Source organism: Oncorhynchus clarkii, chromosome 20, assembly GCF_045791955.1.
Source record: "Oncorhynchus clarkii lewisi isolate Uvic-CL-2024 chromosome 20, UVic_Ocla_1.0, whole genome shotgun sequence".
Taxonomy (NCBI): Eukaryota; Metazoa; Chordata; class Actinopteri; order Salmoniformes; family Salmonidae; genus Oncorhynchus; species Oncorhynchus clarkii.
In genome coordinates this window covers 69,463,138-69,535,226 of record NC_092166.1, presented here as the reverse complement: position 1 = coordinate 69,535,226, position 72,089 = coordinate 69,463,138, and the positions used below count along the sequence as shown (strand labels likewise).

The 72,089-nt window shown below is 41.0% G+C and overlaps 2 protein-coding genes across 5 annotated transcripts; one reads left to right on the top strand and one right to left on the bottom strand.

Moving 5' to 3' along the window:
* Positions 1-5,325: 5,325 nt before the first annotated feature.
* Positions 5,326-7,964, top strand: LOC139375674 (splicing factor 3b, subunit 5). Of its 2 annotated transcripts, none has more exons than XM_071117479.1 (2): positions 5,326-5,458; positions 7,497-7,964. In XM_071117479.1, exon 2 carries the CDS (start codon positions 7,511-7,513, stop codon positions 7,769-7,771), a length of 261 nt encoding a protein of 86 aa, XP_070973580.1. In that variant the 5' UTR covers positions 5,326-5,458; positions 7,497-7,510; the 3' UTR covers positions 7,772-7,964. The 2 variants fall into 2 exon arrangements, with proteins under 2 accessions (XP_070973580.1, XP_070973581.1); XM_071117480.1 differs by having other exon boundaries at positions 5,363-5,445.
* A 9,854-nt stretch (positions 7,965-17,818) lies between these two features.
* Positions 17,819-66,960, bottom strand: LOC139376820 (phosphatase and actin regulator 2). 3 transcript variants are annotated; one of them, XM_071119758.1, is made up of 13 exons: positions 66,606-66,960; positions 45,448-45,615; positions 38,118-38,192; positions 37,494-37,634; positions 30,684-30,938; positions 29,462-29,990; positions 27,912-28,093; positions 27,348-27,504; positions 26,952-27,007; positions 24,662-24,723; positions 20,741-20,878; positions 19,973-20,049; positions 17,819-19,805 (listed from the first exon to the last, which is right to left on the bottom strand). In XM_071119758.1, the coding sequence occupies exons 1-13, from the start codon at positions 66,646-66,648 to the stop codon at positions 19,790-19,792; spliced, it is 1,899 nt and encodes a 632-aa protein (XP_070975859.1). In that variant the 5' UTR covers positions 66,649-66,960; the 3' UTR covers positions 17,819-19,789. The 3 variants fall into 3 exon arrangements, with proteins under 3 accessions (XP_070975859.1, XP_070975860.1, XP_070975861.1); XM_071119759.1 differs by having other exon boundaries at positions 30,684-30,899; positions 66,606-66,918; XM_071119760.1 differs by lacking the exon at positions 30,684-30,938 and having other exon boundaries at positions 66,606-66,881.
* Positions 66,961-72,089: the final 5,129 nt, after the last annotated feature.

Sequence of the window (72,089 nt, the reverse complement as noted above, 5' to 3'; positions counted from 1 at the left end):
GACAGTCCATTACGTCAATTTGATAGTTACAAAGTTTTAAAGCTGAAGGAACCACCTTGTTTGAGGAACATCACTCAACCAATCTGAGAAAATGTAGGTAACAGTTCCGTAATTATTTCTAGGTTGAAAATAACCTTGTTATTTTCAACCTAGCATTGTCTTGCTCTAAGCCTCCTATATTTCATTACTATGGCAACACAGTCCATCTCAAAACTGCACACTTAGACACTGCAGGAAAAAATAAGCACTTAGAAAAAAAAACACATTGAATGAGCAACACAGGCCCCTCTCTCTCATTTTAATTGGATAGTCTATTTTCAGATAAGCAAAGTGGAAATTAAGGACTTTCACGGCATTCAATACATTTATGTGATGTTTATATAATTGTGCTAAGGTTGTACAACCTGTGTGACTACAGTAATTGATCATGTAACTGTGCTCTAAACCAGGGGTGCAACTTTCACTGGGGACGGGGGGGGACGGGGGGACATTGCATTTTTGTCGCCCCCAGTTTTATCATTGGAATATGATACAAAACGAGGCAATGGTGTGTTTTAGGACCATGCGGAGACCCCGAGCGGTCGTATAGGCTGTTTGGAGTGTTTATTTATTTAGGACCACACGGACACCACAGAGCAGGCTCACGGGCTGTGTGAAGGCAAAGCTGCTGGAAGGCTGGCTGGACCAGCATGGGAGAGTTGAGCATAGTTCAGTGTGTTTGTGTTGCACTCTTTCACCGAGTTGTAAAAGGAAGCAGAACAAAAACTGGCTACTCTTTAGTTGACTGATGTAGCTGGCAAGGTAACTTCTGTTTAACTTAATAGAAAAAAACCTAAACTAATGTTTATTCGCAGTGCTGAGCTAGTATTGTAACTGACATGTAACATTAGCTAATGTTTCATCCCCTATCGACTGAGGTGAATAAGCTATGCTAGTGAGTAGCTACCACAGCCAGGTTAGCTCTAGCCTCTAGTTATCTGTCGGATGGCGATATGAGGTGGCTAATATTACTATCTAACAGTAGTTGTTTGTATGGAAATGTTTTGTAACCTTTGTTCTGTCACGTTTCAGAAGTAAATGAAATTGGCAAGCTTTCGCCAGTTGATGTACCATTGGAGAGAGAGCTGGCTAAAAGTTGGCTTTCATTTTTGCCTCAATTAAACCATCAGCCAAACAATTCAAGATTTTATCTGTGCAATGTGAGTTGTATTAGTCAGCGTAACATTATTGAGCTGTCAGCTTACCTAGCTAATTCTCTACATTTCACTTTATTTAACTAGGCGAGTCAGTTAAGAACAAATTCTTATTTACAATGATGGCCTAGTGGGTTAGGTTAACTGCCTTGTTCAGGGGTAGAACAATAGATTTTCACCTTGTCAGCTTGAGGATTCGATCAACCAACCTTTTGGTTACTGGCCCAACGCTCTAACCACTAGACCACCTGCCACCCCACTTACAGTGATAAACAGCTTCCCTGTCATGGTGCACAGTAGAGGTCTGTGGGACCGATTTCTTCATTCCCACCTGCCACCGCAAGAACTGGTGCCAAACCCAACCGCAGTCCCGCAATGTTATTTTAGGCATATGTGACGCAGCTCACTTGCCAGCCATGGTCTTAGCAATTTTGTGCCCTATAGGCAATATCAAATGTGAAAAAATAACTTAATAGGTTAAATTACCAGAGATTATCGCATTGCCCTTACATTGAATTACGGGGCTATATCAGTCAACACTTGAACTCTCACGCCCAACTAGGAGAGGTAGGCTACTGAAGTTGAAGTAGTAAATTCTGAGTGTGTGAAAAATGCAGAAAAATATGTGTTTTTAATACAATAGGTAGGCTAACGCAGAAAGAGGACCCTTTCAAAATAACGTGTGAGACAACAAAATATTTTCATCCCAAAGTCGTCTCTCTGACCGCCCACTCCCACCTGCAGCATGAAAAATGCAGATCGCGCCACAATGATCTCTGTTGGACCCGCAGGCATCCTGCAGGAATGCAGCCCTCTAGTGCAGTCAGTACACAACACTATGCTCACTGTTTCTTAGCAGGATCAGATGGTGACAGGGGTCCCAGTAGGGTCAGACAGCCATGGAAGACCAGTCTACAGAGTGAATTTTGAAGTGTATTCAGTGAATGATACAAAGTTCCATCTTGAATTGATGGGTAGACCTATAGTAGCTACAGGAAAGTAGCTTAAAGCTATAGTCTGGGATCTGGGAATAATGGTCATTTAAATTATTGAACCACTGATTATATTATTTGATAAAATAATGTATAAACGTACACCAAGGTAATTCTTTGTCATGCCTCACTTTAGGTGAGCGGGGTAACAGGGGTCTCAGCAGAGTCAGACAGCCAGGGAAGACCAGTCCGTGACAGAGGTGAGGTGAATTTTTGCAGAGACAACACTTTTTCTCTCTATCCAGCAAACACTGGACAATGCTATTTTATTAAGGCAGTCTGACAAACCTCCAAAATTGATTTCTAAATGTTATCAAGAGTTGATAGAGGCTTTTCTCAATTAAAAATTGTAAAACAAAAATGTGAGGAAGACCTGGGAGATGCTATTGATGATGTGTTATTAAATGTTATTATTCTGCTGGATGTTTAAAGCACAAAAGGGGACATATTTGCATATGTTGTGCTCTTGTGAAGGTTGGCTGAATTCTGGCAGAGTATGTTCTTTTATGTTCTTGAATATCTACAGATTCTTCCTTCTCCCTGTTTTTGTTTCCTTGGAAATGTTGATACTGGAGACTGTTATCAGAAGAAACTGTGTAACCTAGCATTTCTAGTGGCTAATAAATGCATTGCCGTTAATTGGAAGGTTGGTTATCCTCCCACAATGTATGGAAGAAATGTCAAGTTATGTACAGAATCACTAGATTTGTTTTAAGATTAAGGGTATACTGTGCAACTTTCATAAGGTCTGGAGGCCTTATATGGAATACTGAATGACAAAGGGAGTCTGTATTTAAAACATGCCCACGGTAGGAGAGATTTAGGCAATCCCTATCTGCTGGGCTGCTCAGCCCTGGCCCTGGGGATCTGCTGTACTGTTGTCACTCTGGCCTTGGCCTAACACACCTAAAAGCAATAATTAATGTTTCACTAAGATCCTAAAGCTGAGTGGGGTGTGTTGGGTTGGGGTGCTACAGGGCCATGGACCCCTAGGGGCAGGACAGGGTGACCCAGCTATTTTGTGTGCAAGTAAAAAAAGCTCTACAGTACTATTATGCCTATGATATGAATTACAGTATTTGGAGGGTGTACTGTTTCTGTGTGTTAATGTGTAGGTGTGTGTGTGTTTTCATTCAACTTTTGTTTTCCAAACCTTTCCATTGAGACATAAAAAAAGGAAGTTGTTTTAGGGAGAGAGTTGAGTTATTGACTAGACTGGTGGGGATCAGGCGTGTAGGCGGCTCGGGTTGGCTGGGTGGTCTGGCTGAAATTTGATATAGAGAATTAATTTTTTTATTTTATTTTATTTCACCTTTATTTAACCAGGTAGGCAAGTTGAGAACAAGTTCTCATTTACAATTGCGACCTGGCCAAGATAAAGCAAAGCAGTTCGACACATACAACGACACAGAGTTACACATGGAGTAAAACAAACATACAGTCAATAATACAGTATAAACAAGTCTATATACGATGTGAGCAAATGAGGTGAGATAAGGGAGGTAAAGGCAAAAAGGCCATGGTGGCAAAGTAGATACAATATAGCAAGTAAAACACTGGAATGGTAGATTTGCAATGGGAGAATGTGCAAAGTAGAAATAAAAATAATGGGGGATGTCTTAGAATGTCTTAGAGACAATCAAAAGTTGTCTTTGTATTTTATTTGTAAGAGTTGTTAATTTATTAGGCTATTGGTTAAAGGTGCAACACAATATTGATTATTGAATTATCATGGATCTAGTTCAGTCTTATCAGTCACTTAAACATATTTAATAATCTCTTACCTAGCTTAATGACTGTGGGCATTTTTGCTTCCTTTTGTTGTTCTAAATACAGATGGCTAGAAGGGCCGTCATATTAGAGTTATATTAGATGGGGTAGAAATGCAGGAAATCTGCTTTAGATGCCCACAAAAATGTGATGACCCCAGACCCCCTGCCCAGTTATGTCCCGCTTTGCAAATAGCACTGCTGGGTGATTTAAAACGTCACAGTCAATCGATCAATAATATAATTATACTCTTAGCAAACATGTTTATTTTTTTATTTACAATATGTAGAATCTATGAGAATAGAAAGGTTCAGAACTTTTGTGAAACATCACAGCACAGTTTAAAAAATATATGGGAAATATAAATCAAAACTGGAAGGGGTTCAGAGATAGATGGGAGGGGTTGAGTGGAGCTGACTTAAAAACAAACAAAATATAAATATTGTAAAATATACTGTGTCCGTAAAATGTATATAGTATGCCTAAGCTGGAAGTAGAAGCATAAGTGTTGTTGTCCATTAGTTTACTGCAATTAGGGGAGGGATGGTAGGGTTAGGGGAAAATAATAAAGGAAAACATTTATTTTAAAATATATATGGATGATTGGAAATGATGCCGACAATTACATTGATGGAAGCTGCAATCTATCTGCAATATTAAAGCTGATCTACCCCCCCCCCCCCCCTCCATCCCCATAGAAAAAATATATAATTGAATCACACCGGCCTTCTGAAAGGTAAATCTTATGTTACTGTGATAACTATTGAATAAACAGTTCCCTCTGTCAGATGAGTTATCCTCATAAATATCAACGTTGGAGCTTTTTGCATCAATATTCATTACATATAGATAGATGGCTATGGCAGCATACCATTTTCGCATTAGGTTCCCACAGTTTACAGTAGATTAGCGCCCAATTGACCTTCCTCTATTGGCTTGTAACAGTTAGGTATCAGAGACTTTACGGACAGTGGACAATTAGATGGACCAGAAAAGGGAGAACTTTGCACTTGATGAAATATGAATTAGGATTAAATACAGACCAGCACAATTCAATACTACTTATGGATATTTCCTGTTCAATGAAATAAGATATTGGTTCACATTCACAAGGACGTTTTAAAAATCGTTTTTGTAATATCTAGAATTGTATGTGATTAGATATTATATTACATTCTATATTACAACTGTATCATTTTTACACCATTACAATATGTATGATTGTTATGCAATACACGCAATTGTATTGATTTTAATCAATGTTCAATTGAACAAATGAATGCGTGCATCGAAACAATAATGATCACGTTAGTACAAATAAATGGTGGTAATGAATTACATACGAATAGATGAACTCTATGGGGCTGGCTTTGTTTCCCACCAGACATTATTCTATGTTACACGTACAGGACGTTCCGATACCTTTCCGTTTCCTCGGCGAATGACTCCGACCTGAAATAATCAACGTCGTCGTACACATTTGAACAAAGGTCTTGGTTCTGAGTAAGAAACGTTATAGCAGATTCTAATCAAACTGAATACAGAAGCTAAAGATATTTGGTTATTTTCGAAAACGATTGCTAACTTGGGATAATGCTTAGCTAACATTAGCTAGCTTCACTCGCCGGAGCTTAAACAATAGGCATCAGTTTAATTTCAAATAATACTTTAAAACTTGTTAGAGTTAACTACGTGTTACTCACTAATCGGTGTGATTAAAAAGTCGCCCGTGTTTAAACGGCACAACGTGAAATCATGTGGCAATGTGATCCTATCGGTTCTAGGCCTAGCTTGCTAGCACTACTAGCAGCTAGTAAACAACCAGGATTTCTAGGGGTATGTTACTAGGCTGGACATTACATTTTTTAACAACGCTTTTTTTCTTATAACGATTTCATTGCATCCGCCGTGGAGCCCAGTTTTATACCATATTTCCCATCTGTTTGCCGTCGTTTTGAAGTAATCACGAAAAAGCAGGCCTTATTTTATGCCATTTTCATCCTCTTAGTTACATTGAGCACCTACTCGCCTTCCGAACGTTCTATTCCCAGTTTAGTGTTCTACTTCACAATGCCTGATTCGCTATTGTTGACAATGAGACCGCTCACGTTGTTTATAGTTAAAATGTAAACAACAAAATGACTCGATGAACTCGGCATGTCTGTCTAATTCTCCAACTATCTCGCAATGTGTATATTTGGATTGTTTAAACCAGACGCCATTTTAATCTCGAGAATCTCCTCTTTATAATTATGTAAATCTGGGCAGTGAGCTCGGTTGTCGATCACTAAGACCAGAAATAGTCCGTTTTCATTTTTTCCCTACTTTCGAGTTTTTTTCCCCCTGTTTCGTCCGACGAATATATTGTAGTGGTAAAATAAAAAGGGATACATTTGTGCCATTTAGGCGAAATGAAATTCTAAGCATCACTCCAGTCAAAACAGGCTCTGTGAACGTTCGATACCATTCATCTGCTATGGGCTCGCGCTAGTGTTCCATGTTAGCCAACGTTCTTTTGCCGTTTTTCAGCCTTGGGTACATTTTGGCTCGTTCTATTGTCCAGCCTAATGTTAATGCAAAAGCAGTCTCAATGACTTAACCAGCTAACTAACTTTCCTAAATGTTCAGAAATAACGTATATATTTTTGGAATATAACGTTTACTAATCTTGAAATGGGCATTCTCATTGACTAAACAACCAAAAACACATAAGTTGATATTTCGTAATGTACCCGAAAATTAATAGTTAACGTTAGTTATTTCTAGTTGTTCAGCCTCATTAATCCTGCTTTGGTCTGTAAACCTATTGCCAGGTTTGCCGGCTTCGTGACCTAGCTAATAGCAATAGCTTAGTGATTAGGTTTGCCTCTTCCATTGAAATATTCGTAACTATCTTGCCTGGTTGTCATTATTATGTCATTGGAAATTTCAGACAATATCCACAGGAAAGTTATTACATCGACTTCAAAACGTGTGTCTGTGCGTGGCTCTGACGGTTTGTTGATCACATGTGCATTTAGCACATGGGGATGTGTGAAACCCATAAAGTGTCCCCAGTTGCGTCGTCCGATAATTTTTCGCGTGCCGCGACTAGTATGACGATTCAGGAGGGCGGTCACTTATGCTAGGCAAGACAGAGGTCCTGGGTCCGAGCTTGACGTGAGCCAACTCAGGAGGAAGCGGTACTCTACTCTAACCCACAATGTAGGCGAAATGCATGTAATGTATGCGTACTAGTAGAGCTCATGCCGGGGTTTACATGTTTGTTTTTTCTTCTTGCATGTCAGGTGACATAAATCACAATGGAAGTAAAAGTTTAATAATACTTTCCTGTGAATATTTAGTTACATTTCCAAAGACATAATGCCAGATGGACAACTGGCGGAGTATGTTCAACATTCTGGCTATACAATGCACATTACGAATATTTCCCGAACTAATCAGCAAGCTATTGCTAAAAGGTCAGGACACCAGCAATTGCCAGGTAACATTGGCCAACTAATAGCTACATGCACTGACATTATTTTCCTTCCTTGTGTAGACATTTGCCTGAAGATGACAGACCGCTACAACATTCACAGCCAGTTGGAGCATCTTCAATCTAAATACATTGGAACAGGCCATGCGGACACCAGCAAGTGGGAATGGTTGGTGAACCAACATCGGGACTCGTACTGTTCATATATGGGTCACTTTGACCTGCTGAATTACTTCTCTGTTGCTGAGAACGAGAGCAAAGCCCGCGTGCGCTTCAATCTCATGGAGAAGATGCTGCAGCCCTGTGGCCCACCTTCGGACAAACCTGACGATGCTTAGTCTAAGGAGTTCAACTGGCAGGAATTAGAAAATGTAGTTTTGCTGTTTGGCTATCCATCATGTTGATTAGAAGTCATGTTTGAGATGCATGAAATGGAAGCAATGTTGACAAACAATGCATCAGTTTTCCTTTTCCCCCACCCATTTTATATTTGCCTTAAGAATTTGCATTGAAAATAAACATTGAAAAGAACTGGTTGTGGTCAGGTGTTATTTGTCTTCAAAGAATTGTCCACTTGCCCGACCGCCATCTTGTCGTTACAAATGCCAGTGAGCATTGAGAATGATCATTGTAAAATGTTCTGTATATTGCACCCTTATAATAGCTTGTTGTCAATCACTTCAACAGTTATCTAAACATTTACTCAATGATTTTGATTCAATTAATTCCCAGAACTGGATAGTAATGAGTGCAGACCTGGGTGGAATACGTCAATACTTGAGGTGCGCATTATTTATCTTGCCTGTCATGAGGAGTTTGGGATTATTTGAGTTTATTTGAAAAAGTACATATACAGACAGGACATGCATAAAAAAAGTCCATGAGTTACTTCCATTGTGTTCCTTTTGGCAAGATTAAGGCAGGTGTCTTAAAGGGCGTGGTTGAATAATTATATAATCACAGACAAAAGTGGTCCTACAAAAGTCCTACTTGCTACTGAGCTCCCATGAGCCTATGGTTCAGTCATCAGCCAGCCATATTCTTTACTCCCTGTTTACTGTGCTCTCAGTTTGAGGGGAACATATGGAGGTACATGGCCCAGATTTATACAGTCCTAGTTACACACAAGATGCCAGTGGTTTGGCTTCAGTATTGTGTAGGCCTACATGGGAGACAATTTGTCTTAGTTTCTCTATGTAGTCCGTGGTCACAATGTAGAAAATTCACCCTGTTTATTCTTTGCTATTCCATTTCAGATATTGTCCACTGAACTGGGCCTGTAAAGGTTATGTTGGCCTTTGTTCTGATTGAAAAGATGCACCCCATTATCTTGTCTACCCACACACAATAAGCCTTATCATTAAAACGCCCATACAGAACCATGACTTTGACTACTTGTGCCTATGACAGAAGTAGAAAGACATTTCATTATGTGAGCGGAAGAGAGGCCATGATGATTCAACGTTGAATAGAGAGCGAGCGAGAGATTACGTCATTGTGCCCACGCTGCTGGGAAGTCTGTGTGTGTGTGTGTGTGTGTGTGTGTGTGTGTGTGTGTGTGTGTGTGTGTGTGTGTGTGTGTGTGTGTGTGTGTGTGTGTGTGTGTGTGTGTCAATTAATTAATTGGCAGGAACATCACCTAGCTGGGGTAAGTCCTCACCGGCTGTCCCCACAGTTTGAATCATGGCTGTGGCGATGCTATTTCTGCTGTGTCAGGGCTGAGGACATTGGGAGGCTAGCAGAATTTTCTCTCCCACTGGGCTAGCAGAGAGAACAGTCTATGACTAGGGTGGCTTAGGGCCTTCCTCTGACACCGCCTGGTATAGAGGTCCTGAATGGCAGGATGCTTGGCCCCAGTGATGTACTGGGCCGTACGCACTACTCTCTGTAGTGCCTTGCGGTTGAAGGCCGAGCAGTTGTCATACCAGGCAGTGATGCAACCAGTCAGGATGCTCTCGATGGTGCAGCTGTAGAACATTTTGAGGATCTGAGGACCCATGCCAAATCTTTTCAGTCTCCCGAGGGGGAATAGGCTTTGTCGTGCCCTCTTCACAACTGTCTTGGTTTGTTGGGACCATGAAAGTTTGGTGATGTGGCCACCAAGGAACTTGCAGCTCTCAACCTGCTCCACTACAGCCCCATTGATGAGAATGGGGGCGTGCTCTGTCCTCCTTTTCTTGTTGTCCACAATCATCATCTCTGTCTTGATCATGTTGAGGGAGAGGTTGTTAACCTGGCACCACACGGCCAGGTCTTTGACGACTTCCCCTATAGGCTGTCTCTTTGTTGTCGGTGATCATGCCTACCACTGTTGTGGTAGGTGGAGTGATGGAGTTGTGCCAGGCCATGCAGTCATGAGTGAACAGGGAGTACAGGAGGTGACTGTGTTGAAGATCAGATGTTGTTACCTACCCTTACCACCAAGAAGTCCAGGATCCAGTTGCAGAGGGAGTTGTTTCGTCGCAGGGTCCTTAGCTTAGTGATGAGCTTTGAGGGCACTATGGTGTTGAACGCTGAGCTATTGTCAATTTATAGCATTCTCACATAGGTGTTCCTTTTGTCCAGGTGGGAAAGGGCAGTGTGGAGTGCAATAGAGATTGCATCATCTGTGGATGATGGGGCGGTATTTAAATTGGAGTGGGTCTAGGGATTCTGGGATAATGGTGTTGATGTGAGCCATGACCAGCCTTTCAAAGCACTTCATGGCTACAGACGTGAGTGCTACGGGTCGGGTAGTCATTTAGGCAGCCTACCTTAGTGTTCTTGGGCACAGGGACTATGGTGGTCTGCTTGAAACATGTTGGTATTACAGACTCAATCAGGGACAGGTTGAAAATGTCAGTAAAGACCCTTGCCAGTTGGTCGGCACATCCTGGTAATCCATTTGGCCCTGTAGCCTTGTGAATGTTGACCTGTTTAAAGGTCTTGCTGACATCTGCTACGGAGAGCGTGATACACAGTCGTCTGGAACAGCTGATGCTCTTACGCATGCTTCAGTGTCGCTTGCCTCGAAGGAAGCATAGAATTTATTTAGCTCGTGTCACTGGGAAGCTTGCGGCTGTGCTTCCCTTTGTAGCCTGTAATAGTTTGAAAGCATCGGAGCCGGTGTAGCACGATTCAAACTTAGTCCTGTTTTGAAAATCATTGTTACTTGTAATATCTATGTCTCTAAGGTATATACATACTGTATGGGTCTTCCTATAAATAGTGGGGCCAATGTGTGACATTGTGGATGTGATATTTAAAAATAAATTTAAAAAATATTTTTATGCAGTTCCACATGTGTACTTAGAGGAAAATGCAAATTGGCCTGTAACTCCACTTACAACAACATAGGACTATACAAACTTTCAGAACTGTCAGAAACCATGTAAGAGAAGCTCCTCTGTGTGCTCGTTGTCCTCACCAGGGTCTGATCTGACTGTCGTTCAGCGTTATAACCGCACGTGGTTTGACCACAACAGATTAGCGCAACAAGACAAGTCAATTGAAGTGGTGGGAAACAAGCGAGTGGCCACATCTCACAAAAACGGATCAAAAATGAAATTACGGATAATTATAAGGGAGCAGGAGAACTTAGACATCGGCTAGAATAATTACAAGGACTTTTCAAGCACCAAATTGAGGAAATGTCTGAATTTCAAGGTAGGCCTATTCCAGTACTTGAATTTCTGAACATCAAATTAAATTTGGCTACTACAAACCCCTTTGCAGTGTAACCTGGAAACCGAAATGTATTTATCATGTTTTATTACCAGATCATATTATGAAGAAGCCCACTAGGCTATGTCATTATATCCAGAACAGTGGTGATTTTAGTATGTAATTCTTGGTGAGGCATACTCCCCCACATTTTTTTAATGCATGCCACCAAAGCCACAACACTAAACAATACATTAATTGCACTATATGGTGACAAACGGTGCCCACAAACCGTTAGGGCCTACATAAAGATGTCCCAACAGCAAAGATTTCTTTCCAGCACCATGGAGTAAATCCTTACTACTGCTACACCTGGCTATCAGCGGAGCCTTGTCTGGGAGCGAAACAGTTAATTCAACCTCATTTACTGCCTTTAAAAAACATGGCTGACTTACTTAAACATACAGTGGGCTCCAAAATTACTGGCACCCCTGACTGGCAATGCACAAACAATACTTTAAACAATATAAACAATATAATTATAGAGATAAACTCAAAATACCAACATGTGAGAAATACTGTACTTTATTAATGTTTCAATGGAACCAACCAAAATCATTCAATTATTTAATACAAAATCAATTTAATCAAAATCAGGGTTTCATAATTATTGGCACTCCTCATTTAGTACTTAGTGCAACCACCTCTGGCAAGGATAACAGCATGGTGTCTTTTCCTGTAATGTTTGACAAGGTTAAGGAACACATTTGGAGAGAATTTGGACCATTCCTCTATGCAGATCCTTTCAAGATCCTTCACATTCTTGGGTTTGCGCTTATCAACTGCCCTCTTCCACTCAGCCCACAGGTTTTCGATTGGATTGAAGCCTGGCGACAGAGATGGCCATAGCAGAACATTGATTTTGTTGTCACAGAACCATTTCTGTGTGGATCTTGAGGTATGTTTCGGGTCATTGTCTTGTTGGAAAGACCACCTACGGCCAAGTCCCAGCCTTCTGGCAGAGGCAACCAGATTGTCAGCCAAAATTGCCTGATACTTGGTAGAATTCATTATGCCATCAATCTTAACCAGTGCCCCTGGACCTCTGGAATTAAAACAGCCCCAAAACATCACTGACCCCCCTCCATATTTCACTGTGGGTATGAGGTGCTTCTCCTTGTATGCATCTCTGTTTCGACGCCAAACATGCCGATGCTGTATCTGACCAAAACGTTCAATTTGGTCTCATCTGACCAGAGCACCTTCTTCCAGTCATAATTTAAACGATGTTTGGCAAACTCCAAGCGCTTGCGTCTGTGTCTTGGGGTCAGAAAGGGCTTTCTTCTGGCAACCCTTCCAAAGAGCCTGTGGATGTGGAGGTGGCGTCTGATGGTGCTTTTTGAAACCTGGTGACCCCAAGACACCACAAAGGCCTGCAATTCTTTCACAGTGATTCTTGGGGATTTTGTTGCTTCTCTCACCATCCTTCTCCCTATCCTGGACTCCCAGGATTTGCATTTGCCTCCTCTACCCGTGAGGTTTTCAACTGTTCCATATCTTTTGAATTTTCTAATAATTGCTCTGACAGTGCTCAGTGGTATATTCAATCGTTTGTAGCCATTACCAGGTATCATACGTTTCCTGTAGTTCTTGACCAGGTTTGCACACACTGCAGCAGGGATTTTGGCCCACTCCTCCATACAGATCTTCTCCAGATCCTTCAGGTTTCGGGGCTGTCCCTGGGCAATACGGACTTTCAGCTCCCTCCAAAGATTTTCTATTGGGTTCAGGTCTGGAGACTGGCCAGGCCACTCCAGGACCTTGAGGGAAGGAGGTTGTTGGCCAAGAACTCGCGATATATGGCCCCATCCATCCTCCCCTCAATACGGTGCAGTCGTCTTGTCCCCTTTGCAGAAAAGCATCCCCAAAGAATGGTGTTTCCACCTCCATGCTTCACGGTTGGGATGGTGTTCTTGGGGTTGTACTCATCCTTCTTGTTCCTCCAAACACAGCGAGTGGAGTTTAGATCAAAAAGCTCTATTTTTGTCTCATCAGACCACATGACCTTCTCCAATTTCCTCCTCTGGATCATCCAGATGGTCATTGGCAAACTTCAGACGGGCCTGGACATGCGCTGGCTTGAGCAGGGGGACCCTGCGTGCGCTTTAATCCATGACGACGTAGTGTGTTACTAATGGTTTTCTTTGAGACTGTGGTCCCAGCTCTCTTCAGGTCATTGACCAGGTCCTGCTGTGTAGTTCTGGGCTGATCCCTCACCTTCCTCATGATCATTGATGCCCCACAAGGTGAGATCTTGCATGGAGCCCCAGACCGAGGGTGATTGACCGTCATCTTGACCTTCTTCCATTTTCTAATAATTGCGCCAACAGTTGTTGCCTTCTCACCAAGCTGCTTGCCTATTGTCCTGTAGCCCATTCCAGCCTTGTGCAGGTCTACAATTTTATCCCTGATGTCCTTACACAGCTCTCTGGTCTTGGCCATTGTGGAGAGGTTGGAGTCTGTTTGATTGAGTGTGTGGACAGGTGTCTTTTATACAGGTAACGAGTTCAAATAGGTGCAGTTAATACAGGTAATGAGTGGAGAACAGGAGGGCTTCTTAAAGAAAAACTAACAGGTCTGTGAGAGCTGGAATTCTTACTGGTTGGTAGGTGATCAAATACTTATGTCATGCAATAAAATGCAAATTAATTACTTAAAAATCATACAATGTGATTTTCTGGATTTTTTTCTCACAGTTGAAGTGTACCTATGATATGCTTATGCTTATGATATGATATGCCTCTACATGCTTTGTAAGTGGGAAAACCTGCAAAATCGGCAGTGTATCAAATACTTGTTCTCCCCACTGTATATATATATTATTATTATATTATTATTATTATTATTATAAAAATAAAAATACATCTTCACTGTCCAAATATGTATGGAGGGGAGTGTATAATAATAATATATTAATATAACCTTATTTAATTCATGAGTAGTGGACCTGGACTCATAGTGATGCACAGAGTGGATGTTCATAGATGTAACAGGAAATATACTTTAAATAAATAATAAATAAATTAACAGACTTTCAGCATGCTTATGTTCCTCAATGACATACATGACCGATGATTGCTTGAAAGAAATTGATAAGAAGATTTAGGGAGCTGTACTGTTTGATTTCAGTGCAGCCTTTGATATTATTGATCATAACCTGTTGTTGAGAAAACGTATGTGTTAAGGCTTTTCAACCTCTGCCACATCGTGGATTCAGAGCGACACAAGAAGCACTTTAATCTCACTGTATCTCCCTGTTCTCTAAACTCATTAGGAAGTAATAGAAAACATTCAAATGGATAAATCCCAGGTTCACAAAGAGGAACATCCATCTGGGAGAAAAACGGATTGAACACTGCCTTTTGTGAAATATTTATAGATCAAGATGGAGTACAAACCTAGGCAGTGTACCAGATGGGGAAAGTCATCCTGCTAGTGAAATCACATTTTCCAGGTGCATGACATCTACAAGACAGACTGAGGGCAGATTGAGCAAACGTGTCATCATTTAGTCAGAGCCTTAGCTAGGATGAGCCGCTTCCCTTAACCCGTTCACAGGGGCACTTTCATTACACGCATGCCGCCGAAGCCTCTGCAGATAGCTGGCAGGCTGTTATGGCAGATGAGCTGTGAAAAATTGGGTTATCAATTTATCCTTTAATGTACGTTGGTATCAGTCTGTGACCAATTAAAGTGACATGCAGTCTGCGAGGAGCACAAAGAGGACATGTGGTTCATTTAGCAACCTTTAAAAAGCATTTACCTGCCACAATACAGTAACTTAAACTTGTATAGTGGTATTTAGTAGGGGAACAATACTTGATTTATCGTGAAAGTCATTTGCAACCTGTTCAGAGCAGTATATCACAACCCTTATAATAGGTTCAGCTATCCTAGTCTGAAATGACATTGCTACCAACAACATCTATTAATATTCAAGTATTTTGATTTTAATTTCTCTTTAAAATATGTATTTTTCCATTTGATTCATTTCACTTCATTGCAGTCGTTCACTAAATTAAAAGGTCCATTGGAAAGCACAGAAATTATTTTCATGGCAGTCCTGAAGGATTTGTCATACATTGGTGTGTACACTGATTGTCCAAAACATTAGGAACACCTGCTCTTTCCATGACATAGACTGACCAGGTGAAAGCTATAATCCCTTATTGATGTAACTTGTTAAATCCAATTCAATCAGTGTAGATGAAGGGGAGGAGACAGGTTAAAGGATTTTTAACCCTTGAGAGAATTGAAACATGGATGTAACGCCTGGCTTCATCAACTTCAATTGGAGTGGGCCGCATTGCATTTGCATAACTATTAGTCAACGTATGTGGACTGTATACCAGAAAATCCGGAATACTCCAACCAGGATTTCTGTAAAACCTGAGATTTTTGGAAAGTTACCAGAATTTTGCAACCCTAGGTCTGTGATATATAATTATGAGTTATAATAGTAGCTACACTGTGTTCCAGATATGATTAGAAGAGCGTTAAATGACCACGAAACACTAAACAACGTCAAGGTCAATGCATAGTCTAGGTCTAGGAGGTAAATTAAAACTTTCTATAGTTGTGTAATAATTCTTACAATACATCAAATTATCAAGCCAGGACACCATTTTTTAAAGTATTTCATTTCACTTGATCTCTACCTGAACAAATTGTGGACATTTCAGGAGCAGGGGAGTAAACAAGACGCGAGAAAAACACTGTAAATATCGTTTAAATCTTCTATTACAGGCCTGGCGCTACGCTGTTTTGATCAAAACAGATTTGATAGGAGACTTAGTAGAAAAGAGTTTAAATATTTCAAGGTGAGGGTGTACAATGTGGAAGTGGCACCTCGGACAATAAAGGCTATTAAGTGGTTTTGATCAAAAAATATTTGATGGGAGAGTTATTAGAAAGAGTTTCACTCTTTCAAGGTGAGGGTGTACAATATGAATGTTCCGTCCCTTACTGGCTAGACTGCTCCATTGATTACAGCATACTTACTCATCAGTATGACATCATCCCACACAAAGGGGCAACTTTCTCTCTATTTTTTTTTATACCTTTAATAACTAGGCAACTTGATGCTTAAAGATGTCAATAACTAGTCTGCCACTGCCAAGTCTGCCTTTTCAAAGGACGAGATCCCCAAAATATACTCATCACTTGCCCTGTTTATACCTAGTTCTTACATGTGTCCTTCATCCAGATATTGTGCTAATCATGTCAGTTTACACTTATAAGATCCGATCACAATAAGTATTTTAAATTGTCTACACCTGTCTAAATATACAGGCACAATCAGAATGTAGACAAGATTAGGACAAAGGACACATGTTAGCACCAGGTATAAACAGCGCTAGTGACTGATCAATCTACCTTAGCCGCCCCATTATTTTCCTACCTTCAAGCCCTACCCCCTTCTTTTTGTTTCATGTTTCTTCCTGTTGTTAGTCTGGCATTGTTTAAGTTTCTACAATTGTAAAGAGCTATATAAGTCCCATGTATTATTATTACTACTATTGGCTCTTCCCATTGTAGGCATGCCGCAAAGGAGGGCACAATTTGGAAACAGCCAATAGAAGCAACGTTGGCAGATTTGAAATCGAGCGAGCTTGTTTTGCAAGGCCCAGTCCCTTGGCTGTTGCCCGCGTGGGCGGAGTTAGCACTTCAGATTAACAAACGTTAATAGCCATTTGAATCAGAGACAAATGGAAGTGTCATGGTGCTGTCTGTGAAATAAGTCTTGCTTTTTTGATCTGTCTGACAATTAGTCCTTATCTGTCGTGTTTTAGTTAGTGACCCACATTTGCCGCCCCCGACTCTACAGCAATTGATTGCAACAGCAAACTCTGCCTTTGGTTACATGGTTCGGTGTCCCCCGGCTGTGCAAAACAAGCTCACACATTCCGTTGTTGTTCATGGCTGTAAACATGAAGTCGCCTCGCTGTATACCGTATGACGATGTCATGTCATATTGCTGAGCCTGTGAAACCAATTGCCAATGTCACAAATATGTGCACAAATGTAAGTAGGAGGTTGGTGGCACCACAAGGTAATGATGGGAGCGGAATCAGGAATGGTATCAAGTACATCAAACACATGGTTTTTAGGTGTTTGATGCCATTGGCCGTTCCTGCCATTATTATGAGCCGTTCTCCCCTCAGCAGCCTCCACTGACAAGCAATGTCGGTTTGACTGCAACTCCTACATTAACCTACAAACTGAAACCAATAAACCCCCATCCATGTGAGTTGTGTTGGCGTAACCCAACGGAAAGTGATACAAATTGACATGCTGCATCTGTCTTACTTCTAGTGAACTGTTAAATGTCTTAAGCAACTTTTAAACCATCTGTGTGAGTTTAGCAGGTGTCAAACAAACGGCTCAAAAGTAACCCATTCCACTCCAATAGACATTCACATAAAGTATCTTCCACACACATATTAGCTACATATATTTCCAGCACAGAGATACACTGCTTCAAAATATGACAAAGAATACTACTTGAGAGACGTGTGGTCTTTGGTCAAGTGTGCAGTCCTGCCTGTAAGTTTGACCCTTCTAAGAGACTGAACTTTTTACTTTTGGCACTTGATGCTGCCTAGATCCACAGAGGTGCTTTGGACCATCCCTTCTCAACTGGAATCAATGGCCAAGGACCAGATAGACAGACAATATGCCACTGAGAACGAGTGCACCCCCTCCTGCTCAGCTTTTAATTGACCCACTCAATGGCTTCACAGTTGACTGCACGGTGGGCTCAGGCCAGGCAGACACATTACTTTCCACTGCACAGATGATTTTCAACACAAACACACTTTGAAAACATTTGGATCCTGGCCACTTTAAAGCCATTGTGCACAATGATCACAGAAGCAGTACGAAAAAAAAGGAATCTCATACAAACCAATACACAATGACGGTGAGACATTCAGTGTGTATTTTCATCAATATACATGACATCCTAATGGATGTCTAAGTCAACATGTGACACCAATTCAGTGGCCATGGGGTCACTTTCAGTATATGTAGCTAATACTGAAGGGTTATGGCATCTTCCTCCTGAACATACACCGTTGATGTTTCGCAGAAATGGTATCTAGTTATGTGATCAACAACTGAAAAATAAAGACATTTAGAGGCATATGATGCACGTATAGACCTATATGCATGATAAATATGGGAGTGACAATAACTGCATATACATTACTATTATGTACATGACATAATTCAAAGATACAGTACTCACATATGAACAGCACATAGCGCCATCAATCGAGATTGGGGTGGGTTTAAAAATAAACTACGAAAATTGTACTCTTCGTCACATCAATGTAAAAATCTATCAGGTAATTGGCAGTAAAGTTGTGATCATGCATCAGATATACATTTTCTTACAGAAAATCTATAGAATGAGAAAGAAATGGACATGAATACTGTGGTTCTCCTCCAATATTCTACACCTGCCCTTAGCAGTCTGAAATTAATATACATTCTGATGGATTGGTGTACCTGATCACAGAAATGTAAAATAAATGCTTTACAAAAGACATTTTGGACATTTTATGACCAGGAAAAAAGCTCCTGATGGATTTATCTCGGTCTGTAAAATGCTAACATTTACCACATCCTTTCAAACTACACAGACCATCCATTACGAACAGCTCAACCAATCAAAAGCAGACCAATTTTGTCTGAACTTGTTCTAAATTTGGAAACTCACTGGATGACTTGCAGACAGAGGGGTATTTGCAAAGAATTGCCTACACCAATCAAAAGGGTCCACTCTGCTCTGTCCCCATAAAGATATGCTCAATAATGGTAACTTACAGTTCCAAAAAGCATGACACATATAGTAATGATACATAATGCTTAGTTTCTAGGCACAATTCATGTAGTCCCAGCCACTTTAAGATCAGCATGAACAATCACCCCTTAAAACAAGACCTAAAACACCTTTATTTCCACCATCAAAACCACATGGCAGTAAAAGTGACCATTCTTCCTTCAACACTCCTTTCCATGCACTTACATTACGTTAAGCTTATGAATATGTGTTTCATTTTTTTATTTGTTTATATTTTTCATTGCACTGTTGAGGAAGCTCGCAAGTAAGCATTTAATTGCACCGTTTAAGCTGAATTGATTTGATTACCGTTACCCTTGGCTGGACTTGCCTAACCTACAACATCGCCATAGTTGCAAAACCATTTCCCTTCCACAGGGACTTGGTCAAAGTTTGTTAGGGGGCGTTAGGGGAAGCCAACAGGTACAGTATGTGGGTAATTGAATCAGCGCTGTGTTACAAAGTGCAACAGTTTTGTTTCTTCATGGTGTGCAAAGACGGTGAATGGGCATGGGCTCGGCCCATTCACATTCTCTGGATGGATATTGGTCTCTCTCTCTCTCTCTGTATCTTTCCACACACCACTAAAGCTCAGTCTGGTCTGTGTAACCAGGTGTGGCTCAATGTCATTGATCTCTAAGGCTGGAGACAAGTTTGCCCCAGGGGACATTGTCCATGTGTCCGTGCCTAGGGGCATCTAGGCTCCAGGCTTCGGTGAAGCCCACAGCGGGACACAGGGCAGCTGGAAGAAAGAGCCCTCAGGCAGGGCCGGCAGCTGACCAGGACCCCCATTGAAGAAATAGACACCTCAGGGTCGATGGAACCTGCCAAGGCACAGGGAAAACAGATGCTGTTGGTTCAGAAAGGCAGTCTACCTATTATAGTACACTGCATACTAGGACTAAATCAATCAGCAGTTTATTATCTTGTATGACTCATAACATAATGTAGTATAATGGCTGGGGGTCAATAAGGTCAAAGTTGTCATTACCTGGTGAATTGCTTGCTCTCTTCATGAACTTCCATCTCTTTGCTTTTGAACTCATTCAGTTCTTTACGGATAGCAGCCTGAGGGAATATAAACATTCAAGATCAAAGTCTTCATTTACAAAGAAGAACTACAACAAAAAAAAAAAACTGTCAGAACTTCAATACTTTCAGACAGGCAAACATGTTTCATATAACTGAAGATTAAAGATGCAATATGCAGAAATCGCTCCACCATTTCTTGGTTGCTAAAATTAGAATAATTTGCCTAACTTCAGCTTGTGACAAAACAAGAAATGCATAGTGTAGAGAATCATTGTACAATCTAAACCACTGTGAAATATATTTTCAATAACCCAAAATATTGTATTGTCAGCTGTTTGAAGCTAGTGTACAAAACTGAAAGTTAAAGGTGCAAAATCAAAACTTAAGAATGGGAAACATAGAAGTAGTGCACATAGAACATCACTTTCAATAAGAATGACATATCTATAACTCACATTTCTATGTGAATTTGGTCAGGTTGTCCAAAAAGTTACATATTGTCGCTTTAAATGATACATCTTTATTATTGTTTGTGAGTAATGTATTTACTGTATGGTTCAGTTGCTGGCCAGTATGTGGTATGCATGAGGAATACAATTCTAACAAAACGTTTTTTAATTACACCTTTTTATAACCTGTCTTATTCCAAGTATTTAATCACATTATGAATGTCATGTATTTTAGGTTATCTTGCAATAAAATCATACAGTAGGAGTCTGGGACCCACTTTGTCAGCTGGAGTGAGCCTGGTCCAGGGTTTGTCTGCACGGCGGTCATAGTCCTTAGCATCTGTGCACTCCACATACTCATTGAAGCGCAGAATCCGCCGAGCCACCAGCTCTGCTACTGTGGGCCTCACACTCAGCTACACACACGCACAAGTAACCAGTGATTGACAACTGTAAATTGGGACTTGTAGATAAAACATTTGGGGCCCGGGAGAAGATGGGTAGAGAGTTGTGGGAAAAGTTGAACTCCTTCAACGGTGCCATACGGGAGCACAGTGTTGGAACTAGACTCCAGTTCTCAATATAGCTGAGGTCAAGCCTTATTGGCCTAACACTGGCCAATCCCCTCTTCCCTCCCTACCACCACTGGGGTCGAGCAATCTGGGGAATTTCAAGCCTGATGCTACATTTTGAGGCATGCTGCTCACACGGAGTTGGAATGCCCTACAGTATGCACTGTGGCAACTGAGTCATACGATTGCTGAATTTTAACATTTTTACAGATTTGTTCAATTTTTTGTCAAAAAAAAAAGTAAACTAACTGACAAGGAACAAATGAGTTAGAAATGTGTTTGGTAATTCAGAAATCAAGACATTGTTGGGTAATTCATTATATTGAGTTCAGTCCATATATTCAGTCTACATGAGTTTGACATGCGTTTGGTTCCAGTTATTTCAGTTCCAGCTGTGTCCACCAGATGGATCTGTGTACCAAATATACAGTGCATTCAGAAAGTACTCACTCATTGCCTTTTCCCACATTTTGTTACATTACAGCCTTGTTCTACAATTTATTAAATCATTCCCCCACCAATCTACACACAATACCTTATAATGACAAAGTGAAAACATGTTTTTAGAAATGTTTGCACATTTATAAAAACTAATAAACAGAAATACCTTACTTACAAAAATATTCAGACCCTTTGCTCTGCGACTCGAAATTGAGCTCAGGTGCATCCTGTTTCCATTGGTCATCCTTGAGATGTGGTAAATTCAATTGATTGGACATAATTTGTAAAGGCACACACCTGTCAACAGTTGAAGTTGGAAGTTTACATACACTTAGGTTGGAGTCAATAAAACTCGTTTTTCAACCACTCCACAAATTTCTTGTTAACAAACTATAGTTTTGGCAAGTCGGTTAGGACATCTACTTTGTGTATGACAAGTAGTTTTTCCAACAATTGTTTATAGACAGATTATTTCACTGTATCACAATTCCAGTGGGTCAGAAGTTAACATACACTAAGTTGACTGTGCCTTTAAAACAGCTTGGTAAATTCCAGAAAATGATGTCATGGCTTTAGAAGCTTCTGATAGGCTAATTGGCATAATTTGAGTGAATTGGAGGTGTACTTGTGGATGTATTTCAAGGCCTACCTTCAAACTCAGTGACTCTTTGCTTGACATCATGGGGAAATCAAAATAAATCAGCTAAGACTTTAGAAAAAAAAACTGTAGACCTCCACAAGTCGGGTTCATCTTTGGGAGCAATTTACAAACGCCTGAAGTTACCACGTTCATCTGTACAAACAACAGTACGCAAGTATAAACACCATGGGACCACGCAGCCATCATACAGCTCAGGAAGGAGACGTGTTCTGTCTCCAAGAGATGAACGTACTTTGGTGTGAAAAGTGCAAATCAATCCCAGAACAGCAGCAACGGACCTTGTGAAGATGCTGGAGGAAACAGGTACAAAAGTATCTATATCCACAGTGAAAGAGTCCTATATCGACATAACCTGAAAGGCCGCTCAGCATGGAAGAAGCCACTGCTCCAAAACCAACATAAAGAAGCCAGACTACAGTTTGCAACTGCACATGGGGACAAAGATGGTACTTTTTGGAAAAATGTTCTCCTGTCTGATGAAACAAAAATATTACTATTTGGCCTTAATGACCATCGTTATGTTTGGAGGAAAAAGGGGGAGGCTTGCAAGCCGAAGAACACCATCTCAACCGTGAAGCACAGGGGTGGCAGCATCATGTTGTGGGGGTGCTTTGCTGCAGGAGGGACTGGTGCACTTCACAAAATAGATGGCATCATGAGGACGGAAAAGTATGTGGATATATTGAAGGAACATCTCAAGACATCAGTCAGGAAGTTAAAGCTTGGTAGCAAATGGGTCTTCCAAATGGACAATGACCCCAAGCATACTTCCAAAGGCAAAATGGCTTAAGGACAACAAAGTCAAGGTATTGGAATGGCCATCACAAAGCCTATAGACAATTTGTGAGCAGAACTGAAAAAGCATGTGCGAGCAAGAAGGCCTACAAACCTGACTCAGTTACACCAGCTCTGTCATGAGGAATGGGACAAAATTCACCCAACTTATTGTGGGAAGCTTGTGGAAGGCTACCTGAAAAGTTTGACTCAAGTTAAAGGCAATGCTACCAAATACTAATTGAGTGTGTGTAAACTTCTGACCCACTGGGAATGTGATGAAATAAATAAAAGCTGACATAAATCACTCTCTACTATTATTCTGACATGTCACATTCCTAAAATAAAGTGGTGATCCTAACTGACCTAAGACAGGGAATTTTTACTAGGATTAAATGTCAGGAATTGTGAAAAACTGAGTTCAAATGTATTTGGCTCAGGTGCATGTAAACTTCCGACTTCAACTGTGTATAAAAGGTCCCACAGTTGGCAGTTCATGTCAAAGCAAAAACCAAGCCATGAGGTCGAAGGAATTGTCTGTAGAGCTCCGAGACAGGATTGTGTCGATGCACAGATCTGGGGAAGGGTACCAAAACAATTGGGTCCCCAAGAACACAATGGCGTCCATAATTCGTAAATGGAAGAAGTTTTCCACCACCAAGACTCTTCCTAGAGCTGGCCGCCCGGCCAAACTGAGCAATCGGAGGAGAAGAGCCTTGGTCAGGGAGTTGACCAAGAACCCAATGGTCACTCTGACATGGCTTCAGAGTTCCTCTGTGAAGATTAGAGAATCTTCCAGAAGGACAACCATCTCTGCAGCACTCTACCAATCAGGCCTTTATGGTAGTGTGGCCAGGCGGAAGCCACTCCTCAGTAAAAAGTGCATGACTGCCCGCTTGGAGTTTGCCAAAAGTCACCTAAAGACTCTCAGACCATGAGAAACAAGATTCTCTGGTTTGATTGAACTCTTTGGCCTGAATGCCAAGTGTCATGCCTGGAGGAGACCTGGCACCATCCCTACGGTGAAGCATGGTGGTGGCAGCATCATGCTGTGGGGATGTTTTTCAGCGGCAGGGACTAGGAGACTAGTCAGGATAGATGGAAAGATTAACGGAGCAAAGTACAGAGAGACCCTTGATGAAAACCTGCTCCAGAGCGCTCAGGACCTCAGACATGGGCCAAGGTTCACCTTCCAACAGGACAACGACCCTAAGCACACAGCCAAGACAACGCAGGAGTGGCTTCGGGACAAGTCTCTGAATGTCCTTGAGTGGCTCAGCCAGAGCCCGAACATCTCTGGAGAGACCTGAAAATAGCTGTGCAGCGCCACTCCCCATCCAACCTGACAGAGCTTGAGAGGATCTGCAGTGAAGAATGGGAGAAACTCCCCAAATACAGGTGTACCAAGATTGTAGCGTCATACCCAAGAAGACTCGAGGCTGTAATCGCTGCCAAAGGTGCTTCAAAAAAGTACTGAGTAAAGGGTCTGAATACTTTTGTAAATGTGACATTTCATTATTATTATTTTATTTATTTATTAATGTGCAAAAATGTCAAACATTGTTGTCTTTGTCATTATGGGTTATTGTTTGTAGATTGATGAGGAGCTGTAACGTAACAAAATGAGGGAAAAAAATCAAGGGGCCTGAATACTTTCCGAATGCACTGTATCAACACGAGTCATTACATGAATTTTATGTCTAATGAGATGCAGACATTGGCGTGCCTAAATAAAGTATAAATGACAGTACCTTTCGGGAGAGTCTCCTTTTAATCTCTTGTATGGCTTCATGTTTATCAGCTTCATTCGTCTCTGCAGTGAAATTAAAAAGAAGTTGTAAGTAGGCTAAGGTGGTACTTCACTGCCCAATATAGTGATTATTAATTAAGCAATGTGGTTAATGGAAAGTCTGGAAATGATACAGTGCTTATCTTTCCCATTGATTTTGGAACGTGCCATATGGCTGCATCTACAAAAACAGATGGCCTGGAACATGGACTTATCTCAACAGTCTGCTTTTTAGGTCTGAAAACATCTGACAAACTTTGATTTGGTGTCGTATTTTCTTAACCATACATAGAGTCAACTCTTTAAACCAGAGCACAGTGTAGACCTGTGTTATATTCTTCAACAGGTAGTTGTTGAGTGTGTGACAGATGTGCATAGAGTCCCTGGGAGGCATGCAACCTTTGCCATCTGCTTTCAATAAGGCAACAGTCAGTTAACTGCCCTCTCCCTCTTAGCCTCATGCATTATGATTCCACCACAAAGATCTCATAAATAATGCAGTAAACACCCCAGCAAGATTACAACAACAAAATGGCCCCTTCTTTCACTGCTTCCTGTTTAATAGACAGGAAGTCTCCACGTGAGCATTGACTGTATTTCAGGAACATGTTTTAAGCCTGTTGATCAAATGGTAGCCCTCAGATTTTTCTGTAAAGTGTGTTCCGATGCACTTTAGATTAAGTTTGATTTGCTTAGAACAAAGTTAGCTTCTAGGAGATGAGCTTCTAGAGAATGACCAGGTAAACATAAATAACACATTCCTATTGACTTTTATCCTGACCTTCTCTGACCCAAAAATGTAAAACATTGTCTGGCACGATAAGAGCTCAAGATGTTATCCTCTTAAAAATGTTAATGTTCACTGGTCATGCTCAATCTAGTGTAATGTGTTTCACAAAATTGATTTACTAACCAATAAACTGGGCAAGTAGATGAGCCATCAGTCAATAACTGGCCTCCCCCCACATCAATGCACCATTAGACCTTGATGCACAGCTGTCCAAGCCAGGAGAACAACTTCACCTTTGTCTTGGATTCCAGCGGGGCTAATTTATTCACATACACCATCTCCTTATGAAAACGTAACTGGTCTAGCATCAACCTTTGACTGAATGGGATAAAGTCATCAGCTGTTTAGGTCATGTGGAACTGAACTATCTACACTGAACAAAAATAAACGCAACATATAAAGTGTTGGTCTCTGCCAAGATAATCCAAGAATCTGATTAAACAGCATGATCATGACACCGGTGCACCTTGTGCTGGGGACAATAAAAGGCCACTCTAAAATATGCATCTTTGTCACACTACACAATGCCACAGATGTCTCAAGTTTTGAAGGAGTGTGCAATTTGCATGCTGACTGCAGGAATGTCCACCAGAGCTGTTGCCAGATAATTGAATGTTAATTTCTCTACCATAAGCTGCCTCCAACGTTGTTTTAGAGAATCGCAGACCACGTATGGCGTCTTGTAGGCGAGTGGTTTGCTAATGTCAACGTTTTGAAAAAATGGGTTTATGGTATGGGTAGGCATAAACTACAGACAACAAACACAATTACATTTTAAATCAATGGAAATTTGAATGCACAGAGATACCGTGACGAGATCCTGGAGGTCCATTATCGTGCCATTCATCCGCCACCATCACCTCATGTTTCAGCATTATTATTATTATTAACATTATCCATGGCCTGCATACTCACCAGGCATGTCACCCATTGAGAATGTTTGGGATGCTCTGGATCGACGTGTACAACAGCGTATTCCAGTTCCTGCCAATATCCAGAAACTTCGCACAGCCATTGAAGAGGAGTGGGACAACATTCCACAGCCCACAATCAACAGCCTGATCAACTATGCGAAGGAGATCTGTCGCGCTGCATGAGGCAAATTATGCTCACACCAGATATTGACTAGTTTTCTGATCCACGCCCCTATCTGTTTTTTTAAAGGTATCGGTGACCAACCGATGTATACCTGTATTCCAAGTCATGTGAAATCCAGATTAGGGCTTAATTTTAATTGACTGATTTTCTTATATGAACTGTAACTCAAGTAACAATTTCAAAGATTTGACTGTTGCGTTTATATTTTTGTTCAGTATATAAATCTGAAAAACACACATGACCAAAGCCAGAAGACAAACAGACCGTGTGTGGGGGAAATGTCTTGTACAGTACTAAGGGGTTGTCTGACTGGGGCCAATGTGGTGCTGTCTGTCTGTGGTGGCATCTGTCTGTCGTCACTCACGTTTCAGAATGTTCCTCTGCTCCAGTTCCTCAGTGCTGGGCCTTTGACTAAGTCGTCTGTGAGGGACAGAGGGAGAATGAAACGAGACGATACCTCAGTGATTTGGGAACAGGAGTGAGTTCCCCAAAAGCTTTGTAGCACTAAGATCATCTTAAGTCCCTTGGATGAAAGAGGATTTTAGTGCTACCAAGTTTTCGGAAATCTCACACCAGAACAGTTATTTCAGATTAAATACAATCAAAATAAAAACAAATAAGTTCGAAATTGTGCTACTTATGCACAAACACGTGTTGTAAAAAGTAAATCCGTTTTTGTTTGGTTATCTTTTGGAAATTGTAGAAATAAAACTTTTTCCTTCTTCAGAAGTTTGTGTGACTCCATGGGTGTACTCTGTACCTCACTAGCTTGGAGTGAATCTGTTGCCGGAGTTCCTGCCTCTCAGTCTCAGAGGTGCGAGGCAGGATGTTCTTCTCCTCCAGCTCTCTCTTGCTGGGCCGGTTGCCCAGTTTGATGGCCAGGGTGTCCCTGCGGCGGATCTTACTGGCTAGGGAGCCTAAATAAACAATAATAAACATGAAAATCTAGCTAGCCCCTTCCCCCAGCCAATGCCATGCAGGCTGCCCCCAGAGAGTCTTAAAATGGGCTGAGTCAGAGTACAAGAGTATGGCTTTATAGGAATGTGTGCTGTGCAGTAAATATAAAATATAAGTCAAAAAGTACATATAAAACCACCAATAAAGAGTGTGGAAACACAATTACTGAGATTGTTATCAAGGTTGTTCTCATTGTTTCTGGTCCTTTTTTTTGTTCTTGTTTCTAGTCCTTGTTTCTAGTGCACGAGTGGCTATGGACTAATTTGTTGCAAAGGCTGGACAGACAGACATTTAACACATGCTGACTGACTAAAAAGGCTAGAATACAATGAGCTTTAAGCTTCTATATCTGCGACGGATTCCTTACTTGTGGTATACTCGTCTTCCTCATCCTCGTCTTCGTCTCGGTAGAGGATGGGCCCATCTGAGTCGGAGTCGCTGACTGTGGACTGGTAGTCAGACTCCGTAGTGCTGTCTGGGATGACTGTAACCTCTGGGCTCTCCAGGTTAACACTGTGGAGCTTCTTCTCTCCAATCCCATTGGTAGGCCTGGAGTCACATCACCAAAACCCTGATAAACCATTCTTACCCAATTGATTTATCTTGTCTTCTGATTTATTTATCATGTCCATTGTTTTCCTTGTTGCATAATGGAAAATGTCGATATATAAACTCTAATGAAGGGTATATAGACCAAAAACATTGGTGAAAACGGGCCTTTTCTTTCCCAACAGTCTTTTCCTCATGAATCTGGTATCATGCAAGTCATGTGAACTATCATCTTTCCAAATGGTTTAAGGCCTATAACACAGACAGAGCTCTGTGACTTACTGTCCCAATTCAAGTTAAACCAGTTCAGCTCAGAGCTATGAAGGCCATTTATGACATCTATGCTGACTCAGACGTGTGTGTGTGAGAGAGAGACAACCATTTGCCACAACACCAAATGTTTAAATAGAGGGCTAAATAGGTTACTCCCTATTACACAGCAGCCATTATGAATTAATACAATACTGAATCCAGGTAGCGGTAAATGGTAAACTAGGCTGCTAATGCTGCTAAAATATTAACAGCTTTTTCTGGGCTTTGAACTCAAGCTGTGGTGCCGTTCATCATCAGAACAGTACATCGGCAATGAGGAGCCATCTAAGAATACAGCACATAGTAAAATGTGAAGGTTGAAAACTAAGCACAACAGCTTTTAGAATGCATACTGTGAGGTGGTAGTGGCTATAAGGTAGAGTATTGTACATTTATAGACTTTGACCTTTGTGATGACCTTACTGTTAAACACATGACCAAGTGCAATACCAGTGGGAAATAATCCAGTAAAGCAAAACCTATCATAATTATGTTTCCACACAGGATAGCTTTTCACACTGCTGTGCCATTTTCTGCAGTACTGTGTGACTCCCAACACTAACCATCTCAAGCTGCAAAACACTGAGAATGACGAACAACATTGCCACATCATGTAATACACTTGAAACTTTTCATATTGATTTACACTACACATGCAGCAAGAATTACACCAGGTATTCAATGGAGTTTTCTAAAGCATACTGTACTATTTTGGGAATCATGATTGCGGTAAAGAGTTTTCCCTCCAATGCCACCAGATTTCATTCTAAAGTTTCATGACAGCAATTATGATGTAAGACGACATTTTATTTTCTTCAGTTTGGAGGAGACGTTTAATTCCAACCTGGGTCAAATATATAACTCAATTATTTTCAAATACTTATTTAATTTAATTGGTCTGGTTCAATGGAACAGTCCCAAAAGTGCAGAATTCAAGCTACATCAAGTGTACCTCACATATATTTAAATACTTGAAAGTGTGTTTGACCCAGGTCTTCCCATAGGGTTTTTCTGCACTAGAAGCCTATAGATCAGTGTTGCAGTATCGATACATACCACTGACGTTTCTCTAACTCATGGTCTGCGTCCCCCGACTGTTGCCCACCTCCATCTTCCCCAGTCCCCAGGGATTCCTCCTTGGAGCTCTCGCTATGAGACTCGGTGAAGAAAGTGTCCTCAGTGGCGTTGTTGACCAGAGGGGCCTTCTCCCCAGGGTCCTGAGGACTGGCTCCTGAGGCATTGTCTTTATCCATTCCAGTCAGAGAAGAGTCATCCTGAGCAGCAGGCCTGCCTTCTGGGCCAGAAGAGGGCTCCTCCTTGCACCCCTGGTTCCCATGCCCAGTGCCCGGGACATGTCTCTCCCCAGAAAGGTTGACTGTCTCTGGGGAGGCCTTGGGAGCTCCAGAGAAGCTGGAAGGGTTAGTTACTAGTTGGAGGACGCACTTGTTTCTCTTCTCTGTCCCAGTTGGGTTGGCAGGCCTGTCCTTGGAGGTCTTTGTGGTACGCGGTGTGGACGATGAGGAGGATGAGGACTGGGCCGTGCTCTTGGATGTGCCTCCAGTTTTCTTAGGTTGAGAGGATTTGGCTGAGAGGAGAGGAAACTTCATTAGATTTATGTTAAACACAACGGCAAAAACTGATGAACATGAGCCTTTTAACAATGGATATTAAACAGAAACAGAAAGAGCCCCAAATCTGGCATTTCTTCTAAGAAACTCATAAAATATCAAGTTAGGCATGCCCATTACAATCAACACAATTGTTCCTGGGTAGTGCAGTTTACTCCAGTGGGGTCAAACAAGTCACATGCACGGACGCTGGCGCACACACAGACACGAGACATGGCCACATTGCCCTGGGAAACCAAACGATCCATGAACCAGATAGTCATGCACCAAAGACAAAAAAAGCAAGGGTTTTCAGAAACCCTCGGAGGCTGGCAGGCAGGCAGGCAGGGGAACAAAGATGGGACACACAGTACACAGCGTATCTTATTGTAGTGCTATGCTGTCTGAAAATGGAGAAGTCTCTGCACGCAACTGTCTGTACACACAACTCTCTGTACACTCTCCTCACTTCCTGTTTCACAACAAGAACAATTAAACGTTCAACTACTGTAAATCCCTAGCCTTCTAGCATGGACACTACCATTCAATCCTAAAGGGGAACAAGGAGGGATGCACTGATGGGCAGTGGGAGGCCTTCCACATGCGAAGACGGGTACATTCTCCATGCCAACAGGGCTCTCTCCCAACCAACCAGTGCCACTGATACTCACCGTTCCCAATGTAATTGTTTCGAGGGTTTTGTTTGGGCGGCAGAGCGGAAGCTTGCTTGCCTGTGCTTTTTGGCAGCTTTTTAACACCAGCGGTCCCGTCCCTGCGCCCTGCTGTAGCCCCACCAGCTGATTTGGGAGGAGCGGTGGTGGGATGTTTTTTAGCCTCCCGCGTTCTGGCCTGGTTTCCTTTTGGAGTAGCTTTGATTTCATTCCTTACTAAGGGAGGTAGAGGAGGGGGGAGCAGAGCAACCTCTCCTGTAATTTACCAAACCCAGAGGGAGGGAGTCAGGGAGAGACAAACACAAGGGTGGGACCATGTAGAAAAATTTGTCTAGCTAATACTCGTAAAAGTCGGGAACGTAAAGTGGCTCCATCATGTGCATACCTAAGGTAGGAAGCGAAGTCTAACAGACATGACCTGACCTCCAACCTAATGTGCATTAGGATGTTGGGAGAAGAAAAAAAATTGATACATTTACATATCGGGATATTATTTTAGATGATATATCGTATTGTTTTGACAATATAGCACTAGTTGGCTGCACCAGCACCAAAACTCCAGTATCTTGTTCTCCATCTTCTTTTTAGCACACTTTTTTCATCACTTTTATTTCCATGACTGATCAAAACTCGTTGCGCCCTGTATGATACAATGTATGTATGTATTTTTATTTATTTTATTTCACCTTTATTTAACCAGGTAGGATAGTTGAGAACAAGTTCTCATTTACAACTGCGACCTGGCCAAGATAAAGCAAAGCAGTGCGACACAAACAACAACACAGTTACACATGGAATAAACACAATATACAGTCAATAATACAGTAGAAAAAAAAGTCTACATACAGTGTGTACAAATGAGGTAGGATACCAGAGGTAAGACAATAAATAGGCCATAGTGGCGAAATAATTACAATATAGCAATTAAACACTGGAGTGATAAATGTGCAGAAGATGAGTGTACAAGTAGAGATACTAGGGTGCACAGGAGCAAAAATAAATGAAATAGATAACAGTATGGTGGGGATGAGGTAGTTTGATAGGCTATTTACAGATGGGCTATGTCCAGGTGCAGTGATCTGTGAGCTGCTCTGACAGCTGGTGCTTAAAGCTAGTGAGGGAGATAGGAGTCTCCAGCTTCAGTGATTTTTGCAGTTCGTTCCAGTCATTGGCAGCAGAGAACTGGAAGGAAAGGCGGCCAAAAGGAGGAATTGGCTTTGGGGGTGACCAGTGAAATATACCTGCTGGAGCACGTGCTACGGGTGGGTGCTGCTATGGTAACCAGTGAGCTGATATAAGGCAGGGCTTTACCTAGCAAAGACTTATAGATGACCTGGAGCCAGTGGGTTTGGAAACTAATATGAAGCGAGGGCCAGCCAACGAGAGCCAGCCAACAAGAGCATACAGCTCGCAGTGGTGGGTGGTATATGGGGCTTTGGTGACTGCATCCAATTTGCTGAGTAGAGTGTTGGAGGCTATTTTGTAAATGACATCGCCAAAGTCAAGGATTGGTAGGATAGTCAGATTTACAAGGGTATGTTTGGCAGCATGAGTGAAGGATGCTTTGTTTTGCGAAATAGGAAGCTGATTCTAGATGTAATTTTGGAATGGAGATGCTTAATGTGAGTCTGGAAGGAGAGTTTACAGTCTAACCAGACACCTAGGTATTTGTAGTTGCTCACATATTAAGTCTGAACCGTCCAGAGTAGTGATGCTGGACGGCGGGCAGGTGTGGGCAGCGATCGGTTGAAGAGCATGCATTTAGTTTTACCTGCATTCAAGAGCAGTTGGAGGCCACGGAAGGAGAGTTGTATGGCATTGAAGCTCGTCTGGAGGTTAGTTAACACAGTGTCCAAAGAAGGGCCAGAAGTATACAGAATGGTGTCGTCTGCATAGAGGTGGATCAGAGCATCCCGGAGTCTCCTCTTCACTGTTGATGTTGAGACTGGTGTTTTGTGGGTACTATTTAATGAAGCTGCCAGTTGCGGACTTGTGAGGTGTCTGTTTCTCAAACTAGACACTAAAGTACTTGTACTCTTGCTCAGTTGTGCACCGGGGCCTCACACTCCTCTTTCTATTCTGGTTAGAGACCATTTGAGCTGTTATGTGAAGGGAGTAGTACACAGCGTTGTACGAGATCTTCAGTTTCATGGCAATTTCTCGCATGAAATAACCTTCATTTCTCAGAACGAGAATAGATTGATGAGTTTTAGAAGAAAGATCTTTGTTTCTGGCCATTTTGAGCCTGTAATCGAAACCACAAATGGTGATGCTGCAGATACTCAACTAGTCTAAAGAAGGCCAGTTATATTGCTTCTTTAAAATCAGGACAACAGTTCAGCTGTGCTAACATAATTGCAAAAAGTGGTATCTAATGATCAATGAACCTTTTAAAATGATAAACTTGGATTAGCTAACACAAAGTGCCATTGGAACACAGGAGTGACAGTTGCTGATAATGGGCCTCTGTACGCCTATATACAGTTGAAGTCGGAAGATTACATACACCTTAGACAAATACATTTGAACTCAGTTTCACAATTCCTGACATTTAATCCTTGTAGAAATGCCCTGTCTTAGGCCAGTTAGGATCACCACTTTATTTTAAGAATGTGACATGTCAGAATAATAGTAGAGAGAATGATTTATTTCAGCTTTTATTTCTTTCATCACATTCCCAGTGGGTCAGAAGTTTACATACACTCAATTAGTATTTGGTAGCATTGCCTTTAAATTGTTTAACTTGGGTCAAACGTTTTGGGTAGCCTTCCACAAGCTTCCCACAATAAGTTGGGTGAATTTTGGCCCATTCCTCCTGACCGAGCTGATGTAACCGAGTCAGGTTTGTAGGCCTCCTTGCTCGCACACGCTTTTTCAGTTCTGCCCACACATTTTCTATAGGATTGAGGTCAGGACTTTGAGATGGCCACTCCAATACCATGCCTTTGTTGTCCATAAGTCATTTTGCCACAACTTTGGTAGTATGCTTAGGAACATTGTCCATTTGGAAGACCCATTTGCGACCAAGCTTTAACTTCCTGACTGATGTCTTGAGTTGCTTCAATACAGCCACATAATTTTCCGTCCTCATGATGCCATCTATTTTGTGAAGTGCACCAGTCCCTCCAGCAGCAAAGCACCCCCACGAAATTATGCTGCCACCCCGTGCTTTACAGTTGGGATGGTGATCTTCGGCTTGCAAGCATCCCCCTTTTTCCTCCAAACATAACGATGCTCACTGCGGCCAAACAGTTCTATTTTTGTTTCATTAGAACAGAGGATAGTTCTCCAAAAAGTACAAACTTTTTATCCCCATGTGCAGTTGCAAACCATAGTCTGGCTTTATTATGGCGGTTTTGGAGCAGTGGCTTCTTCCATGCTGAGAGGCCTTTCAGGTTATGTAGACATAGGACTCGTTTCACTATGGATATAGATACCTTTGTACCGGTTTCCTCCAGCATCTTTACATGGTTCTTTGCTGTTGTTCTGGGATTGATTTGCACTTTTCACATCAAAGTACGTTCATCTCTAGGAGACAGAATGCATATCCTTCCTGAGCGGTATGATGGCTGCGTGGTCCCATGGTGTTTATAGTTGCGTACTATTGTTTGTACAGATGAACGTGGTACCTTCAGGCATTTGGAAATTGCTCCCAAGGATGAACTAGACTTGTGGAGGTCTATAGTTTTTTTTCTGAGGTCTTGGCTGATTTCTTTTGATTTTCCCATGATGTCAAGCAAAGAGGCACTGAGTTTGAAGGTAGGCCTTGAAATACATCCACAGGTACACCTCCAATTGACTCAAATTATGCCAATTAGCCTATCAGAAGCTTCTAAAGCTATGATGTCATTTTTTGGAATTTTCCAAGCTGTTTAAAGGCACAGTCAACTTAGTGGATGTAAACTTCTGACCCACTGGAATTGTGATACAGTGAATTATAAGTGAAATAATCTGTGTGTAAACAATTGTTGGGAAAATTACTTGTGTCATGCACAAAGTAGATGTCCTAACTGACTTGCCAAAACTATAGTTTGTTAACAAGAAATTTGTGGAGTGGTTGAAAAACAGGATTTAATGACTCCAACCTAAGTGTATGTAAACTTCCGACTTCAACTGTATATATAAAATATATACAGTACCAGTCAAAGGTTTGTACACCCCTACTCATTCCAGGGTTTTTCTTTATTCTTAATATTTTCTACATTGTAGAATAATAGTGAAGACATCAAAACTATGTAATAACACATATGGAATCATGTAGTTACCAAAAGGTTAAGTAAAAAACAAACAAAAAAAGTTAAACAAATCAAAATATATTTTCTTCAAAGTAGCCACCTTTTGCCTTGACGACAGCTTTGCCCACTCTTGGCATTCACTCAACCAGCTTCATGAGGTAGTTACCTGGAATGCCTTTCAATTAACAGGTGTGGCTTCTTAAAAGTTATTTTATGGAATTTCCTTCTTATTAATGCGTTTGAACCAATCAGTTGTGTTGTGACAAGGTAGTGTTGGTATACAGAAGATAGCCCTATTTGGTAAAAGACCAAGTCCATATTATGGCAAGAACAGCTCAAATAAGCAAAGAGAAATTACACTCCATCGTTACTTTAAGACATGAACGTCAGTCAATCTGGAAAAAATCATCAAGTGCTATGATGAAACTGGCTCTCATGAGGACCGCCACAGGAAAGGAAAACCCAGAGTTACCTCTGCTGCAGAGGATAAGTTCATTAGAGTTACCAGCCCAGAAATTGCAGCCCAAATAAATGCTTCACAGAGTTCAAGTAACAGACACATCAACTGTTCAGAGGAGACTGTGTGAATCAGGCCTTCATGGTCGAATTGCTGCAATGTAACTACTACTAAAGGACACCAATAAGAAGAAGAGTTTTGCTTGGGCCAAGAAACATGAACAATGGACATTAGACCGGTGTAAATCTGTCCTTTGGTATGATGAGTCCGAATTTGAGATTTTTGGTACCAACCTCCGTGTCTTAGTGAGACGCAGAGGTGGTGAACGGATGATCTCCGCATGTGTGGTTCCCACCGTGAAGCATGGAGGAGGTGTTATGATGGTGCTTTGCTGGTGACACAGTTAGTGATTTATTTAGAATTCAGGGCACACTTAACCAGCATGGCTACCACAGCATTCTGCAGCAATACACCATCCCATCTGGTTTGAGCTTTGTGGGACTATCATTTGTTTTTCAACAGGACAATGACCCAACACACTTACAGGCTGTGTAAGGGCTATTTGACCAAGAAGGAGAGTGATGATGCTGCATCAGATGACCTGGCCTCCACAATCACACGACCTCAACCCAATTGAGATGGTTTGGGATGAGTTGGACAGCAGAGTGAAGGAAAAACAACCAACAAGTGCTCATATGTGGTAATTCCTTCAAGACTGTTGGGAAAGAATTCCAGCTTAAGCTGGATAAGAGAATGCCAAAAGTGTGCAAATCTGTCATCAAGGCAAAGGGTGGCTACTTTGAAGAATCTCAATTATAAAATATATTTTGATTTGTTTAAACCTTTTTTGGTTATTACATGATTCCATATGTTATTTCATAGTTTTGATGTCTTCACTATTATTCTACAATGTAGAAAATAGTAAAAAATAAAGAAAAACCCTTGAATGAGTGGGTGTGTCCAAACTTTTGAATGGTACTGGTACACAAAATATATGTACATCTATCTATCTCGTAAGGGTTGGGGAAAAAAGCAGAAGACGAATGTCCATCTAGTATGGACTAATAAAGTATATCTTATAGAGTAGGATCATTTCCCTTTACATTCTTCTCATCACGACCAAGCTCCTGCTGCCTTCAATAAAGCAATAGATTATTGCCCTCAGTGCCCGGGCACTTTAGATGAGACATTGTCCGGGTATCTGCCCTGACAGGGCACCAAATGACTCCATAATGAACTGAGGCCTCATTTGAATCAGTCTTCCTGACCCGCACTGACCAGCTGAACCACTCTGAATGTGTTGTTGGAGAGAGCTCTAGCTGGTCATCCCAGTTTGTCTTTGGTCAGCAGTATTATGTGGGCAGCAGTATTCTTTTTTATTTAACCTTTATTTAACTAGGCAAGTCAGATAAGAACAAATTCTTATTTACAGTGGGAACAGTGGGTTAACTGCCTTGTTCAGAATGACAGATTTTTACCTTGTCAACTTGGGGATTTGATCTAGCAACCTTTTGGTTACTGGCCCAACCCTCTAACCACTAGGCTACCTGCCGCCCCAGCAGTAGATTGGCTTACTATTGATCTGAAGAGGCCAGAGCTCTGGCTCCAGAGGCCCATATTGTTATGGTCAGTAGAGTACAGAGGGCCTTTGATCATTGCAGAAGTGACAGCCTCCTTTTGTCTGCAGGGCTTAAGAAAAGGGGATTTCTGCTCTTTCGTTTCCCTATCTGACTGTCAAGGGGATTTAACATAGGTGTATCTGGATACATTCTGCTGGAGTGTGCAGCATTATGCCTATCAGTCAGGGGCTACTGCTAAAAGATCAACAGCAATGGAGACGTGTTAATAGATATGGGATGGAAAAATTGAATTGAGGAACCCCCACAACACTTAAAAAGCTTCAGATGGCAATACTCCTGCAGGTCTAAAAGGGTGATATTGACCATTAGTGGATGGGTTATTGCTCTGTTCAGACTCCTGCTTGGAGGTCAAAGCCAAAATAGGAAGCGCTAGTGGACACATTATTCAATTGGAGCTCACCGAATGGATTTAGACCATGCCATTTCATTTAGCTCTGGCCTGCTTGCAGACAAACATGTTAAACGCATTCCAGTATACCTGCTTTGTCCTCAGCATTCTCCGACCCTTTTGTCTTCTCCTCCAAAGGTGTTTGCGGAGACTCCATGTCAACTTTGACCTCATCTGACCCCACACTAGGCGTTGCATGGCCATTTAGATTCTCAGAGTTCACTGGCTCCTCTGGTGCAAATGAAACATTTAAGAGTTAGCAAGGGGTGAGAATGGGGTACATTTTAGCTGACATTACCTGACATTTAACTGACAGCTATTTTACTACATCCATTAATTATACAGTACACACAAGGAATGTAAGAAGAAAGGAGGCTTCCGTCTCAAGACATTTACCATTAGATTAGCTCCCCTAAGAACAAAATTACATTTGTCTTCCTTGACACAGATTTGAGGTAATGTTACATTGGTGTTAAACAATGCGTGGGAGGGGACTACAGTACAGTGTACCAGGAGGACACAAACAACTTAGACGGAACTGCAGTTTGGGTTTCTTCCCCATCGTAGCAACAGCTAACATCAGGTGGTATTCCACTTCCTGATGACGTAGAGGAAAACGGGGGTTTGGGGCGGGACTTCTACTCAATACTATAATAAACAAATGGAACACTTAGCACACTGTTAGATTTCATACATTTTCCCGCCATAACTCACCTTGATCGGGAATGAGAACGCCTCTTCTTATCAGCTCCTCTCGACTTTGCCTCGTGGAGATTTTCCTCTCCAGAACTATGGAGATGAGCATGGCAGAGTTGTTAATCATTGACCAGATGCAGTCATTAATTCTATGCCTTTTGCAATGACAGGGGAGGATATTACCCACTGCACCCCCCCCACACACCCTAAATTAGGGATTAAATAAAAGTACAGGAACAATTACACAGATGAATTGATTACAACAGGCCATGTGAAAGATGAACAGCTTAGGGAAATGGTTCCATGATGCAGTCGGGAAAGTAAGCCCATTAAATATGTAAATTATGATCGCTCGAAGGCTTTATGGAACTCCGATTCTCTATCATGTTTTATTTATTTATTTATTTCACCTTTATTTAACCAGGTAGGATAGTTGAGAACAAGTTCTAATTTACAACTGCGACCTAGCCAAGATAAATCAAAGCAGTGAGACACAAGCAACAACACAGAGTTACACATGGAATAAACAAACACGCAGTCAAATATACAATATAAAAAGTCTATATACAGTGTGTGCAAATGAGGTAGGATAAGGGAGGTAAAGCAATAAATAGGCCATGGTGGCAATATAATTACAATATAGCAATTAAACACTGGAGTGATAGATGTGCAGAAGGTGTGTGTGCAAGAAGAGATACTGGGGTGCAAAGGAGCAAAATAAATAACAGTATGGGGGATGAGGTAGTTGGATGAGCTATTTACAGATGGGATATGTACAGGTGCAGTGATCTGTGAGCTGCTCCGACAGCTGGTGCTTAAAGCTAGTGAGGGAGATATGAGTCTCCAGCTTCAGTGATATTTGCAGTTCGTTCTAGTCATTGGCAGCAGAGAACTGGAAGGAAAGGCAGCCAAAGAAGGAATTGGCTTTGGGGGTGAACAGTGAGATATACCTGCTGGAGCACGTGCTATTGATGGGTGCTGCTATGGTGACCAGTGAGCTGAGATAAGGCGGGGCTTTACCTAGCAAAGACTTATAGATGACCTGGAGCCAGTGGGTTTGGCGACGAATATGAAGCGAGGGCCAGCCAACAAGAACATACAGTTTGCAGTGGTTGGTAGTATATGGGGCTTTGGTGACAAAACGGATGGCACTGTGATAGACTGCATCCAATTTGTTGAGTGGAGTGTTGGAGGCTATTTTGTAAATGACATCGCCGAAGTCAAGGATCGGTAGGATAGTCAGTTTTACGAGGGTGTGTTTGACAGCATGAGTGAAGGATGCTTTGTTGCGAAATAGGAAGCCGATTCTAGATTTAATTTTGGATTGGAGATGCTTAATGTGAGTCTGGAAGGAGAGTTTACAGTCTAACCAAACACCTAGGTATTTGTAGTTGGCCACATATTCTAAGTCAGAACCGTCCAGAGTAGTGATGCTGGGCGGGCGGGCAGGTGTGGGCAGCGATCGGTTGAAGAGCATGCATTTAGTTTTACCTGCATTTAAGAGCAGTTGGAGGCCACGGAAGGAGAGTTGTATGGCATTGAAGCTCGTCTGGAGGTTAGTTAACCTGTCTGGGAACGGGGTTCTGCGGAACCCCTCGCCAACAGCCAGTGAAATTGCAGGGCGCCAAATTCAAACAACAGAAATCTCATAAATCACATCTCAAATATACAAGTATTAGGCACCATTTTAAAGATAAAATTCTCGTTAATCCAGCCATAGTGTCGGATTTCAGAAAGGCGTTTACAGCGAAAGCTCCACAAACGATTATGTTAGGTCACCACCAAGTCACAGAAAAACATAGCCATTTTTCCAGCCAAAGAGAGGAGTCACAAAAAGCAGAAATATAGATAAAAATTAATCACTAACCTTTGATGATCTTCATCAGATGACACTCATAGGACTTCATGTTACACAATACATGTATGTTTTGTTTGATAAAGTGCATATTTATATCCAAAAATCTAATTTTACATTGGCGTGTTATGTTCAGTAGTTCCAAAACATGCAGTGATTTTGCAGAGAGCCACATCAATTTACAGAAATACTTATAATAAACATTGATAATAGATACACCTATTATACATGGAACTTTAGATAAACTTATCCTTGATGCAACCGCTGTGTCAGATTTCAAAAAAACTTTACGGAAAAAGCATACCATGCAATAATCTGAGTACGGCGCTCAGAGCCCAAACCAGCCAAAGAAATATCCGCCATGTTGTGGAGTCAACAGAAGTCAGAAATAGCATTATAAATATTCACTTACCTTTGATGATCTTCATCAGAATGCACTCCCAGGAATCCCAGTTCCACAATAAATGTTTGATTTGTTCGATAAAGTTAATCATTTATGTCCATATACCTCCTTTTGTTAGGGCGTTTGGTAATCAAATCCAAAAGCGCGTGGAAAGGTCGGACGAAACGTCCAAAAAGTCCATAGAAACATGTCAAACGATGTATAGAATCAATCTTTAGGATGTTTTTAACATAAATCTTCAATAATGTCCCAACCGGAGAATTCCTTTGTCTGTAGAAAAGCAATGGAAGGCGAGCTAACTCTCACATGACCGCGCGTCACGAGCCCATGGCTCTCTGCCAGACATCTAACTCATCCCCCTCTCATTCAGCCCCCCTTCACAGTAGAAGCCTGAAACAATGTTCTAAAGACTGTTGACATCTAGTGGAAGCTTTAGGAAGTGCACGATGACCAATATCCCACTGTATCTTCAATAGGGGCTGAGTTGAAAAACATCAAACCTCAGAATTCCCACTTCCTGGCTTGATTTTTTTTCTCAGGTTTTTGCCTGGCATATGAGTTCTGTTATACTCACAGACATCATTCAAACCGTTTTAGAAACTTCAGAGTGTTTTATATCCAATACTACTAATAACATGCATATATTAGCATCTGGGACTGAGTAGCAGGCAATTTACTCTGGGCACGCTTTTCATCCAAAAGTGAAAATGCTATCCCAATGAAGTTAACACAGTGTCCAAAGAAGGAAGTATCGTGTCTTCTGCGTAGAGGTGGATCAGAGAATCACCAGCAGCAAGAGCGACATCATTGATGTATACAGAGAACAAAGTCAGCCAGAGAATTGAACCCTGTGGCACCCCCATAGAGACTGCCAGAGGTCCGGACAACAGGCCCTCCGATTTGACACACTGAACTCTGTCTGAGAAGCCGTTGGTGAAACAGGCGAGGCAGTAATTTGAGAAACCAAGGCTGTTGAGTCTGCCGATATGAATGTGGTGATTGACAGAGTCGAAAGCCTTGGCCAGGTCGATGAATACAGCTGCACAGTATTGGCTTTTATCGATGGCGGTTGTGATATCGTTTAGGAACTTGAGCATGGCTGAGGTACACCCATGACCAGCTCGGGAAACCAGATTGCATAGCGGAGAAGGTACGGTGGGATTCGAAATGGTCAGTGATTTGTTTGTTAACTTGGCTTTCGAAGACCTTAGAAAAGGCAGGGTAGGATAGATATAGGTAGCAGTTTTGGTCTGGAGTGTCTCCCCCTTTGAAGAGGGGGATGACCGCGGCAGCTTTCCAATCTTTGGGGATCTCGGACGATACGAAAGAGGTTGAAAAGGCTAGTAATAGGGGTTGCAACAATTTCTGCAGATACATTTTAGAAAGAGAGAGTCCAGATTGTCTAGCCCAGCTGATTTGTAGGGGTCCAGATTTTGCAGATCTTTCAGAAAATCAGCTATCTGATTTGGGTGAAAGAGAAATGGGGGAGGCTTTGTCAAGTTGCTGTGGGGGGGTGCAGGGCTGTTGACCAGGGTAGGGGTAGCCAGGTGGAAAGCATGGCCAGCCGTAAAAAAAAATGCTTATTGAAATTCTCAATTATCATGGATTTATTGGTGGTGACAGTGTTTCCTAGCCTCAGTGCAGTGGGCAGCTGGGTGACGGGTGGTTGTTTGACCGTAGACCCATTACAGACACAGGCAATGAGGCAGTGATCGCTGAGATCCTGGTTGAAGACAGCAGAGGTGTATTTGGAGGGCAGGTTGGTTAGGATGATATCTATGAGGGTGCCCGTTTTTACGGATTTGGGGTTGTACATGGTAGGTTCATTGATAATTTGTGTGAGATTGAGGGCATCAAGCTTAGATTGTAGGATGGCCGGGGTGTTAAGCATGTCCCAGTTTAAGTTAAGGTCACCTAACAGCACGACAGCACCTAACATCATTAATAGTACTTGCATGACAATCTCACAGTGAAGTGTTACATGAGCCTTTAGGTGAGATTGTGTTTGTGTTCAAGAGAATGGATTAGTACTAACTAGAGGTTGTCCAAGGTATGAGTAAACTGCATAGGACTAATACAATACCTGGTATGACTAGGGGTGTGGAGGTCTTGACATTTTATCAGACGGTTATTGTCATGCAAATGACTGCCAGTCTCACAGTAATTGACCTTTTAATTAACATTAAAACACGTTTAGCATCTCCAGGCCTCCACGCATAGGCCTACAAGCCACTAATGCGCGTCTTTGGAACATTTACATATTAAAGAGTAGAATGAATCCATTTACTATACATCACAATAAATCCATTATTTTAGGCAGGTCTAAAGAAACATTATGATATGAATAAAATGTATTTCAGAAGAAAAGAATATGAGTTGTCCTACGGTATGTTATCTGGCTATGTGCCATACCATAGGCTGTAGGCTTGTTCATTTAGCAGACAATATATTGCTTACAAATCCTGTGCCATTATTTTATATTATATGATTTTATAGAAAGAAGAATATAATTGACCTTAGCTGGATAAAATAGAAAATATACATTTTCCCATTCTGGAGTGAGGGAGCATATGGAGTGGCTATGTTGAGCGTAAAAGTGATCATTTGAAACAGGTCCTTATGCTAGATTTAGAGTTATTTGGCCACTTTAGTTGTGAATGATACACACCTTAGAATGTATATGGGACTGCATGGTGTGTCTATAGGCTATTGAAGACTTGAGAAAGCCACAAAAAAAGCTTGCACTCTGTTCCTTGCCTCAGGCTGCACACACTCTTCTCTTTTTTTTCACCTTTATTTAACTAGGCAAGTCAGTTAAGAACAAATTCTTATTTTCAATGACGGCCTAGGAACAGTGGGTTAACTGCCTGTTCAGGGGCAGAACGACAGATTTGTACCTTATCAGCTTGGGGGTTTGAACTTGCAACCTTCCGGTTACTAGTCCAACGCTCTAACCACTAGTGACCATATTTCACCCATCAGACTATTCTAAATGTAATCTTGTCTTCACTAATATGTCAAAGTTGTTTCGATTTAGAATGGCCCATTATAAAATGGGCAAGAACAGGTGTAGGGGGAAAAAGAAATGTCATCCACATGCACTCGAATGGAGAATGGAGAATGGAGGCCGCTTTCCCGTAGCTTGTTTTTCAATCATGCAGGGTAGGCTACTCTGGTATTATAGTGGAGCATGTGCTTAATATGAGCAGCTGAAAACTAAATATAGTAGCAGATGGGATCCTCTTTTTAGTGGCAACTATCAAAACTCTGCTTTCACACTGGGCTCATAGGAACACCCATTTCACTCCACTGTTTGAGGAGCATGCAGCCTCTCGCTGTGCGACAGGTTTTTTCCGCCCAAACTCTGTATGCCATGGGCTGTCCATGGGCTGTCCAGCTTCATTTGGGAAACAAAGTCAAATCTGTTAGGGAATATTGATAGTAACTTTTTTTCGCAAGAAAACATTTCATTAAACTATTGACAGCCCTCCTCTCTGCACGCTCGAGAAAGGAGAGAGAGGGAAACGCACAGTGGTGAGATATTCTGTAGCTAGGGGTAATGTCAGTCTATTAACTATGAAAACATTTTTAAAAATTCCCTATTACTAGGCTATTTTGGGTGTTTTGAATTAATCATCCCCTTAGAAAGTGCTGTCCATTTAGTTGTATTAGGCTTTGAAACGAGATTCACAACGACCGTGTTTTCCCCTCAGTTTCAACCTGTTGTTGAACTTCTTTCTTCAAATTGATCGATCACAGTGAAGTGAGTTTTAAAAGCATGATACTGTTTTGATGATAAGTGTTTGATGTGATTTTTAATGGCATTTGCATTGATGTCAGAGTGGTTTGAGGGACAATAGAGTGCTGAGTACCAGGCCATTAGTGACCTGACGGTCATTAGTGAGTTGGGTACTACCAAAGCATGTCCAGAGTGCATAAAAGGAGATTACAGTGACTCAACGGTCAAGTGGAATTTTACTGCGGTCATGACTCATGACTGCCGGTGTGGCGGTAATACGGTCACCGCAACAGTCCTAGGTATGACCATTCTTCAGTCCACACCAGAGAAGTATTCTCAAGCCTTCTGAAGCCTTTAGATAATGTAATCTGTGTACAACTTTAATTTAGTCCTAGTTCTTCTAGTTTTCCATAGAAATAGTAACTGACTTTAAGCATAAAGTTTCACTCATACTAGTTACACGAGAAGGTTGGATTTTATACCACCTTGCATGTGACAGATATTTCGATAGGCTGGCATAGACTGGGAATACACTGCTGACTATTGGCGGCCCAGATACAGCCATCCAACACTTTAGCCATGCAAGAGCACAAAAAGCTGCTTTTGTTCAAATTAGATGCTGCCAGACAATCACTTCCACTGTAACACAGCTAATGGAGAGCATTTGTGTTCTAATAACAATTATCACACCAAGAGTTGAACCTGAGAAGTCCTTTCCACTACCAGCCAACAGACCTGGGTTCAAATAGTATTGGTTTTCTTTCAAAAAGCTGCACTTGATTGAGCTTGCCTGGCACAATGGAACAAATGGGTTAGAACCAACAATGTAAACCCCACCCAGACAGGCTCCATCAAATGGTGAAAGTATTTGAAAGAAAACAAAAATGATTTGAAGCCAGGTCTAGAATGACATGAAGAGCTCAACATGACTGCATATGATGATCAGATATCACTTCATTTAGTTCTGTGTTACATAGTACAGACAGTGGAGGATGCTTGAGAAATTAAACCCATGATCACACTTCTATTCTTTGGCAGCACCGAATTCATTTCAAACCTGCCCATAGCCAGCCTATATTCTATCGCTCGAGATCTTTACATAAATGTAAATTGTCAATATCACAAAATTTACATTAGTTAACTATGTAGCTTGCCAGGAATTTCAGCGTCATGCAAGATACAAACTAATGGCTTTGTGTGTGTGTGTGTGTGTGTGTGGGGGGGGGGTGATTTCAGGGGATATTAAATAGAACAAGTTTTATGTTAGCATGAAAACATATGGCATGGCAACAAAGGAATAGTTGGCTACAGCATAATAAAACAGTATGTGACCAGGCTACTTCAGACGTACCTTTGGATAGGTCCTGAAACTTGTCACTGGTTTTCTTCTTGCGCCATTTCCAGGGTTTGAAGATCTTCCCTATAGTGGAGAGCTTCCCCTTCTGCTTCAGTGGAGGAGTCTGGGTGCTGCCCACCACAACATCACAGTTGGACAGAGATGCTTTTTCCAGTCCATCAACTGTGGGGAAATCACACAAGGACACACCTGATCAGAAAACATACTTACTTAGCCCTGTTCATTCCTACGTGGAACATAGGGTTGCAAAACTACCGGTAATTTACCAAGTTATCGGAACTTTCTATAATTGTGGTAATTAACAGGTAATCTACGGTAACTTTGGTAATATATTTGAATTACAAATACATATTTATTAATCCTTATATCTGTGTACATATTGTCCATGGGTTTCTAGTAAATAGACCAAAGGTTCAAGGGAAAAGAGCCTAATTAATGAAAAAACATTTAAATCAACAATGGCATAATTTTCTATTAACTCTGCAACTCTTCCAACTAATACACTTTTCACAACACACTTTTTTTCACAACTGCCACCAGTTTGGCATCAAAACATTTACAAAAACATATTGACATAGTAAAATAAATAAATATACTTGATATGTTACGAAAATTCCATAAAATCCTGTATGTTTTCGAAATTCCTGTAGTTTACTGGTAAACTTTGAAAGTTACCGGTAATCGACCCTCCATTTGCAACACTATGCTTTAAGAATTACTAAACACAACATGAGAAAGCGGATGTTGCACAATGGTGAATTCACTTCAGTATGCGTCAGAAATAAACATGTACTTTCACATGACTTTAATTAGATTTTCAAGGTCAATCATTTTGTCAACAATTAACCCAACTTTGTTGCATTTAATAATATATCTTCTTTGCTAAACAAATCATAATCCCCATAGCAAAGCAAAAGAGCAGATAAAACCTTTTGATAACCCACGTGCAGCCCTGTTTCACAGTGATTCATTTGTTGCTGTACTTGGCCTTAGAAACCAGATTCATGTCCTTCCCTAATCCTTTCCATTCCTGTTTGAAAGTAAGAAACCAGGGGAATGGGAACAGGCTGGAATGCTAAGGCTGGAGGGGGGAAAAAAAAGAGGTGTGGCGTTTCCTCATGCCTCACTTTTCAGGAATAGGGAGGTTCCATGGCTCATGGCTGCTGAATGTTGTTTTCTCCGCACCATCCATTCATCCATCCTTCCATCCATACATACATAAAACATTGCTACCACAGAGGACAGTGGAAGATTATCCACCTACTTATTTGAAAAGATTAAGAAGTGGAATCATCGCCTCAACGATTAACTGTGGTGTCCCCCAAGGCTCCGTCTTAGGCGCCATTCCTTTCCTAATCAGGAAACGCAACATCCAATTCCACGAGAACATAAACACAACCCCAGACTCCCTCTTCTTCATAACCCCCAATTCCTCTGGTCCCCAATACCTCAGTGAACTCTTCAGCCCCAAACAGTCTTCACGTTCACGCCGGTCAAATTATCAATGACTCCCTGCAGTTCCAAAGACGCACCTAAAAACAATGGGTCACTGAGCATTCTGCTGTCTCGACCCCCGGCTCTGGAACGAGCCCCCCCCCACCACCTCCGCATGCCCCAGACCACCACTGCCTTGAAGTCTGAGATAAAGAAACACTTCTTCAAACTGGATTTCACTTAATGTGATTGTTGTGGTATCTGTTGTCAGTCTTATACATTCGTTTCAAGTTATTATTTTGTCCATGTCGCCTCCTTTATTAAATGTATGTATCTTGTATAATACAAGGCTGCTTGCGATCTTTTAATTTCTTGCTTTAAGTTTTTAATTCATTCCCTTTAATTCAATTTTTTTCTCCATTTAATGGTAGCTCTCAATTTAAGGAGCTTTGTGATTTATGTCTGTAAATGAAAAGCGCTCTACAAATGCAATTATTATAGTATGTTTGATGTTTGTTTTGATTGCTGAAGGAGCACATCCTTGTTCAGGAAAAAAACCACTTAATACCCAAGAATGATTTATTAAAATTGAATTAAAGAAAGGTGTTTAAAAAAACATGGTGAGACAGAAACCCTAACCATCTCAAGAACAACTCAAGCTCTGTTTCATTTAATGTCCAGGTAGCTGTAAATAAGCAGCACAACTGTATATGAAATCATGGGTCTCTGTCTGATGGAGGGGAAGTGAAGTGAGGCCTGTTCAAACAAAAAAGGGGAACACAAGAGCAACACATGGGAGGTTTCCAAGACAGTGTAAAAAATAATGTGCTTGAGAAACATAGGAAGTGTCAAAGATTTAGGCCCTATTCCAACTACGAGAGATGGAGGAGAGTCTAAGGAACAGAAGGGCCAAATAGATTTCCACTTTTCGATTCACATTACATAATTGCCTTACCTTTCGTTGTGGCTTGCAACATGACATTATTGGTCCGCAGCTCAACTTCACCGTACATATCACAGTGGCCACTAGCTAGTAAGCAAACTATTTAACAATTCAAGTAACTTTTCTTCTAAAACATATGACAATATGTTAAACCAATCTAGAAGAAAAAGAAACGCACACCTATTCAGGCGAGGTGCTGGCTAGCGGAATAGAAACTTGAAAATAAAAGAGCCGCACACTCTAGGAGCTCAGATGCAAAAAAAAAAAATGTAATACCAACGTTTCGACAGCCAAGCTGTTTTCATCAGGGTATAATCACAAACACTGCGGGATGACTCGTTTATATAGTGTCAAAAGACACAGGTGTCTGTAATCATGGCCAAGAGTGGCCTAATATCATTGGTTAATAATCAAATATTAAAATGTCATACAAAGAACAGCATACAAACAACAAATGGATAGCATACCATCATAGATTAATTTGACTACACAAGTTTACAAACAATAACAATGGCAAAGTCACAATAATCACAAGAATGGCTTCAGGTCAAAGTCTACGTTGAGACCGAAGGGCGCAAGGGTCTTTAAATTAAAGATCCAGGCAGCCTCTCGTTTTAACAATAAATTATCAAGGTCACCCCCTCTCCTAGGGAGGGTGTCATGTTCAATGCCAATATAACGCAGAAACAAAATCGAATGGCCGCAACTGGATAAGTAAAGTTTTTACACCTAATGGTGCTACGATGCTTTACCTACATCATTTTTACCAGAAGGACAAGTTATAAGATAAATAACTGCCTTAGTGGAGCACGTAATAACACCTTTTATTAGGATCGATTTCCCTGTTTGTGGGTGTTTGAAGGATCTACATTTATAAGTGCCATTGCATTGAGCACAGCCATTACATTTGTAATTTCCATCCAGTAGGGGTGCAAATAGACATTGTTCAGGAATATCTTGGGGTGGTAAATCAGAGTTTACCAATTGGTCTCTGAGATTTGTTATTGTTTGTAAACTTGTGTAGTCAAATTAATCTATGCTATGCTATCCATATCCATATGCTGTTCTTTGTATGACATTTTAACATTTGATTATTAACCAATAATATTAGGCCACTCTTGGCCATGATTACAGACACCTGTGTCTTTTGACACTATATAAACGAGTCATCCCGCAGTGTTTGTGATTATACCCTGATGAAGACAGCCAAGCTGTCGAAACGTTGGTGTGTTTATTTTCAAATATGTTAAAGCAAACCATATTACACTTTTTTTTTCACCCCCTTTTTCTCCCCAATTTCGTGGTGTCCAATTGTTGTAGTAGCTACTATCTTGTCTAATCGCTACAACTCCCGTACGGGCTCGGGAGAGACGAAGGTTGAAAGTCATGCGTCCTCCGATACACAACCCAACCTAGCCGCACTGCTTCTTAACACAGCGCGCATCCAACCCGGAAGCCAGCCGCACCAATGTGCCGGAGGAAACACTGTGTTAATACTTGCGTGCTATTGTTTGTACAGATGAACGTGGTACCTTCAGGCGTTTGGAAAATGCTCCCAAGGATGAACCAGACTTGTGGTGGTCTACAATTTTCTTCTGAGGTCTTGGCTGATTTATTTTGATTTTCCCATGATGTCAAGCAAAGAGGCACTGAGTTTGAAGGTAGGGATTGAAATACATCCACAGGTACACCTCCAATTGACTCAAATGATGTCAATTAGCCTATCAGAAGCTTCTAAAGCCTTTGATGCCATTTTCTGAAATTGTCCAAGCTGTTTAAAGGCACAATTACTTGTGTCATGCACAAGTAGATGGCCTAACCGACTTGCCAAAACTATAGTTTGTTAACAAGAAATTTGTGGAGTGGTTGGAAAACTAGTTTTAATGACGCCAACCTAAGTGCATGTAAACATCCGACTTCAACTGTAGAACAAATCGACCACTTCTTAGACATGCTTTTAATGAGAACGACAGATCTATAACTCACATTTCAATGTGAATTTGGTTGGGTCGCCCAAAAAGTTATTGCAACTTTAAATTAGCTGACAAAAAAAACAATTCCTGCTCTCTAGCTAACTAACATTAACAACATTCGTCATAATCAAGTAATGTTAGCATATAATAATGAACGTATACCCCTCCCATATGAATATAAAAGTACCGTACCGTTATCATACAATGTCATTCATATTATAGTATAGGCTACACAGCTATGTAACGCTAGCTAGCTCAACAAAATAATTTCTGCATCCTCACATAAACGTGCTGGCTATAGCTGAATGCTGACGTTTAGCTGAACCATAGCTAGATAGTAGCTAGTGTAAGCCTAAAAGCTCCCGTATTAAAGTTACCTTAGAACATGCCAGGCTTAATTTTAAAAATATCATGGAAGTCATAATATGAGGTACAAGCAAAATCGCGACTGAAAACATTGATAATTCCCTTGGGAGCTGCTTCTCTCGGTGGAGGCCCAAAAAACAAGCAAAAAACACTATTGAAATGTAAAGCTACGGCGACAATTTCAGAATGTAACAGGCTGTTACTACAATTTCATGTAAAAAAAAAACTAACAATAAAACAGGAAAATATGGAAAATATTTGGAGTGGAGGCTCCTCAGAGGAGGAAGGGGTGGACCATCCTCCTCAGTGAAATTTCATAAAAATAGTGAAACACTAAAGTCTCCTTTTTAGATAAAACTATACTAAATATATTCATATGTCACCAAATAATTTATTAAAACACACTGTTTTGCAATGAAGGTCCATAGTAACTTCAACAGCACTCTCTGGTGTAGCCAGAGGACAGCTAGCTTCTGCCCTCTTCTAGGTACATTGACTTCAATACAAAACCTAGGAGGCTCGTTGTCCTCACTCCCTTCCATAGTCCTACATGGTCATTTTGACCACCTCTGGAGGACGGCCTCCAACCAATCAAAGCTTTTGTGTCCATCCAATCATAGGGTTAGGATCAGAGAATTAACCTAGTGTGTTGTATTGGGGTTGTGCCGCAGACCATTATGGGGGGTGTTCCATGTGTTGAGAGGCTTGGTCAGTTGGTGACATTATTAGATAGAGATTGAAAAGCGATAGTTGAGCATTTTTTTTATATTATTCAATTCAAATTAGTTTCTTCAAGTTACAGGAGACGGAGGTAGATTATAAATAGTTTTCTTGATTTTAGAACTTTATTTTTGTGTCTAGTTACTGCAATTTATATCAAACTTCAGTAGCTTGCTAGCTACCAGCTTGAGTGTGCAGTTTTCACTGCAAATGTTGTTTACTTTTTGTTTAAGAACCCCTTTCATTCTCTGGGGTACACGGAAAAGGTGTAAATTAAAACCGAGGGTCGACCTCTGCCTGAGATCAGTTTCATGAAGAAGGATGAAAAGGTGAGGGCATTCAATATAAATTGGAATCAAAAGTATAGCTGGTTAACAAGGAGCCTTTCATCAAGCCGCCTGTATTGCTGGCCTTGTCTGCTTTTTGAAAAGTGAGTCTTGGGCGACAGGGGGAGGAGGTATAGTGACCCGAAGAACATTGATCGTTCAGCTAAACGGCAAAACAAAAGCAGGGAGCATATAAATGCCCACATCAGATTCAAGCTTCAGGGAAAAAGCTGCATCGATCATGACAAAGGTCTGCGTATTCAAACTGCGCAACACAATGAGAAAGTAAGAATAAACAGGGATGATGTTCTCAAGCGGCTTATCAACACCACTGTGTTTTTGGGCATGCAAGAATTGGCTTTTAGAGAACACGACAAGAGGGATAGTTCCGCTAACAAGTGCAACTACAAGGAGCTTGCAGCGGTAATTGCACATTATGATGCTTTCTACTGTCTTTTCTGGGATGTCAAAATCAATTCAGAACAATTTGATAGCTTCCATCGCATCATCAATTAAAAGTTAGATTAAAGAGAGAGGTTGACACAGCGCATTTTTGGGGGCTTTCCACTTTCCTCCGGCATTTATTTAGCAAAGATGATAACACATAATCACTCCGGACAGACAAGCAAAACCTCATTGCATAAATGTTACAGCAGCCTAGGCTACACCTAAACATTAGAGATCTGACATTCTGTATGGGATAAAAACGGGAAAATCTTTCAGTCTGATCAACTGTAGGCTACTAATAAGAGCAGCTGCATACAGCCGATGTGCGCTGTCCATTTGGTCAGGGTAACTAATTGGTAACGTTATGTATTTATAGTCCATTTGTGTGTCAGGAGAAAATGTAAATGTGATCAAATTTGGTTTATATTCAAAATTGGGCTGGCAAGGCTGTTCTTGCCACAATATGGACTTAGCCTTATTTGGTAAAAGACTATCTATTCCTGTGGCGGTCCTCACGACAGCCAGTAGCACTTGACGGTTTTTGCGACTGCACTTGAAGAAACTAAAAGTTGTTGACATTTTCCAGATCAACTGACCTTTATTGTCATTTCTCTTTGCTCATTTGAGCTGTTCTTGACATAATATGGACTTGGTCTTTTACCAAATAGGGATATCTTCTGTATACCACCGTTACCTTGTCACAACACAACTGATTGGCTCAAACGCATTAAGAAGGAAAGAAATTCCACAAATTAACTTTTAAGAAGGCACACCTGTTAATTGAAATGCATTCCAACTACCTCATGAAGCTGGTTGAGTGAATGCTGTCATCAAGGCAAAGGGTGGATACTTTGAAGAATCTCAAATATAACATTTACATTTGTATTTTTTTCTTTTTCGTGGTATCCAAATTGGTAGTGGCAGTCTAGTCTCATCGCTGCAACTCCCGTACGGACTTGGGAGAGGCGAAGGTCGAGAGCCGTGCGTCTTCCGAAACACAACCCAACCAAGCCGCACTGCTTCTTGACAATGCCGACTTAACCCGATCGTGTCAGCGTGCACTGCGCCCAGCTCGCCACGGAAGTTGCTAGTGCGCGATGGGACAAGGACATCCATGCCAGGCAAAACCCTCCCCTAACCTGGACAATGCTGGGCAAATTGTGCGCCGCTGCCCCATGGGCCTCCCTGTCGCGGCTGGCTGCGACAGAGCCTGGACTCGAACCCAGAATCTCTAGTGGCACAGCTAGCACTGCGATGCAGTGCCACTCGGGAGGCCCTATATTTTGATTTGTTTAACACTTTTTTGGTTACTACATGATTCCATATGTGTTATTTCATAGTTTTGATGTCTTCACTATTATTCTACAATGTAGAAAATAGTAAAAAATTAAGTAAAACCCTGGAATGAGTAGGTGTGTCCAAACTTTTGACTGGACCTATATATATGTATAGCCGATATATATGTATACCCTCTTAAAAGCAGCAATCCTTAGTTGAAACAATAACAACTCCAACTCCGCGCCCGTTTCAGTAAAAGGCTAAAAGATGGGTTGGCGAAATGTAACCACTCAAATTCATACAGCTATGGATGCAAGGACTGACCATCCATGATATCAAAACCATAGTTTTATCCATGTTTTGAGGCTATATAGTGTTTGTTTACATTCATACTGTACAAAAATATAAATGCAACCATTTCAAAGATATTACTGAGTTACAGTTCATAAAAGGAAATCAGTCAATTGAAATAAATAAATTAGGTCCAAATCTATGGATTTCACAAGACTGGGCTGTGGTGCAGCCATGGGAGGGCATAGGCCCAACCCTCTTGGCAGCCAGGCCCACCGACTGAGGAGCCAGGCCCAACCAATCAGAATGTGTATTTCCCAGAAAAGGGCTTCATTACAGACAGAAATACTTCTCAGCACCCCACCTCAGATGATTCCACAGGTGAAGAAGCCTGATGTGGAGGTCCTGGGGTGGCGTGGTTGCACATGGTCTGCAGTTGTGAGCCCGGTTGGACATACTGCCAAATTCTCTAAAACAATGTTGGAGGCAGCTTATGGTAGAGAAATTAACATTCAATTTTCTAGCAAGAGCTTCGGTGGACATTCCTGCAGTCAGCATGCCAATTGCACGCTCCCTCAAAACTTGGGACATCTGTGGCATTGTGTTGTGTGACAAAACAGCATATTTTAAAGTAGCTTTTTATTGTCCCCCAGCACAAGGTGCACCTGTGTAATGATCAGTAGTGAAAAAAGTACCCAATTGACATACCTGAGTAAAATAAAGATTAATAGAAACGGACTTAAGTAAAAGGTGGAAGTCATCCAGTAAAATACTACTCGAGTAAGTCAAAGTATTTGATTTTAAATATACTTAAGTATCAAAAAGTATGTCTACTGGGTAACTTTACTAACACCAATCTTAGGCAAAGCCATACTATAAAGCTAACAGAAATATTGCTAGCGATTGCCAAGAAATGTATTGCCTTGAAATGGAAATTGGATTCCTCCCTGCCAGTTGCAATGCGGCTATCGGAAGTTAATAGTTGTATCCCTTTGGAGAAAATCACTTACTGCTTGAGGAATAAGTTAAAGACATTTTACAGAATTTGGCAACCTTTTATTGACTATTTGGAGAATCTCCCCCCACATCTCATTGATTGAACCTATATATAATCCTCACATAATGTTTCACACGTAATGTATAATATGTAGCCTACGGCAGGTGATCCAATGTCTCGTTATTATTTTTTTTCTTATTGTATGTTTGTTTATATAATTATTATTATTATTTATTTTTGTTACGCTCGTCTGTTACTGTCACTTTGTCCTATCATTGTCTAATATCTTTTCACTTTTGTTTTGAATGTTCTTAAATTGGAAAATGCAAAAATAAAATATATATTTTTTAAAGTATCAAAAAGTAAAAGTATAAAATTCTTCACATTAAGCAAACCAGACAGCACAATTTATTTTTAATTTACTGATAGCTAGGGCACACTCCAACACTCAGATATAATTTACATACGAAGCATGTGTGTTTAGTGAGTCCGTCAGATCAGAGGCAGTAGAGGGATGTTCTCTTGATAAGTGCGTGAATTGCATTCAAAACATTATGAGTACTTTTTGTGTCAGGGAAAATGTATTTTTACTTAAGTACTTACACCACTGGTAATGATCATGTTGTTTAATCGGATTCTTAATAATCCATCCACCTGACAGGGTTGGCATATCTAAATAAGGTTTTTGTACATATGGAACATTTCTGGGATTTGAAACTAACACTTGACATGTTGCGTTTATATTTTTGTTCTGTGTACTTTGCTTACAAACATTGGATTAAAACAAGGTTATATGTTGGGTTCTGATGGGGGTATGATAGTTGAACTAAGCTCATGAGACATTTCTAAGTTATATTCTTCTAGAATCAAATGGGTACATATCATTAACTTAGAACTCCCAAAATGTACATTACCATTCAAAAGTTTGGGGTCACTTAGAAATGTCCTTGTTTTTTAAATAAAAGCACATTTTCTCTCCGTTAAAATAACAAAATTGATCAGAAATACAGTGTAGACATTGTTAATGTTATAAATGACTATTGTAGCTGGAAACAGCTGCTTTTTAATGGAATATCTACATAGGCGTACAGAGGCACATTATCAGCAACCAAACCAATGGCATGTTGTGTTAGCTAATCCAAGGTTATCATTTTAAAAGGCTTAATTGATCATTAGAAAATAATTTTGCAATTATGTTAGCACAGCTGAAAACTGTTGTGCTGATTAAAACCGCAATACAACTGGCCTTCTTTAGACTAGCTGAGTATCTGGAGCATCAGCATTTGTGGGCCCAATAACAGGCTCAAAATGGCCAGAAACAAAGATCTTTCTTCTGAAACTCGTCAATCTATTCTTGTTCTGAGAAATGAAGGCTATTCCATGCGAGAAATTGCCATGAAACTGAAGATCTCGTACAACGCTGTGTACTACTCCCTTCATACTCCCTTCACAGAACAGCAGAAACTGTCTCTAACCAGAATAGAAAGAATATTGGGAGTTCCCGGTGCACAACTGAGCAAGTGGACAAGTACATTAGAGTGTCTAGTGTGAGAAACAGATCCCGCACAAGTCCTCAACTGGCAGCTTCATTAAATAGTACCTGCAAAACACCAGCCTCAACGTCAACAGTGAAGAGGCAACTCCGGGATGCTGGCCTTCTAGACAGAGTTGCAAAGAAAAAGCCATATCTCAGACTGGCCAATAAAAATAAAATATTAAGATGGGCAAAAGAACACAGACAGTGGACAGAGGAAGATTGGAAAAAAGTGTTATGGACAGACAAATCTAAGTTTGAGGTGTTCGGATCACAAAGAAGAACATTCGTGAGATGCAGAAAAATGTAAAGATGCTGGAGGAGTGGGAGATTTGTACAGGGTAAAAGGGATCTTGAAGAAGGAAGGCTATCACTCCATTTTGCAACGCCATGCCATACCCTGTGGACAGCACTTAATTGGAGCCAATTTCCTCCTACAACAGGACAATGACCCAAAGCACAGCTCCAAACTATGCAATAACTATTTAGGGAAGAAGCAGTCAGCTGGTATCCTGTCTATAATGGAGTGGCCAGCTCAGTCACAAGATCTCAACCCTATTGAGCTGTTGTTGAAGCAGCTTGACCGTATGGTAAGTAACAAGTGCCCATCAAGCCAATCCAACTTGTGGGAGGTGCTTCAGGAAGCATGGGGTGAAATCTCTTCAGATTACCTCAACAAATTGACAACTAGAATGCCAAAGGTCTGTAAGGCTGTAATTGCTGCAAATTTAGGATTCTTTGACGAAAGCAAAGTTTGAAGAACACAATTATTATTTCAATTAAAAATCATTATGTATAACCTTGTCAACATCTTGACTATATTTCCTATTCATTTTGCAACTCATTTCATGTATGTTTTCATGGAAAACAAGGACATTTCTAAGTGACCCCAAACATTTGAACGGTAGTATATGTAGCAACTACAGATTTTCCCTTTGAGTAATAGCACGTAGTACAAAAGCACACCAACATCTCCAGTATACTCAACACTTCCTTTTTAGATTTGCTGTTCACTGCAGTGCACAAGGATGAGCCTATATGTATATTTTTCTCAAGGATTCAAAAGCGGAAGCCGGAAGGTAGTTCAAAGGTTAATTTCTGGAGGCGTCAAAAAGGCCATATAGGTTAACATGACCTACCTCAATACCTTAGGAGGTGTGGCTCTACAAAGACCAAAAGATTACGACAGACAAGAGGTATCGTATCACTAACAACCAGGAACCGTGTGTCCTACACCTTATGATGGATTTCATTAGCAATTCTATGTTATATGAGGAGTCAGACATGGAGACTACGCAGTATGCACTCCTCTACACAGGTCAAAGGAGCACACCCACATTCCCTGCCAAGGACACTCCCCCAATATCCAGTGATCTTGAGTCCTTGGTTGTTTTTGGATTCTTAGGCTGTAAAATGTGACCTTGTGTATTCTTTATGACTTTAGCTTGACCTAAATTGAAAAAGGAAAGGAGGTAGGGAACTGTCACGAGGAAAAGAAAAGTAAAAAGATAATGGAATTTGAGTTAATCACACCATCCTTGTTCTCTCTGTAACTCAACTGAATTCTGATTCAAAGAAAGTTACCTAGCCTACGTCAAATCACTATTCACTGTCACACACAACCTATATTCACACACATCTATAGAGTAGAACCTAGTAGAATCAAAGGCAGATGTATTTGATTGGTCTGAATGTATTTGATTGGTCTGATGTATTTGATTGGTCTGAAAGGTATCATGTCTGCACAACATTTTGAGTAAACAAATAACAGGTAATAAGCTAATGCGGCTCTTTAACTGTGACCCCAGGCACCGGTCCTAGAGAATAATCAAATGTGTCACAGCCAGTGTTTATACACAGAGTGTAGAAAACATTAGGAACACCTGCTCTTTCCATGACAGACTGATCAGGTGAAGAGGTCAAAGCCATGATCCCTTATTGATGTCACCTGTTAAATTTTAAGCCTTTAGACATTGATTGTGTATTTGTCATTCAGAGGGTGAATAGGCAAGACAAAACATTTAAGAGCCTTCGAACAGGGTATGGTATTAGGTGCCAGGCGTACCGGTTTGAGTATGTCAAGAAATGCAACACGGCTGGGTTTCTCACGTTCAACTTTCCCGTGTGTATCAAGAATGGTCCACTACATCCAGCCAACTTGACACAACTGTGGGAAGCATTGGACTCCACATGGGCCAGCATCCTTGGAATGCTTGACACCTTGTAGAGTCCATGCCCCAACGAATTGAGTCTGTTCCTAATGTTTTGTACATTCGGTGTATATTGCAAGTGCTCCAGTGTGAAGAGAAGCACAGTATGAGGCAAGTGTGATTTCTAGCAACTTGAGCGAACACCTCTATTTCAGCTAATCTTGTTTTTGTCTAGCTAGCTTATGTGACACTGTTCGAGGGTTGGGTTTTGATTAGAGAATGACAATTGTCCATCATTCTAAGGCGATTCATATCTTATGCAATTGCAATGAAAAAGTACTTTTTCAAGCCATCAGGCAGGTTTATAGCCTGAATTGTGTTTACACGGTCGACATGGTCGACATATCATTTCCAATATGTATTGATCATTCATCCTTTCAGCAGAGTGCCAGTTCCAAGTTCAAACATTCTACCCATATAAAACTGATTAGCTATATAAAAACTGATAACTCTCTCTCATTGCAAATGGCAGTTACCAAACATTGGTGCAATTATTATAATATATTTTTTTACAACCATGATGACTCGTGATTATTAACATGAATGACCAGACCGGCAGGGATAATGTCTTACCTGAGGCCTGACATTGAATTTTGAAAAGGCCTGAGGTGATCAGCATTGAATACTGCAAGAACATGTCATACACAACTACAGCAGATCAGTAAATACCTTCCCTTCAGACTTTTCTCCTCAATTCTGACAAGGAATTTACAGTGAATGTCATATTCACAGAAATGTTTCTTGTGCATAGAAAGTTTATTTCTCTCAAATGTTGTGCACAAATCTGTTTATATCCCTTTTAGTGAGCATTTCTCCTTTGCCAAGATAATCCATCCACCTGACAGGTGTGGCATATCAAGATACCTTCTGCTGGGGACAATAAAAAGCCACTTAAAATGTGCAGTTTTGTTACACAACACAATGCCACAGATGTCTCAAGTTAAGGGAACGTGCAATTGGCATGTGGACAGCAGGAATTTCCACCAGAGTTGTTGCCAGATAATTGAATGTTAATCACTCTACCATAAACTGCTTCCAACATCGTTTTAGAGAATTTGGCAGTACGTTCAACCGGCCTCACAACCACAGACCACGTGTAACCACACCAGAAGTGAACTTCTGTCTGTAATAAAGCTATTTTTTGGGGAAAAGCTCATTCTGATTGGCTGGGCCTGGCTCCCCAGTAGGGGGATTGATAGATAGTTTTCTATATCCCAAACAGCTACCAACAAAAAAAAACACAAAAAAAAAGTTTGACACAAACAACCACAAACTGTTTGGGGCATTTTGGGGTAAGCCTATTGAAGGACACATTATATTTATTTTCTACAATAATCACATTTAGTCTAAATTAATCAAGCTAAGCTTACAAACAAATATGAAAGAGGTGGGGCCAGCTGCATTCCAAACTTCCAATCCCATGGTTTCATTCCCAGATTGATATCGAATAGGAACAATGGGACTGTTACAGTAGGTTCTTTGTGTGGTTAATGACAGAAAAATCTGTAAAGCTCACAATTATCACCATTAGACTTCAATAAAAAGACTAGAACTGCCTGGGAGCGAATGGACAATGGCTTCACTTGTTGCTGCTCAGTGGAGAGAGTTAGAGAGGTTGACTATTTGGGAGAACTAATTTGGGACATAGCTCTATATTTCAAATCAATTGAGAGACATTGAAATTTACAGTACCAACTTTTAAATGGGGCTACTGACAACTTTAGTCTGTTCTTAGACAAGCAAATTTCATTGACAGAGGGAACAGTAGTCCTTCTCAAATGTGTTTGATTATCTTGTGAATTAATTGACTGTCAAACTAAACAAACAGACAATGATTGAGATTGCACTGACAGCAGAAAAATCTAAGCCACATACAGAAGAATGCCAATCTGCTAGGGGAAAAAAACATTCAGGATTTGTTGTCAATGTGGATCTCCTAACACATACAGTATACAAAGCCTAAAATTATATTAGTGTTGATCTCTGGTATAGTCCAGGCAGCAGCTTTCATGTTTGGGTGGAGGTATAACTCACAGACAGTATGAAACAAAGTACTGCATGACAATAATAATTCAAACAGCTGCTTGACAAGGGAGAAAATGGTTTAGGGACACAAACAAAGTTAGTCCTCACCTCTAACAACGCCTCCCTTCAGAGTCAAGGAGAATGACTTGGAGCCGTAACGAAATGAAGGACACAGAAAATTCCACTTCTGTACAGTCCCAGTCATAAATGTGTATATAAGCCATATTCACACAGGACTAGTATTACTATAGAACGTCATGTCCGGACGGGATTAGTTTCACCAAACTGCCCCTGTAATTATATTTTTTTCCAGCTATGACGGAAACCTGGAGGCTCTTCTAGACGTGAATATTTCAAATGTCTAGGGATAGCCTAATATTGGCCTGATGGTCTTCAGTTCGGAGAAAGTCGAAATAATAATGCATATCAATAAGAACTATGAACTGTGACCTATGCAGACGTTTAATAACCTGACGGATTTGGCAATTTATCAATTAGCCTGAAGTTTTATTTGAAGCTGTGTGTGACTCGTACTGAACGGATGATGACATCATTGGAAAGGCATGTCATAACCAAAAACATCAATACCGTTTGTGCCTCAAATAGAACTTTGAGTAGCCAAATGACATACGATGGAACTACACACCAAAACAAAAAGCATTCAAATGCTTCACATCCATCGGTGTGCTTTAAATTCAATCAGACATGCTGTTTGCTCACCAGATGTTTTTCCCATTGTCTTGCTTTATGTGCCACCGGCAACCAGAAAAATATTTGGTCAAGGGGAAATAGGGAGAGGTTTCTTCAGCTGAAGCCACCGGGGAGGGTTTATACAGTCACCGGGGAGGGTTTATACAGCCACCGGGGAGGGTTTATACAGTCACCGGGGAGGGTTTATACAGCCACCGGGGAGGGTTTATACAGCCACCGGGGAGGGTTTATACAGTCACCGGGGAGGGTTTATACAGTCACCGGGGAGGGTTTATACAGTCACCGGGGAGGGTTTATACAGCCACCGGGGAGGGTTTATACAGCCACCGGGGAGGGTTTATACAGCCACCGGGGAGGGTTTATACAGTCACCGGGGAGGGTTTATACAGTCACCGGGGAGGGTTTATACAGTCACCGGGGAGGGTTTATACAGTCACCGGGGAGGGTTTATACAGTCACCGGGGAGGGTTTATACAGTCACCGGGGAGGGTTTATGCACTTAAACATCATGGTATTTTAAGATCCCAAGCTATTTGACATTCAATATTTTTTTCAAATTTAGTGTAACCAACCAAACATGTAAAAAGCTGATATGTTTTATTATGAACAGTGAAAATGATGGGCTATGATTACTTATAGGAGAAAAAAGAACATGGAGAGAACAATGTTGTTAAAGAGTATGCATACCTTGCAAGGTAAACTCAACCATAACACCTTGGGTTATGTTGCTGCACTAGAAGGTCCTTTAGGCCTTGAAGAGTTGAAATGTCAGGCATGCATTTACTTGTGAGTAATGTTATTGTTAAGTAAGCATTGTGGTTAGTATGCTACAGAAGATGCATCCCTGCTCCACCCTGTGCCGACAGCAGGGCAGGCCCGCCCATCAGACAGGATTAGGCGGACGCCTAGAGCTGCAGATTGACGAGGGCGGCATTTTCCGAGCTAAACTGATCAAGACGCACCTCCAACACATAACACCTCACATAACTCAGCCTCAAAACAATGAAAACTTCTCTCACCCAGTGGCATTTGGGCTATTAAATTGAACGCCGATGCCTCCCCATGATAAGCAGTGCACTTTGCCAAAGGCAGGGGTGCAAAATATGTATCTTGTCCATGCACAGCACGCCTCTCCATGGTGCTGTTGGAGACGCAGTGCTGTGGTGCTTCACCAATACATCAAATCATGTAGCCTATAGAGTAGATAGAGTATATAGCCTCTGTGGCCTTTTCTGTAGCCTGCAGGGCAACCAAATGTATAAACATGTCATGAGAGAGACACTTTTTATATCATGTATGCTTCCGATCAAATAGCCTAAATGGTGTCCTATCAAATAAAACATTTGCTTCAATGTGAATATGAACTATCATGTTAGCAAACACACCATATTCTAAAAACAGGACAGGTCAAATGGACAATAGCCTATGGAATGAAATTAGGCTACTCACTACTGCTGTCCGGGAGTTTCACAAAGTGGGCTAAATTGTCATGATAATTAGCGATTTCAAATTTGTAGGCCTGTTCTTCAATTTCTGATATGATCATGGCAAAGAAGAAAACACAAACTGCATTTTTCAAGATAACGCAACGCATGATAAACTTGGGTAGCTGACAGGCAGCACGTGAGTTTCACTTTTGGGTAAGCTAAGAATGTATCCTACCATTTCTACGTGCCAGTTATGATTTTCATACTCACATTTAATTTCTCAAAATCATTGTCACATGGTTACAAAAATGACAGAACCTTAGTGTATTATTAGTGGTGGTCAGAAATCAGACATCCCCAAATGTCTGATCTTCAAATGTACTTTCCTACATGTGCTCGCTGCAGGCCAGGTAGCCTACTTTATGCTGATCAGGCTCGCGCACTCCATCAACAGGATAGAGAAACAACCAGACACATGCTCATATGGACCGCTCCAAACAAGACAATAAAAACATTGACAAACCTCATAAATCATGGTATGAAATAAACCAAAACTTTTGAACTCTGCAAACAATGTTTCCATTCAGAGAATGACTGTAATTAATCCATTCATTAAGAGATATTAATGTAACCAAATGAGAGATTAACTGTAAATGTACTCTTTTTATTATATATATATATATATATATATATATATATATATATATATATATATATATATATATATATATATATATATATATATATATAAAACTTGGTGTATATGTATTTATTATTTTTTTAAACATTTTCTTTTACCTTTATTTAACTAGGCAAGTCAGTTAAGAACAAATTCTTATTCAATGATGGCCTACCCCGGCCAAACCTTGGACGACGCTGGGACAATTGTGCGCCGCCCTATGGGACTCCCAATCATGGCCAGATGTGATACAGCCTACTACCGGTGATATATATAATGAGGAATTGATACAAATAAACAAAGGGCAAACAATTCACACAATGAAACAATTAATGTGCATGAATTGGCAGGAGACAGCTGAGCACATTCTGGAGAGCTGAGTGCATTCTGGAGAGCTGAGTGCATTCTGGAGAGCGATGAGCCCATATCTTCGCCACCAAAACCCCCCCTTCTTTTGTCTTAACATTTCAAATTATACTCAAGACACATCATCTTCACACATATTTTTGATGCTTTTCACTGACAGGCACAACTCAATAATCAGCTAAGTCTATTGCCATGAGTGCTGCCAAAATTGAGGACAACCCAACAATGCAAAGCCTACTCGCCTGTGATTTGAAACAATCCACAGCAAAACAATTAAGAAGTTAATGATCCTCTGAGGCATTTGGAAAGTATTCACTTTTTCCACATTTTGTTACATTACAGCCTTATTTTAAAAAGGATTACATTCATGTGTTCCTCAATCTACACATAATACCCCATAATGACAAAACAAAAACAGTTTTTAATCATCTTTGCAAATGTATTAATAATAAAAAGCTGAAATATCACATTTACATAAGTATTCAGACCCTTTACTCAGTACTTTGTTGAAGCACCTTTGGCAGTGATTACAGCCGCAAGTCCTCCTGGATATGATGCTACGAGCTTGGCACACCTGTATTTGGGGAGTTTCACCTATTCTTCTCTGCACATCCTCTCAAGCTCCGTCAGGTTGGATGGGGAGCGTTGCACAGCTATTTTCAGGTCTCTCCAGAGATGTTCTATTGGGTTCAGTTCCGGGCTCTGGCTGGGCCACCCAAGGACATTCAGAGACTTGTCCCGAAGCCACTCTTGGGTTGTCCTGTTGGAAGGTGAACCTTGGCCCAGGTCTGAGGTCTTGAGCGCTCTGGAGCAGGTTTTCATCCAAGGAGCTCTCTATACTTTGTTCCGTTCATCTTTCCCTCGATTCTGACTAGTCTCCCGGTCCCTACCGCTGAAAAACATCCCCACAACAGGTTTCCTCCAGACGTGAAACTTGGCATTCAGGCCAAAGAGTTCGATCTTGGTTTCATCAGACCAGAGAATCTTGTTTCTCAGGATCTGAGTGTCCTTTAGGTGCCTTTTGGCAAACTCCAAGCAGGCAGTCATGTGCCTTTTACTGAGGAGTGGCTTCCGTATGGCCACTCTACCATAAAGGCCTGATTGGTGGAGTACTGCAGAGATGGTTGTCCTTCTGGAAGATTCTCCCATTTCCACAGAGGAACTCTGGAGCTCCTTCAGAGTGACCTTCGGGTTCTTGGTCACCTCCCTGACCAAGGCCCTTCTCCCCGATTGCTCAGTTTGGTCGGGCGGCCAACTCCAAACTTCTTCGATTTAAGAAGGAGGGAGGCCACTGTGTTCTTAGGGATATTCAATGCTGCAGACATTTTTTGGTGCCCTTCCCCAGATCTGTGCCTTGACACAATACTCTCTCGTAACTCTACGGACAATTCCGTTGACCTCATGGCTTGGTTTTTGCTCTGACATGCACTGTCAATTGTGGGACCTTATATAGACAGGTGTGTGACTTTCCAAATCACTTTCCAAACCAATTGAATTTACCACAGGTGGACTCCAATCAAGTTGAAAAAACATCTCAAGGATGATCAATGGAAACAGGATGCACCTGAGCTCAATTTCGAAAGTCTCAAAACAAAGGGTCTGAATACTTGTGTAAATAAGGTATCTGTTTATGTTTAATACATTTCGTTAAAAAAAATCTAAAAACCTGTTTTTGCTTTGTCATTATGGGGATATTGTGTGTAGATTGAGGAGGAAAAATATTTATTTAATCAATTTTAAAATAAGGCTGTAACGTAAAACAAATGAGGAAAAAGAAAAGGGGTCTGAATACTTTGCGAATGCACTGTATAAAAATTTGGAAAATGTTTTCCAATTTACTTTAGGAACCGCCACCTACGGTAGCTGATATTTAGAGCTTGAATAACCAAAATGCTGTCTTAAATCTTTGCCAGGTATCAGGACTATAAAGCCATTCCAACTGCCTGTTTTATAAACAGAGGCGACCACATGGATAGGCATTAATTAAAGTGCATTGTCGGCTGACACTGCATAGCCTAGGCTACTATTCTGCTGAGGGATAAAAGGAGGACCGCAATTTTTTTTGTCTCACCAAAGGTGGCATGCCGACAGAGACCACGCAAATTTCTAAACCACCCACATATTACTGTAACTTTGACATCAATACAGTAATGTCAATTTGCTCGAGCATGTGTGACCAACCGGGTATTGAACACATGTCGTCTGCAAGACTACTGTGTTATCCCACTGGTCTCAGTCAGTTGTGGAAAAAGTACTAAAATGTCATTCTTGATTAAAAGTAAAGATACCTTAATAGAAAATGACTCAAATACAAGTGAAAGTCACCCAGTAAAATACTACTTGAGTAAAAGTCTAAAAGTATATATATTTTTTTAAATATACTTAAGTTTCAAAAGTAAATAGAATTGCTCAAATGTATTTAAGTATCAAAAGTAAAAGTATAAACCATTTCAAATTCCTTATATTAAGCAAACCAGATGGCACAATATTTGTTATATTTTTTTTATTGATGGATAGCCAGGGTCACAGCACTCAGACATAATTTACAAACGAAGCATGTGTGTTTAGTGAGTCCGCCAGATCAGAGGCAGTAGGGATGACTTTTTGATAAGTGTGTGAATTTGACAATTTTTCTGTCAAAATGTAACAAGTACTTTAGGGTGTCAGGGAAAATGTATGGACTAAAAAGTACATTATTTTCCTTAGGAATGTAGTGAAGTAAAAGCAGGCAAAGAAATAGTAAAGTACAGAAAACAACTTACTTTAAAGTATTTTTACTTAAGTACTTTACACCACTGGTCATTGTCGAGGTTTCGTTACTCATTGTGTGTATGATAATTCACCAAACCTACATGCCCCTGCTCTCTTTTGAAAAGACAACAGATGTGCTGATCAGTATCTCTCCCATTGAGTATGTAGCTCATAGTACTCAAACCGGTCAAAAGGAGAGTCAGAGCAGTTTGGTACTGGATTCTTTATTATGGAATAACCGTTCACTATTGCACAAATGATCTGTTTTGCATGTCTTCCAGTTTGCATTGCGATTTAGTTTGGGTATTGAAAACTGGTTTCGAAGATGAGTCATTGTTGACTCATTAGTTCCATGACTGATGAGCATAACGTAACCGTTAGTGGTACAAAGTATCCGATTCTTGTCAATCTCCTAATGCAAGACAATTATTCTAAAAGCTTTCTTTATGCATTCAAAATCAGTTGCAATGATGTAGATGCACATGTACGATCACATTGGAGTAAAAGGAAAATAAGACCGATATTTTCAAGCAAACCAACTCAAACTTGTTGAATATGTGCATTTCAAAAGGGTAAAGTTAGAAAAGTAAGACGAGTTAAAATTGTCAGACATTATCGACTTCCTGAACAATAAGATATATCTGTATGCGCGTGAATGAGGAAAGCAGACTCACCACTCGCATTTTGAGACAAGGAGGAGACAGAAGTCTGGCCCATTCTGTCTTCAATGGACCGCCAAACCAACAATCACGCGGTCCCCGATGAACTTTCACAATAAAGTCATCGCCAAATCCTAAAGTTAATTTGACCTACTTCAGGCCAATTGTTGGGTTAAAACTATTGAAAAAAACTTCGCTTGGTCTGAGAACCTCTGTTTAACCTCCCTCCGATTCAGCTCAAGAATGCCTGTCATTTCTTTATGCAGATTAGGATACTACCCGTCAGAGGTCGAGGGGAGGAATTCTCTACTACCAGAGAGGAAGAGGCGAAGCGAGGTGGTTTACTCCGCCCAAAATCTGTCCACGAAGTGAGGAATTTGTGTATGGAGGCCAATGAGTGTGTCGAATTTGGTTAAAAATATATATATTGCAAATTTGCTACGTGCGATTTATTTGATCGAATATAACTTTCGTAATGCTTAGGTTGTTACAAGTGTACTGATATAAGTGGACGCACGTGTCATTCCAGCAACTTTGAACACATATTTGATAACAGAGTTGTGTCTGCCCTCTCATTGGCTATAATGTTCCCACCTGATCTGGCGTCCTCCTGCCTGTCTTCCGCCTTTGTGAACAACGACTCCCGTTGTTAGGGTGGAGACACGAGCATCTCGTCATTCTCCTTCCAGACCCATATCAAACATCTCCAATCCAAAATTAAATCTAGAATTGGCTTCCTATTTCGCAACAAAGCATCCTTCACTCATGCTGCCAAACATACCCTTGTAAAACTGACCATCCTACCAATCCTCGACTTTGGCGATGTCATTTACAAAATAGCCTCCAATACCCTACTAAACAAATTGGATGCAGTCTATCACAGTGCAATCCGTTTTGTCACCAAAGCCCCATATACTACCCACCATTGCGACCTGTACGCTCTCGTTGGCTGGCCCTCGCTTCATACTCGTCGCCAAACCCTCTGGCTCCATGTCATCTACAAGACCCTGCTAGGTAAAGTCCCCCCTTATCTCAGCTCGCTGGTCACCATAGCATCTCCCACCTGTAGCACACGCTCCAGCAGGTATATCTCTCTAGTCACCCCCAAAACCAATTCTTTCTTTGGCCGCCTCTCCTTCCAGTTCTCTGCTGCCAATGACTGGAACGAACTACAAAAATCTCTGAAACTGGAAACACTTATCTCCCTCACTAGCTTTAAGCTCCAACTGTCAGAGCAGCTCACAGATTACTGCACCTGTACATAGCCCACCTATAATTTAGCCCAAACAACTACCTCTTTCCCTACTGTATTTAATTTATTTGTTTATTTTGCTCCTTTGCACCCCATTATTTTTATTTCTACTTTGCACTTTGCATATTCTTCCATTGCAAATCTACCATTCCAGTGTTTTACTTGCTATACTGTATTCACTTTGCCACCATGGCCTTTTTTTGCCTTTACCTCCCTTATCTCACCTCATTTGCTCACATCGTATATAGACTTGTTTATACTGTATTATTGACTGTATGTTTGTTTTACTCCATGTGTAACTCTGTGTCGTTGTATGTGTCGAACTGCTTTGCTTTATCTTGGCCAGGTCGCAATTGTAAATGAGAACTTGTTCTCAACTTGCCTACCTGGTTAAATAAAGGTGAAATAAATACAATTATAGCCACAATCTCTGGTATACTGCCCCAATAGCCTACAACCACCTCGGTGCCTATAACAGATGTAAATAGTTGGATGTCATTTAATCAACACAGTATAGATATTTTTCAACCACACAGTGACACCATAATACAATTACAGTGTTCAGATCTTCAAACTGATGGCAGTTTGAGGATTGCATAACAAGCAAACAATCTAAGATACAGGACTGTTTAGCTAGCACAGACTGGAGATATGGCCAAAATATAAAATCACAGTATTACATTTTATTTTTAAGGTATGGTGGTATTTGATGTTATTTGATGTTTTTGAATAATACACGTTCTACATTTTCTTTGGGTAGTGTGTGACCCCAGGGTGGGTAGTGTGTGACCCTAGGGTGGGTAGTGTGTGACCCTAGGGTGGGTAGTGTGTGACCCTAGGGTGGGTAGTGTGTGACCCTAGGGTGGGTAGTGTGTGACCCTAGGGTGGGTAGTGTGTGACCCTAGGGTGGGTAGTGTGTGACCCTAGGGTGGGTAGTGTGTGACCCTAGGGTGGGTAGTGTGTGACCCTAGGGTGGCAACACATGCATTCTAAGTGATTTCAATGGGTCTTTCTCCATTCTGATTGTTTTATACTGTTCAATTAAACTTCAACCAAAAATACTGACGACGATGAGACAGTCTACAGGGAGGAGGTCAGAGACCTGGCAGTGTGGTGCCAGGACAACAGCCTCTCCTTCAACGTCAGAAAGACAAAGGAGCTGATCGTGGACTACAGGGAACAGAGGGCTGAGCACACCCCCATTCACATCGACAGGGCTGTAGTGGAGCGCTGTAGTAGAGCGGGTCGAGAGCGGGTCAAGTTCCTCAGTGTCCACATTACTACAGACCTATCATGTTCCAAACACACCAATACAGTCGTGAAGAGAGGACGACAATGCCTCTTCCCCCCCAGGAGGCTTAAAAGGTTTGGCATGGGCCATCAGATCCTCAAAAAGTTATACAGCTGTAACATTGAGAGCATCTTGACTGGCTGCATCATCGCTTGGTATGGCAACTGCTTGGCATCCGACCGCAAGGCGCTACAGAGGGTAATGCATATGGCCAAGTACATCACTGGGGCTGAGCTCCATGCCATCCAGGACCTCTATACCAGGCGGTGTCAGAGGAATGCCCTAAAAATAATTTCAATGACTCCAGCCACCCGTCATAGACTGTTCTCTCTGCTACCAGACGGCAAGCGGTAACGGAGCACCACATCTGGGACCAAAAGGCTCCTAAACAGCTTCTACCACCAAGCCATAAGACTGCTGAACAGTTAATCAAATGGCTACCCGGACTATTTGCATTGACCCCCTTTCATATTTGATTTGTTTTGCACTGATATTCTTGCACTGGCTCTATGCACACTCACATATACTACACTGGCTCTATGCACACTCACATATACTACACTGACACTTCAACACACACACACACACACACACACACACACACACACACACACACACACACACACACACACACACACACACACACACACACACACACACAAACTACATACACTCACACACACAATACACACACATACGCATGCATATCGACACCATTCACACTCTTCACATACACTGCTACTCTGTTTATTACCTATCCTCATTGCCTAGGGACTTTTACCCCTACCTACATGTACACATTACATCATATACCTCAACTACCTCGTACCCCTGCACATTGACTCGGTACCGTTACTCCTTGTATATACTGTAGCCTCGTTATTGTTATTTTATTGTGTTACGATTTCCTTTTTATGCTAATCTTTTCTTAGGTAAGTAAGCATTCCTCAGTAAAGTCTACACCTGTTGTATTTGTCGCATGTGACAATATAACTTTAATTTTTTTTAATCTTTCAAATCACTATAATCATGGTATTGTTTTTTAGTGTTTTTTTTTAGTTAGCTAGTTTAAAATAAATATGAACTCAGCACAAATTTTAAAATAGGTCTTTGAAAACGGAATAGAAAGTTTGTTTAATAATGTATTTGGCCAATGGAAAGCTTAGATCTACATAAATCATCTTAAATTGTCGGAAAATCTGAAAATTGTGGTGGAAAATTATGTTTTATTAAGACAGTACACATATTTTCCCAGTTTTTTTTCAGACGGTCCGCCATTAAAGCTAGTTGAGGAGGAAAATTATGCCTTTTTAGCCTGAATGGAGGATGCTTTATGTACTAGCCGGTCCACAGGGGACAAGAGTGTATTACCGGGAATGAACATCAATCTTAGAGATCTAGCGGCCACTGTCGGCTGCCTATGCTACTACCTGCACAACTTTATAATATATATATTATTTTGTCTTTTCTTTTTTCCCACAACTTTCTTAGAGTGTAACAGCCATCCAAACAGTTCCTCTTTAGCTGTAGGCTATGGTTTGCTGAGAAGGAGAAAAAAGCCCTGAGTGAGCTGTATTGCCAGTGGGTGGGGACCACTCAGGAAGGCTCTCCAATTCCTGCCAAGAGCTGACGGAAACCAGCCCTCTCCTGCCTCCAGACCTTCTCTGAGCATTGGCTCTACATGGTGAACTTATCACCATAATCTATCTCCACGTTCTCCCACCTCCCTCCTATTCCATAGTGTATCTCCTAATGTTACAGCACGATCATTTGGAATTGGCAAAGCCAGCGCTGTACAATAAGCATATGCTGTTACTTTGGCCCTAAATGCTATGAGATCACCAGCCCTGAGCACACTCACACCATTTAAAAATACACCAAAGATGGCTGACTCTATTTCTTTTCGAGGCAAGAGGCTCAACCCGTGTGTTGGAGTGAACTCCAGCTTTCGACAGCCCGTGGGCAATGCGATTCTTATGTCATAGAGTGCTCTGCGGGGGCTCAGCTGACACCTTGGCTGCATGACGTGTGTTAGCAGGAGATAAAATACCTTCACATACCAAAACATGGGTATACTAAACAGTCCAGCACTGACACACACACTGACTACAACTTATACCTTAAGTAAGAGCATTGGCATTGTACAAATAGGGAAACTGTGAGTGTAGATAAAGTGAAATGTGCAAACTACTATATATAGAAGCTCAATTAAAGGACCAGGTAGTGTTGACATGTAGGAAAATTTGAATCATGATTAATGGCCAGAATGTGTGTACATAATAGGGTCTATGGTGAGTTGATATACAGAGTAGCCTAATGAAAAGAGGCTGTAAAAATGAATTGGCCTTTGCAGAGACTGTTTGGTTTAGGTGCAGGGCTGCCATCTACTGTTTAATAAACAATGTTCTGTATTCAAGGATTTATTGAAACTATACCATAAATCAAAATCAGACCTAAGAAAAGTGTTACCAAAATGTTCCACAGTACATGGAGAAACATAACATTAGCCTTATAATATTGAACACAATCACGGCTCATATATTTCTACATCACTATAACACTGCTGATTCTTGTGGTCTGACACTATGCAAATGTGGACAACCTGCCTCGTATGATACAGCATACAAATTATGATTTGCTTTGGAAAACACAGAATGAAGACAATTTACTGTTAAGAACCCATAGGGGACGCTCAATTGGCCCAGCGTCGTCTGGGTTAGGGGAGGGTTTGGCAGTCATTGAAAAATAAGAATTTGTTCTTAACTGGCTTGCCTAGTTAAAAAAAGGTTAAATAAATAAAATAAATATATATATGCTTATAATAATTGCAGGTGTAGGATGTTCATTTGATCACTCTTGTTGCTGAGAATATTTCTACACCGCAGGAAATTCAGATGAGCTTTGTGATTTACATACATTCTCTGAAAACTCGCACTAATACTAACACACGGTTATA

Coding starts and splice junctions, on each gene's coding strand:
- LOC139375674 (XM_071117479.1), top strand. CDS start 7,511: ATGACAGACCGCTACAACATTCACAGCCAGTTGGAGCATCTTCAATCT.
- LOC139376820 (XM_071119758.1), bottom strand. CDS start 66,648: ATGGGCCAGACTTCTGTCTCCTCCTTGTCTCAAAATGCGAGTG. Junction 45,616..66,605: donor CTTGTCTCAAAATGCGAGTG/GTGAGTCTGCTT, acceptor ATTTCCCCACAG/TTGATGGACTGGAAAAAGCA. Junction 38,193..45,447: donor GTTTCAGGACCTATCCAAAG/GTACGTCTGAAG, acceptor TCATCTCCATAG/TTCTGGAGAGGAAAATCTCC.